Source organism: Diospyros lotus, chromosome 15 (genome assembly GCF_014633365.1).
Source record: "Diospyros lotus cultivar Yz01 chromosome 15, ASM1463336v1, whole genome shotgun sequence".
Lineage (NCBI taxonomy): Eukaryota > Viridiplantae > Streptophyta > Magnoliopsida > Ericales > Ebenaceae > Diospyros > Diospyros lotus.
The window spans coordinates 177,480-229,930 of NC_068352.1; the positions used below are offsets into that span (position 1 = coordinate 177,480).

The 52,451-nt window shown below is 36.1% G+C and overlaps 2 protein-coding genes across 3 annotated transcripts; both read left to right on the top strand.

Moving 5' to 3' along the window:
- Positions 1–9,040: 9,040 nt before the first annotated feature.
- On the top strand, positions 9,041–20,240 carry LOC127792488 (ubiquitin-NEDD8-like protein RUB2). The gene is made up of 3 exons (XM_052322988.1): positions 9,041–9,207; positions 12,684–12,943; positions 19,904–20,240. The coding sequence occupies exons 1-3, from the start codon at positions 9,115–9,117 to the stop codon at positions 20,016–20,018; spliced, it is 468 nt and encodes a 155-aa protein (XP_052178948.1). The 5' UTR covers positions 9,041–9,114; the 3' UTR covers positions 20,019–20,240.
- Positions 20,241–21,499: 1,259 nt separating this feature from the next.
- On the top strand, positions 21,500–51,862 carry LOC127791774 (uncharacterized). Of its 2 annotated transcripts, none has more exons than XM_052321807.1 (17): positions 21,500–21,809; positions 23,002–23,191; positions 24,715–25,023; positions 25,153–25,242; positions 25,557–26,024; positions 26,146–26,253; positions 29,478–29,608; positions 29,711–29,843; positions 33,963–34,326; positions 34,442–34,956; positions 35,435–35,617; positions 35,686–35,844; positions 36,165–36,239; positions 37,694–37,868; positions 42,093–42,286; positions 44,211–44,429; positions 51,067–51,862. In XM_052321807.1, the coding sequence occupies exons 1-17, from the start codon at positions 21,574–21,576 to the stop codon at positions 51,712–51,714; spliced, it is 4,197 nt and encodes a 1,398-aa protein (XP_052177767.1). In that variant the 5' UTR covers positions 21,500–21,573; the 3' UTR covers positions 51,715–51,862. The 2 variants fall into 2 exon arrangements, with proteins under 2 accessions (XP_052177767.1, XP_052177769.1); XM_052321809.1 differs by having other exon boundaries at positions 21,501–21,809; positions 42,096–42,286.
- The last annotated feature ends 589 nt before the right edge of the window (positions 51,863–52,451 follow it).

A 52,451-nucleotide genomic window follows, 5' to 3' on the forward strand; every position in this document is an offset into this window, starting at 1 on the left:
TCTTAATTATTAATTATTAATTATTATCCCCAAATTTACCATATTTTGTATTTGCAGTTAAGCAGCTCGTCAAAAATGGGATTGAGTGGAGGATCGGAACAAAGAAAGGATTTTCACAAATATTGACTTTCACCATTTCCCTTCTTTGATAATTGATGGTGCATAACAAATTATTATTATTATTATTATTATTATTATTATTATTATTATTATTATTATTATTATTATTATTATTAATCACTGCTTAAATGTATTTTATTTTAAAATAATATATATTTATTTTTTATATGAAGAATAATTTTTAAAAAATAGAGATTTTAAGATGAATTGGGAATTTTGGGAGCCTGCGGGCCCATCCTCCATGAATACAATTTTGGATTTTGTTATAAAAACAAATAAACATTTAATACTCTCTCATCACTCACCAAGACGTACCTCTGCATCATTTCTTACCACACTTTTTTCTTTTTCTGTTTTTTTCTTTTTTCATTAAAAACTATGATAAAAACATAAATACTATCAAGCCTAAAGGTATTTTTAAAGTCAAAGGCCAACATTACTAAGTCTAAAGGTAGTGGAGACAACCAAGATAAGGGGAAGGTTGAGGCATTCCAATAAAAAAATAGAGATATCAAATGCTTTAAATATTTGAGAAGATGGCACATAACTTCTCAATGTCCTAATAAGAGAACTACGATCCTAAGGGAAGATGGAAATATAAGGTTCGAAGAGAAAGTGATGAAGATGAAATGCTACCTTTGAAAGATGTTAGTGATGAAGAAAATATGTCGTACGCTACTAATGGCAAATTACTTGTGACATGACATGTTTTAAGTATACAAGTAAAGGAAGATGAAGAAGCGCAACATGACAACATCTTTCATACTAAATGTTAGATTAAAGATAAGGTTTGTTGTGTAATAATTGATAGGGGAAGCTGTACTAATGTGGCTAGTATCGACTTAGTGGAAAAACTAAGTTTACATATTACAAAATATCATAGGCTATACAAATTACAATGGCTGAATGATTATGGGAAAGTCAAGGTAACCAAACAAGTACTAGTATCATTCTCTATTGGGAGATACATGGATGAGGTCCTATATGATGTACCAATGCATGGCAGATCACTTATTACTAAGGAGGTTGTGGTAGTAGAATAGAAGAACTATGCATGATGGGTTCAAAAACAAATATTCATTTATTATGGAACGAAGGACATTCACTCTTGTACCATTAACACCAAGGTAGGTTTATGAGGATCAAGTGTGATTAAGAGACAATGAACAAAAAAAGAGATAAGATGTAAAGAATAGAAAAGAAAAAGAGAGTGAACAAAAGAAGAGAGGAAGAAACTGAGACTAGAAAAGAAAGAGAGTTTGAAAGTGTGCAAAAGACAGTGGGCTGGTTATGAAAAACAAAGACATTGAGAAGAAAAAAATGAATGTTTATGCAACAAAAAAAAAAAATGATGTGAGGGTTGCTTTTCTAACTAAGCAACGAATGTTTGTGTTATTTTATAAAGATATTTATCTTTCTACTAATGACCTTAATAATTTTGTCTAGTGTCATTACAACTCTTTTGCAGGACTTTAAAGATGTGTTCTCCAAAGAAATCCCTAATGGAATGCCACTAAAAAGGGGAATAGAGCGTCCAGTAGACCTCATACCCGATACTGCAATTCAAAGCAGACTAAGGAGCTTCAAAGGCAAGTTGAGAAGTTACTAAAAAAATGGTACATGAAGGAAAGTATAAGTCCATGTGTTGTTCTAGTACTACTTGTGCCTAGGAAGGGCGGAACTTCGCGAATGTGTGTAGACTATCACGTTGTCAATGGAATCACTATAAAGTTTTCAAATATGGTTCACTTTTTCCATGTCACAAGACTAATGATGCAACAAATATTGTTGATTTATTCTTTAGGGAGGTTGTGAGACTTCATGGAATGTTGAGAATAGTAGTTTCAAATCGAGATGTGAAGTTCCTAAGCTACTTTTGGAAAACTTTATAAGGAAAGTTGGGAACAAAGCTCTTATTTTTTATTACTTGCCACCCCCAAATTGATGAGCAAACAAAAGTAGTAAACAAAAATTTAACTACCTTGATGTGATCAATAATACAAAATAACTTGAAGAATTGGAAGAGTGTTCGTCACATGTGGAGTTTGCTTATAACTAGAGTGTGCATTCAATAACAAATTCCTCTCCATTTGAATCATATATGGGTTTAATCCATCAACTCTGTTGAATGGGAAGAAGAAGATTGAATTTGTCAGACAGTTACGTGAAAAGGTTAGGCAACACATCGAAAAGAGAACTAAGTAATATGCCACTCAAGTTAACAAAGGGCGTACAAAAAGTGATATTCACACCAGGTGATTGGGTTTGGGTGCATTTGAGCAAGGAAATACTTCTAATACAAAGGAAATCTAAGTTGCAACCACGGGGAAATAGTCCATTCCAAGTAATTGCACGAATCAGTGACATTGCCTTCAAGTTGGACCTGCTTGGTGAGTATAATGTTAGTGCTACATTTAATGTGTCTGATCTTTCTCATTTTGATGTCAGAGATAATTTGAGGACAAAACCTTTTGAGGAGAGAGGGAATACAGAGATTAAGGTAGCAATCATGTAGGACCACAAGACAACACTAATGGTCCATTGTACATCCACGATGGACCAATGACAAAGGGCATTTACTAAATGATGAAAGAAGCTTTAAATAAGCTAATCAAGGATTGGAGAGCTTATAGGAATCACAAGAGCAATTGAGCCAAAATATTAAAAACATTATTTAAATCCAAGGGTAGGAAGATTAAAGGCATTTGGGCCAAAACATAAGAAAGCCACAACAAATATTAAAAACATTATTCAAGTCCAAGTGTAGGAAGATTAAAGGCATTTGGGCCAAAACATAAGAAAGCCACAACATTGGCAAGTTTTGGGGGCCTAATATGCACTTATTTTATTTTCATATGGGCTACATGTTTTGGGCCCTAGGTTACTTTAGTTATTTTAGCTATGTCTAGTTTTATCATTTTAGCTTTATGTTTGGTTGGGCTAAAAAATTCTAGCTTAGGTGTCTTAGGCTTAAAACCTTGCTTTAACTTGAGCCCATCATTGTTTTAACTGAAGCTTGTTTGTTTGGCAATTAGGTAATTTGTTTTCCATTAGCTTTAGGATTAAGTTGCCTATAAAAGGCTACATACACATGTAAAGAAGTGGGTAAAAATTTTGAAGGCAAATTTGAGAGCTTTGCTCTTATTTTTTTTTGAAGAACTTTCTAATCTTATAATCTTATCAAGCTAATGCTTGTGATGATCAAATCCAACCTATCTCTCACTTTTTCATCTCGTTCTTGGAGTAGTGTTTATACCTTTAGTTCGTGATTCTTTAAAAATCATTGGATCAAGATTTTCTCCTTTTATAAATTTATTTTAATCTTTTTTGGGATTTTGTTGTCATTTTGATCTATAGGTGCCATATCAACATAGGGGGTTCGCATCATCTAATTTAATCTTAATATCAGATATAGAGCAACAAAATAATACGCAATAATGAAACACCTGCTTTCTAGAATTTGTGTCTTTATATAAACTTATTGTGAGATAAGAAAAAATTATGATCACACTACATGGATGATCAATCCTACCTCATAGGCTAGTTTAGACGAGTAGGGATCTAAGTCTAGATTGGGGCGAATTCAATTATTTGAATCGAGTCTTTTACTTGAATAGGACCAAATCCTAACCTTAATTTGATTACCTAAGACACATGTTGCCTCTAAAAAAAATTTCAAAAAACAAGTATTCTTATAATTTTCCCAAAGACAAAATACTCTCCATCCCTAATAAAAACCGATGTCATTTTTACCAATAAAATGAGTAACATGATAGGAATTTTCAATTTAAATCTCTAGTTTATGTTTTCTATCTTTTATTAAGGGATTGCATTTTCTTAGAGAATGGAGTGTAAGTGTTTTCAAACAAAGCAAAGGGTTGATTAATATGGTTTACAGTAAGCAAGTATTTTCAATTCTTATTTCAATTAAGATATGCTTAATGTGTCATAAGACATTAAGGAGGTTAGGTTGCAAGAAAATAGAAACTGAAATCAGATGTGATATTAAATAAAAATAGAAAAATGGTATTTTTAAGAAAAGTAAGAAATAAAAATACGAAAAAAATGCTTAAATAAAAAAACACAATATTTTTTAGAACCACCTTTTTTAATAGCATTTTCCTTCTTATAAGTGCTGAGATTCTTTATAAAACATTCTGAATTAGTTTGAAATTTCAATTCAAACACTGAAAAGGTTGTAGAACTACAGAAAATGCAAGAGAGGTATAGAGCAGCAGAATATGTCAGATCTAAACAAATATCTAAAGATTTATTTAGAGCAATGACTTATAATTAAAAAAAAAAAGTTGATAATAATTTTTATCTTTCTATAATTAATAATGGGCTAGATCTCAAGAACCCATCCAAAAATAACCATGGTAGTTGAGAGCTTCAGTTAACATGTTTTAGTTCAAGCAACACAAGCCAGACTATATTTCACACAAAAGTAGAACAACACAACGTTTACAAATAACCCTTAGAACCTTAAAATCCATTTTTCAGGGATCTTAAAGAGAGGCAGTTAATTAGTTCTATTGTCCAAATACTTTATATAGATAGTCAATACTTAGTAGATTAATCGAGCATTGAGCAACAAAGGATAATGGTGACAGAAGGAATAAAAGAGATAGAGGGATAAAGGTTTATGTTTTGTGGAAGCCCTCGATTGTGCGTGTGAAAGAAATTACTAGAAGCTAGGGTACTTAATCAATTTGGTCAAGTTTGGAGACAGAATTGAAGGAAAAGAAAAGCTGGGGTACTTTCGTCTCTAAGCCTCCAATAAGTGCAAAATCTAAACTCATTTTAATCACAATTTTACTAATTTAAATCCCAATTCCAATTTTGCATGTGATTTGAATCATTTGAGGGTCTCCAACACTTAAAATCATATGCGTTGAATCGAAATTTTAACAACAATGCTTGCAGCAATACATTCAAAATAAGGAAGTAAGATTAGGTAATTCGTACCATCATGTGGACAACAATGAAAGGTATTCAAGAATCGAGTTCTTCCCAATACTAATTTAAAAAAAAAAAAAATCTCCTAACTAGCCCTATGTGATCAAGATCAAGATTGCGATATCATGGTTGAGTAGCCCAAATAAAGGGCAAGAAAAGCCTAATTACGACATAGAGTGCATAGAAATGAAAACATGAAATGGATACAACATGAAATTGTAATTAGAAAACGACCTTTTTGAAAAAGTATGAAATGGAAATGCAAGAGAAATACAAAATAAAAAAATAATATAGAGAGTTAAATATAAACATAAACATAAAAAATAAAACAAACATATAAAATAAAAAACAAACAACAAAAAACATAAACATGAGTTATATTATCCATGAACCATGACTTACTAATTAAAAACAAACAACAAATTCAAAAAAAAAAAAGAAGAGAAAATAATCAAACATATACAATTTATAAAAGTTCTTCCACATTGACCGTGTAACAACTTGCTCTCCCAAGACGTGTCACTATTTCGGAGATTTTTTTTTTCAATAACTATCTCAAAACCCCTAACACACTGTATTTAAAATCCCCTAAAATATATATATTTAGCATTCCAAATGATAAATTAAGGAATGATAAATTAAATATTTGCGGAAGCAAAATCAAAATCTGATGGGATATCATAATTGTAAATGAATTCAAACCGTATAATATTGTTCTCAATAACCATAAAAATTACAATATCCGACAGACAAATCAACATATAATAACTATAACATATCACCTATTATTAAGATTTTCACAACTTGTCCTAGCATGGGTATAGACTATTATATGACTACCAATACAATCACATCTCAGCAATTTCCTTTCCTTTTCTTTCCCATTATTCGTTCTATTTGAAATGTTTGAATATTTTAAGGGCAAAGTCCAAATTAGAATATAAATATTCTAAGTGAGAGTTTTAAAATAATTTTCATCAATGTATAATACATTGACATGAATGAATCAACACCCTATAGCAACTTTCTTTAACATTGTAGCCTCGTCACGGAACTCTCGACAGTTACCCCGACAAACATACACAGCACAAGATATTTTTATGGTCATTCCAGTAAAACTAACTTAGGGAAATGCAAGTCACGATACTAGGGTAATATCTCATCCCATCATAGTCAACACAATTATTGATATGCCAATAATTTCATGTCCAATGCAATATCACAATTTTCAAGGCAACATAACATGCATATATATGACAATGTGCTCATAAATCACATATATTTTGGCAAACCCTTATGAAATTCACTCTTAATTTAGGCAAAACATATCACATATAATTTTTTAAAAAAAATTACTCATCTTGATTTAGCTGTTTAAGCTTTCTCAAAATTCGTGCCCTACCTTGAGACTCGTACCTCTGATATTTTTCTTGACCAAATTTTAAGAAAAATTAATAAAGTTAAATTTCCTAATTCTTCCTTAATTTTTCTCTATTTTTCACTTTTTCCCTTACCTCATGCTCCTTGCACGCGCCCGCACCCATGTGCCTTGTACGCGTTCCCACGAGCTCAAAAGTCGGTAGTCTTCTCCAGTGGTCATCTTGCCGCGGACTACTGATTTTTACTTCAAACATCTTATTTTCTTATTTTATTTTGCTTTATTATTCCTTCTGAACATAAAATAATCACTCATGGCTCGAAAAATCGACCAAAACATCCTCGATTTGGTCAATTAATCTTTGTCTTGGACGATACTCAATTTTTCAGTGAGCATTCGAAATACCTTCAAACCTACACCAAAATCTCTCAAATTTTCTAAAAGTTTTCTTATTCCATTGGAGATTAAAACCCCTTTATCATTATCCCTCAAATTCTCCCAAAATGCTCAAATTTTTCAACTAAAAATCAGTCAAAACTTTGGCCAAAAACTTGGCTATTTATAGGCATTTTCGGCATTTTTTGGCCAATTAGGTGGCTCTCTTACCTTGGACCTTCCCTTTTAGGCCATAATGGCCTTAACCAATCTCTCGGATGTCGATTTGATGTCCCTACCAGCAGCCACATTATGACTACCAATGACTTGCAAGTTTTACACCTACTTTATATTTTGGTCCCTATATTTCTTCCTTTTATCATTTTGACCCTTTGTCCATAGGTTCTTTAAGTTTTTAAAAATTATACTTTAGCCCCATAACTTTAAAAAATTACACTTTTGCCCCAATAATAATTACACTTGAGTATATCAATTTTGAGTATTACAGATTGTATAGTCTGGTACGAATTGGTACTAACCAAAGTTTAAAAATACTAAGATACCACCCAATACCACCCACAAAATAAAAAATATTCATTATAATTGAAACATAAAAAATATTCTTTTATATCTATATTCTTATATGTTCATGATTAACTTTATAAACTTTTCTATATATCATTGACAATATTTACATGAATATGGTAAGGATTCGTATTTATTTAATAAGATAAATTTGATGCCCATCTCATCGTAATTTAATATTCTTTTAATGATACCTGTTTTCTTTAAAATTGACTACAATGTAGGAGTTCTCGTGATTTTTTTTTTTTTTTTTGGCACACCTCTTCTATTATAACAATGTTACTCAAAATTTTAATTATATTAAATTAAGTTAGTTAAGGCTAATTAAGTTAAAATAAATGTAAATTTAATAAAAAAATTAAATATAAAAAAAAAATTTGGCTGTTGGTTGCGACCTCACTGGTGATTAACAAACCTATTGACCAAATAGTTATTGAAAAATAATTGATGATGCGATGGTCAATCACATTCTTTCGCCTCGAACTAGATACCTACAATGGAGTCAGGGGACTTGCTCTCCCTGGATGACTCCGACGTTCAAGTCAGATTATTGAAATATCGTCAATACAAAAAAAGTGCAATTTATAGTTTAGAGAGAGAGAAAGAGATCGATCCCTTACCTGTTGTTGGTTCTCTTCTTTTTATCCTCCTGTTAAGGTATGGATCATCTTTCAAGTTATCGGGATCCTTATCCCGTTCTTCGTGGAGCTATGATCTTACTAGTATAGATTCCATAATCACTTCTGAGGAGTTTGGGGTAGTTTCCATCTCTATGATCTTCAGTGAGATAGTTGATCCCGAGGAATTCGAAAAATCCTCGTCGAGTAATAGGCTAGCTGACATAGTGATATACATCTGTCACGTGTCTCCTCTAAACCCGAGTAAGATGACGTCATTAGAATATCTCATTAGTGGGCACGTGACACTGTTGCTAATGGCTATATTTTTGGAGTATTGGAGTAATTATGGATCCAAGAATACTTTTCCTTATCAATAACCAAGTAAAATAAAGAGGATTGAAGAAGAATGAGGAACTTATTCCAAATCAAGAAGAATTTTGATCAGAGAAGATTAAAGAATAACTCATTTGAATTTGAATGAGAGGGAAAAAGAACTATGAAGAATGAAGGAATAGGAAAAATGAAAATCAAGGAAAAAGAATGAACCCTGATGGATTTGATAAGAGGAACAATCAATGATGAGTTTTTCATCTCTCCACTCTCCCTCCATCATTTTCTTTGCAAGAAATTGATCAAATTTTGTTCAACTTAACTTACAAAAAAGAAAAAAAAAAAAATGATGGCATCCATCCATCCATCAAAAACAAATAAATTGGGAACAAAAGTGGGGCCCATGAAGTCACAGAATTTTCCAAATTCCACAGGACGAATATATTTATATATATATTCACAAATAATTCATTAGAAGAAATGCTATTTCTATCGCTCACTCTTAATATTTTTTATTTGGGTATCAATATATTATATTATATTAATTTGTAAATATTACAAAAAATATCTAAATAGTATTTTAGTAGAAAAATTCCATCAAGAAGATATTATTTATAATTTTCCATCTCCATTTTCATTTCCATTAGACTTTGCCATTCTATATATATATATATAGACAACACCCATATTCTCCCTCAAATCCCTCTCCTCCCCTCTCTCCCAGGGGCTCCTCTCTAATTCAACAACATGCAGGTCTTCGTCAAAACCCTAACTGGAAAGACCATCACTCTCGAAGTCGAGAGCAGCGACACCATCGACAATGTCAAGGCCAAGATTCAGGTCCTTTTCCTCTCCATTCTACATCCCTTTTTATATATTTGCACTCAACATGTATGAATTTCAAGCGCTTACGATTTCTTCATCTTTCTTTTTTTGGTTACAAATTCGAGCCTTTGCTTATTGCTTTAGTCCTTCTTCATCAATTTCTTTTCATTTTTCTCTTTAAAATCCAATTGCTTACTATTCTTCTAAGTTCTTACTGTGATTCGAATTTGGGGGCTCTGCTGAATCTCGTGTTCCTGATTTAGGTGTGGTCTTTTTTATGGATAGGGTTGTATGTGTTGGGTTTCTTGTTGCTTTTATTTCGCTTTTACACGTACAACCATATGGGGGCTGTTATCCCTTCCGTATGGGTTCTTATGCTTGATTGTGAACTAGGGGTTGGACCAAATCTTGATTCCCTTACGAATGGGTTCTTATTCTTCTAAGTTCTTGTGTTTATAGTTTGTTTTGATACCTGCTTAAACTTACTTACTACGCCTGGTTCTCCCCCAACCCAAAGAATAACTAAAATAAAATAAAATAAAGGCTAGTGATTAGCAAGTGAAGAAAGCGAAGAGTGGAGGAAGAGAGAAGCAACAGAGAGGAAGAAGAGAGGAATAAGAGAAAAGAAAGCGAAGAGAGGAAGAAGAGACAAGCAGCAGGGACAAGGATGGATGAAGAAGAAAGAAAGGAAGGGGTAGAGGGAGAGGGAGAGGGAGAGGGAGAGGGAGAGGGAGACTGCTGAAGTCTCTTCCAAACTACCTAACTTTTAGTTATATTCAAAATCTTAATCTTGGATTACATAAATAAGTTCTATTTATAGGCTTGACAAAATTGCTGAAACACGTACCGGTACTATTCTTTCTTAATATGGTAATTTAATACATCTTGAATTCTCATATAATTTATTATAGGGCATAATATAACCGACATACGTAACGGTAAAATTAAAAACTCCCAATCTTCCAGATTCCTAAATAAGTAAAGTCCTAACATTGTTAACATAATTATAATCTTGATTTCTATCTTCCTAGTTGAGTTTAACTCTTCTCTAGAGGGAGGAAACAACTCTATAACTTGACCTTTTTGTTACAGAAACAATTGATCTTCTCTTTAGAGTTAGCCATGGTTTTGATGTTCATAGTTGTTAAATCGAGATTCGAATTGATAATTGAAATTCTTATTTTATGAATCGTGAATTGAGAATTGAATCGAATCGAATTGTAAGATTCGATACACATTCTTAATTTCAACTATAAATAATGTGTCCACCAAGATCAATTCTTTTAAATATAAATAGATAAATAATACTTCTAAATATATTTGTGAAGTTTAAAATTATACTAAAAGGCAAAAGTATATTCTTGTTGCCTTTAAATTCAAATTGCACCAAACCAAACCACTTTCAAAATAACAAGTTAGGAAAAAAAAAAAAACTGGCTATTAATAAACTCCATTGTCCGTAATCTTCACTAGTTATCAATCATCTTCATCTTCAACTTCAAGAGCATCAACATCTTCATCATTTTCATCTTCTTTGTCTTCAATATTAGCCAAATCAGACGAATATTTCATTAAAGCGCACATGCAGATGAAGTCGCACGAATCGGATGAATCGTGTGATTCACGATCGATTATAAAGGGTTTTCGATTTACTCTATAGATTCGACTCGATTTCGATATGAATCGAGTCAAATCGTACAATTCGAATCATGAATCATTCGATTCTAACATCAGTCTTGACAATGTTAAGAGAATGGAGTTCCACCAAACCCTCTAGCAATAGCAACTTTTAGTGATGATTGTGAAAACAACTTTCTTGAAGATGTGGATTTTGGTTATGATCTAACAAAGCAGTGGTGGATGTTGGTGGATAATTTTTTTCTGCATTTAAACCTATTATTTTGTGGAAAAATTGCAGTGGTAAGTTGGTTTGAAGGATTTAGTTCTGTGATATCGTGGTCTTGTGATGACCAACATAGATCAAAGCTTATTCTGATTACAAATTTGATTCGGAAGATGTAGGAAATTGGACAAAATTTGAGGAGAAAGGGAAGAGAGGAAACAAAGGAGAAAGTGAAAAAAAAAAGCCTTAAGTCAATATTCAACATAAACCAATCCTAATTTCACAACATCCCAATAAGCCATGTTTATAGGTTTGCTGAAAAAATAAATTCTACCAGTAAATTCTATACCACTTAAAATCATATGATTTGTTAAAAGTCTTAATAGAAGTGAAATACATAAAGGCGAACCTAGTGCACAAGGCTCCTACATTGCGGGCTTTTGGGGAAGGTCATATGATTAGTTTTATGGAACCCTTACTTTGGCAAAAAGGCTGTTTTTGAATAAAAGTAAAATACATAAAGAAAAAAAAATTAAAAATTCTATTGCATAAAACTGATGATTTAATCATCTTGTGGGTTCCAATGTTTTAAGTGTATCAATCTCTCATTGCTGAAAAAACTTGATCTTGAGTTTTGCTAATTTTCAAGGCACAACTGCCCAATGATATTTATAAAGAAACAAAATTCCACCCAGTGATTAGGTGAGTGGTTAAATGCTCTCCTTCCATTGGTGACCGTATTCACATTTTAGTTGTGGCCTGAATTTGGTGCCTGCAGTAATATTCTTATCTCTAAACTCTGAAACAAGTAGCACACAATTATCAGATTTAAATGTTTAATTCCATCCAAATGTTAAAGACTGTCAAAGCTCAACCTATGAGAATGTCAAACACAACCATTGCTTTACTTGCTCAGATTATTATGTAACCTAAATACTATTTGCAATTGGCATATTGTTCTTGCAATCATAAAGCATTAGTCAAGAACTCAAGAGCTAATCCAAGCTCAAAGAATCAGTTTGTTCACCTATTGTGTGATACTTTTTGGGTTTCAAAAGATATCATTTCTTGGTTGGATATAGTGAATATCAATGATAATTTACATATAAGGAAATGGAAGGGAGAGCTACACAAATTGCAAGAAAAAAAAAAAAAGGTTTAAAGTACTCAAACTGAGAGTTAAAAATTGAACAGTTTGAATGCCTTGTGGATTGCCATTTGAATGCTAGCATCCAATTGCTCTATGATTTTTTTCAATTTGGTTGTTTGGACACACACTGTGTAAGTTTGAACACCCTGCTGCATCTTTGACCTGAAAGTTCCTTGTCTTCAATTCTTTCTACTAGGTATCACCATACTATATAACATGGCAATCTAACAGTTCTTATTCCTATAACTCAATTTATGTATTTAGCTTTTGGAATGAATTTTTCCAGTATCCATATTCTGAATGACATGAAGACGGCAAAATCTCTTTTTATAAGAGAGGGATACACACACACACACATCAGTGGCCAGCCATAAATTTCACCCTGTTGTTCACCTCTCCCCTTCTTTCCTTGCAGCTGGGTCTCTCTGGAAGGGGTCTGGGCATTTGTCTGGATTATTTTCATGTTTAGCTAGAGCCTAAAAGTACATGTTTTTTCAGGACAAGGAAGGTATCCCACCAGATCAGCAGAGATTGATTTTTGCTGGAAAACAGTTGGAAGATGGCCGTACTCTTGCAGATTACAACATTCAAAAGGAGTCAACACTTCATTTGGTACTGAGGCTTAGGGGAGGAACTATGATTAAGGTGAAGACTCTAACTGGAAAAGAAATAGAAATTGATATCGAACCAACTGATACCATTGATCGGATCAAGGAACGGGTTGAGGAGAAGGAAGGTATTCCTCCGGTGCAGCAGAGGTATGTCTTATCTCTGAGTTTTAGATGTCCAACCACCTCTACCCATGGGTTTTAAAAACATGGTAGGAAAAAAAGAAAAAGCTGACCTTAAAAAGCCAACTTTTTGTTTGTCAGTTTATAGCTATATGTTTTAAAAAGGGATTGCAATAATACCTAAACAAGAAGAATTTTATACCTTACAAAAAAGTTTCTTAAAAATGTGACATATTCTCTCTCTCTCTCTCTCTCTCACACACACACACACACACACACACACACACACACACACACGGGCGCGTGTGCACACACACAGACACATCACCCATGTTTGGAAAAAACATACAAAAGATCACTTTTTGCACTTTTAAGGATCATTTTATATCTAAAGCCAAGAATTTGGTCAGGAAGGGGCAAACAGTGTTTGAATACTTAAGCTATAAAATTAACAAAAAGTTACTACATGGGTATGAATTAGAATATCAGGTTTGGCACTCAAGGTAAGAAATTGGGCGATATTCTTAATCTTACATAAATTATTTTAGCATTTATCTCTTAATTCCTTAAAGAAAATCCCATTAGTTCATCATGTACATGCTCAGAAAATAACATTATTTAATACATCTACCATTAGAAAATCAACAATCATTTACATAATATCTAATAATTTATTTTGTATAAATCAAATCGAGTATGACTTACTATAAAGATGTTTTCTGTTATACATTTATAATCCACACAGGGATTGAGAGAAATAAAACTCTCTCCTTTTGACTTAATATGACATTTAAATTTAAATACACTGCTGACATGATTTTTGAATGATACAACAAAAACACACAAGTTGAACAGAAATCTGTTCAATCTCCTTCTCTAACATAAGTTATACATAAGAAAAACCCCTCTCTCTCTCTCTCTCACACACACGCACGCACGCACATGTCTAGAGCCTAAGGGCATAATTGTAATAACCTACAGTAACAGTAACTTGTGTACTTAGTGTTTACTGCTTATACCGATTGTACTTAGTCGGTTACGCTTAATAAGCCAGCAGTGATAGCCTATAAAAGGCATTGTAACAGAGGATGGGAACTATCAATGAAAGCATTCGGTTCTTTCCCTCTCAATATTCTTTTCCCTCTCTTTCCTTCTCTCTTTCAAATTCTCCCTGCAAATTCTCTATGATCTACGACCTTACCGGAATTGTCCAAGCCTCTAATTCGAGGCTTGACATTTTAGTATCAGAGTTATTGTTCCTCGACGGTGTTTCTATGATTGAAAGCAAGGTGAATTGTGAGTAGACAATGGTGGAAGGAACGAGACTCAAGCAATTGGAGTCTAGGATGGAGGCACTGGAATTTGGTATGACGCAGACACACAAAGTTATCACTCAGAGTAGGGAGGACGTAGCTGCAATCAGAGATGGAATGCGGGAGGAATTGGTGGCATCTCGAGAGGATTTGCAATGAGAATTGGAGAGACAAAGAGATGCAATGGATCAGTTTGGGCAAAGGATCATGTTTAACATGATGTCGTCCCTCCCACAATTCTGCCTACCTCCAGAATTCCCTCCTCGATCTAGGGCTAATCCGAATTCAGCTTTCGAGACCTTTAGGGGGAATTGAGTCGGAGGGAGTGCAAGGATTTGGACGGGACGTCCAGGTAAGGGATCTCAATCCTCAATCTAGTAACCATACACCAATGCCAAGGCTAGAGATACCGTTGTTTGATGGATCAAGGCCAAGGTGGTGGATCCGATGCTGTGAGGCATTTCTTTCAATACCATAACATGGCTGAGCCACAACAAGGCAACAACCTATCTCAATGATATGACTGATCCTTGGTTCCAAGGGTGGTCTACATCTAAAGGGATCAGGGTAAGCTGGATTGACTTTGCTGAACAGAGTACTTCATCTTCTTGGCTATACCCTCGTCGATGAAGCTATGAGTACTCTCGCTATCGATCAGCACCATTAGGGTCCCCTCTTGTGCTTGACCCTCTACTTTTATTATCTTGCTGCTAACTACTCCTTTGATGGCATGCAGTGAAATGACCCCGTTGTCCTCCTCCTATGCCTCAACCATTACTGCCATATCTTCCTCCTCTTCTCTCCCCCTTCCAACAACAACAACAACTGCTTCTTACATTATATTTGTCTCCACATTTGAAACACAACCCTGCCAATCTCCTTTGTTCCAACAATTTATCTCTATTTTGATAATTTTGAGAAACTGAAGGTAACGAGGGATACCTTACTCCTTGTCCAGTCCTCATGAATTCTTTTCTCGTAGGCCTTCCCCCATATGGCATTGCTTCAGATATAACTCCTCTACTTTGTCCTCTTTGCTTCTTAAGCAGCGCTTTAAATGACATCTCCTGTAGGAAGGCCCTTTCTGATGCCTCTTGCATTGTCCTTGGTCAAAGAGCTTGCACCGCTGTCCTCAATTCATTGTTTAGTCCCCCTATGAAGCTTGACACGAAATACTCCTCGGTCAAGAAGGGGTTCTTGTTCAGCATTAGGAATTTCAGCTCCTCAAACTTTGCCTGGTAGTCCAGCATCATTCCCTCCTGTCTCAGACGATTGAATTCTTGCACCACATCCCACCGACTCGTTTACCAAACCTTTCACACAGCCCTTGTACAAAATCCTCCCAATTATAAGTCTCCCTCACCCTGGACCACCCTTGAAACCATACATCCCTTGCATCATCAAGGTAGGCCGAGGCTAGTGACACCCTCTGCCTCTCGGCCACCTAATGAATTTCAAATAACTTCTTGCATCTCTGCACCCACCATCGAGGTTTGGTCCCCTCAAATGTTGGCAGTTCCAGCTTGGGTACTAGAAATCCCGACTACTGTGAGTGATTCGGTACCTTTCGTCTCCTCTTCGGTATGAAGTCTCCTTCGTGGCCGGATCTCCTTCCAATCCTGAGGACCTGGCACGATGGTCACTAACACCAATTCCGGGGAGAATTGGCTCCGATCTCTCTCTCTCCTCTCAGTGGAAAGTTAGGCGATATTCTCACCTAAGTTTGGCTCGAGAACATCAACATAAACTGTTGCAGCTGATCACACATCATGTTTCCTTGCTCCTTTACTTCCTGCATCTCCTCTCTGATCTGCAGGCGCATATCTCCCCTGAGCCGTTTTGCCAGCGCATCCAGCTTTCGATCTACCACCACCCCAACCTTCTCTTCTATCGTATCCACTTGACCTTGGACCTCCGCCATTGACGTGACTACTTGTTGCAATTGCATCTCCATTTGCCTCATCCTCATCCCATCCGCTATTGCTCTGTTTCGTTGGCTCGAGAATTGCTCTGATACCAAGATGTTAGATCCTAAATCTGACAGTGAGGAATTATCTCTGATGAAGAGAGAAACTCGCGGAACTAAGAGAAAGAGTGAGTTGAGAATTTGGGAGGGAAAATTAGAGAGAGAGAGAGAGGGAATGGAAGAGAATTGAGAGGGAAATAATACTGATTCAATTATCAAAGTAAGTACAATTGGGTGGAGGCAGGGTAGTTATACTGTCTAGCTGGGAATATGCGTCAAAACGGTTGCCTAAAATCCCTTCTAGAATTAGCAACTTGCCTTCCCACTTGTAGGCGTTAGTTAGCTTGCCGCACATGCTGCTAGCAAGCCAACTTTTCTTCTAATCAACGAAAAACGGAAAAGCTACTATTTATTACAATATTCTCATGTAGTGGCTAGGTACGTGACAGTTTCTGTAACATTCTTTTTTTGCCACACCCCCATCAAAGTTAAGTCCAAAGTATTTTGGGCCTTTCCCTATAACTAAACGGGTGGGCAAAGTGGCCTACAAACTAAAGTTGCTAGAGGGAGTGGAGAGCCACTCGGTATTCCGTGTATCTTTCCTAAAGAAGTATGTGGAACCTAGTGCTAGTATCAGCCTTGACTTACCGCAAGTGAATGAAGACATAGAAGTGGTAGTGGGGCCATGAGCTATCTTGGACAGAAGGGTAATTCATTAGGGGCCCTCACCTCTCATTCAAGTGTTGGTACAATGGTCTCATTTACACCCGGAGAATACCACATGGGAGTACTTTCCCCAGCTACTGAAACAGTTCCCATGAGCTGCTCAATTACTTACCTTCTTTGGGGACAAGGAAGATTTCAAGGGGAGGAGATTGTCACGAGCCCAAGGACATAATTGTAATAACCTATAGTAATAGTAGCTTGTGTACTTGGCAGTTACCACTTATACCTATTGTACTTAGTCGATTATGCTGAATAAGCCAGTGGTGACAACCTGTAAAAGGCATTGTAACAAAGGATGGGAACTATCAATGAAAGTATTCGGTTCTTTGCCTCTCAATATTCTTTTCCCTCTCTTTCCTTCTCTCTCTTTCAAATTCTCCCTCCATATTCTCTTTGATCTACGACCTTACCAGAATTGTCCAAGCTTCCTATTCGAGGCTTGACAACACACTCACGCACGCATGTTTCAATTTTCTAGATTGGAAATTAATTTTCTATACTTCTAATATTTGAACATGTCCAAATTATCTGTGAAAAATGAAAAATAAAGATTCTATAGAAAATTGAAAATAGAAAACTGGAAAACATTTTCCCCAACTAAAGAACTTATTTTTTCTCTCTTTAACCTTTGCTTGGTTACTCTCTCCCAAAGTTTCTTCGTATGGTTCTCATTAGCTTGATCACTCCATAATTTTCACAACTTTGAACATTTCATTTGTTCTTATAAATAAGCACTAAAGTGCTCTCCATTAGTTTGATATCCTTTTTGACTTAAGGATTAGCAAATAATTTGATTAGCCAAAAAATGCCCCCTTTCTCCTATGCATTTCTGTGTTTCTATCAAGATATAATTCTGTTCAACTACTTTATTATTCTTTATCTTTTTCAGTGCTTACTTTATTTTGTTCAGACAAATACATTTATTGAACATGTCATTCCAACATGCCACCCATTTCTTCTCTTTCGTTGAATAGTTTCAAGAGATATTCCTTCCATCTCTCCTTGATTACCCCATTATTTACGAGTACCTTTTGATTTTTGTCTTTTATGTCATTCCTATCTTATATATTTCTTTCCCCCTCTTTTGTGTCAAGTTCTTGGTATAAAGTTTCAAGTTCCCTGTCTTCTTTTGGGTCCCTTTTTGCCAAAATATACCTCTTCAAGTTTTCTTCATTATGACATGGATGTAAAGCCTTGTAGCAAGCTCTCTTGGTTTTGATTTTTTCTTGCACCTCTTCATTCTACCATCAAGGCTCTTCTTTATTTGGAGCTTTCCATTTGACTTCCTAGTATTGTCTTTGTCTTTGTCGTATTTCAAATAGTAATAGCCATCTCAATCCACATTTGGTTTGCTTCTCCTTCTACGGTCCCATCTATTTGACCACATACTTTTTCCTTGAAAATAGCTTCTTGTTACATTTTAATCCCACCATTGGATTATTGGGCTTCGTTTTATATCATCTGCCTTTTATATTTGATATGGAATCAAGGACTAGAAACCAATGTTGAGTGGGGTAGGCATTCTCCTGATATAACTTAACAATTTTTATGACATAAACGGGCCTCTTGTCTCATAAGAAAGTAGTCCTTATGAGTAGTTGATAAGCTGTTTTTATATTTGACAAAGTGTTCGTCTCATTTCTTAAACCTAATATTAGCTCTAGAGCTCATATGCTGTAGCATAATTTAAAATAGTTTTGTGCTCATTATTACTTTCCCCAAATCTATAACCTCTATGTACCTCCCTATACCCAATCCCTTCTCTACCCACTTGACCACTTAATCACCTCCTATAATGATCTTCTCTCCTTTAGGCATTCATTACATCAACACTTGTGAATCTTCCCAACATTTTGTCTTGATCTCTTCTCCTAATCCAACTTGCCGTGCATTTGTGCTAATCATATCCATGGTCTCTTCTTGTAGATTGACTTTTGCTTCAATAATTCTGTCTCCTATCCTCTTTACATCCACTACCCTATGCTCTAAATTTTTGTCCTTGATAATCCCCAATTTGTTCCTTACACAATGTTTCCCTGAGTGCCAAAGTTTATGTCTAGACTATGACAACATTTTAGCCTTTTGCCTAACACATGTTGTCCCTTGGAGGCACATACATTATTTTTTATCTTAATCATCAGGTCCCAATATTCCATTATCCAATTCTTAGTCTATGATCTTGGGCTAACTTCTTTTCTCGCATCCATCCTGAAATTGAGTAACTCTTGCAGATTTGACAAAACATCTAGGCATCGATGCAACAACCTCTGCTCATTTTTTATGCACTCAAGCAATGCAGTGTGTCACTAAGAGGTTTATGCCATAGCAGTTTTCTCATTTGTCTAGAATTCATGATATTTTGATCTAATGAGTTTTAAGGTAGCTGTTGACTATTTAACACAACCCTCGTGTATTTGGGTTTGGGATTGATCATAAGAAAGAGGAACACCTTCAACACTAAAAGTGTTGAGGAAATTGCTCAATTCACAGGGAATGACTTTTAAATGATATTTTGTGTAAATAATATCTAGAAGGGTTTTTGTTTTTCAAACTTAAATTCTCCAAAATTGATGTAAATATTAAATTTTACACTTACACCGTTATACAATTAATAATTGAATTAGTGTACTAGGCAGTGTAAAAGTGCTGGTTATTTCCAACATGGGTTCTAGGCAAACCTGTCTAATGGGATCAAGGTTTGTGTTGATGATCATGATAATAATTGATCGTAATGGATGTGATGGTAATTGAGGAGGGGATTTAGGTTTTTGTTCTTTGGGGGTGCTGGGGAAGGTTCCTCTAGCTCCTGGCTATTGGCTCTGTCCATTTCTGCATTTATTACTCAACTGCTTGTTTGCTCTGTGCTTGAAAATTTAACACACAGGACGCAATCTTCAATTTCTTTGACTTAACAAAAATTTTGCGTGGTTATTTGCCAAAAATGTAGAGTGCTTCAACATTCTTAATGTGTACCATCTGCAGGCTTATTTATGCTGGAAAGCAGCTTGCGGATGACAAAACAGCTAAAGATTATAATATCGAGGGTGGCTCTGTACTTCATCTTGTGCTTGCACTAAGGGGTGGTACCTCTCAATAATGCTTCTGGTGGATGGACGAAGAAAGTTGTTTGGTTTCTGTTTCATATTGGTGATGATAGAAATGCTGAATTGCATGTACTGAGTTGGAAACCATAAAAGTTGTGGCAAAACATATTCTAGTCAGCTGCCCTCATTTGCTGCGTTGTATATCTCTGTTGTGCACCAGTGTGGATGATATATTATGCTGCAGGTTTGAATTTATTTACCGTTACTTGGTTGAACTGTTTTCTTCTTGATGGTTCTGGCAAGAAATTTTGAGTTGTGATTATCGTGAGCTTTGCATAAAGAGCGTCAGAGCTCACCTCACCTGTAAGATATTGTTCTTTGATTTGATCTTGTCCTCATAAAGTTTGGCTGCTGCTGTTCAACTTCGATTGTTATATGTAAACGCGCGTTTATGTTCCCATTTCCCATTTATATGCATATATTGTATGATATGAACAACGACAACTAGGCAGGCTTACTCTAGGATGGCTACTGAAGTGAAGGAGGATTTTCTTTGGTTTAATGCTGGGAGATGGCGGGTGAGTTGGTTGATTGTAGATTTTGATTGATGTCTTGGTTCTGTTTGAGATGCTGGATTTGTGCTCGAAGCCATTAGCCATTGCCCATTGGCATTGGCATGGCTGCTTGGTAGCCCATTCTTCCCAGTTGGAAGATCTCAATGGGAAGATCAAATCCAAAGGTATGATGAGATGAACTAGGCTGCTTAAGCCTAGTTATGTATCAAAATTTAAGTTTTAACACACACTACTCATAACCTCAATTCACTTATAATTTGTAAGTTCCATTCTCAAAATAAATCAGTGTAAAGAGAAAATTTTATGACAAATGTCCCTTTTGACACAATTTTTATTGCAAAAATTATGAGTTAAAAAGATTTCATGACAATAAATAAAGATAATAAATAACTAAATTTAACTCCCTAAAAATTATAAAAAAAAATTAACCTTAGTGTAACATGCATAACCCCGTTATAAAGAAGAATTTAACTCATTTTTTATATTATAAAATTTTGTCAATAAAATATATTTTTAAAATACCCTTATATATTGATTCAAAATAAAAATTAACTATATTACCAAAATTTAAACTCATGCCCCCTAAATAATTATTAATTTTTAAAATAATTTTGTCATTATTATTTTGCTTAATATTTTATTTAAAAAAAAATAAACTCTAGCGTCAAACATCACTTAATAAATTTTTATTTAAATTCTTTTTACACACACATAATATAAACCACCTCCCTAATTACTTTATATTAAAATAATAAATCAAACAAAGAGTTTCAAGAATATTGGTTTTCCTCTTTTACTTTTAGGGAATAATTTTAATTTTATTTCTGTTTTTCACAATAAATAAAATCTTTAAATATTGATCAAATATGATCTAAAATAAAAAAATTTCAAAAACCTTTTCTGCCAAACCATTGGGCGGCGGCCAAACAGAGCGCAAGTAAGTGGGCCCAAGCTTCCAGTTCCAGAGGAGAGACTTGGCGTTGGCGGTTCACCGCTTGAACGCCTCTCTCTCTCTCTCTCTCTCTCTGCTGCGATGGATCTCTATCCACAAATGGAAGAAGAAATTGGGGAAGAAAGGGGTGGCTTCAAGCCGACGAACTCTGATGAAGACGAAGATGAAGCTCGAATGAAGACATTCTCCGAGCTGAAAACCTACTGTTTGGACCTACTCGAACTTGCACAAAACCCTAAGAAAAATGCTTCCTCTCTCTCTCCACTCTGTCACTTCCTCTCCCGATCTCCGCCCCATACTCTCCAGCCTTTCTTCGAGTACGTCCTTCTCCTTTCATTTGATTCTATTTTCTTAATTCTGTGCTTTCCTTTCTTCCAGTGTTGGAAAGTTAATTGTTTTTGTTGGTTTTCGTTGGGACTTTTGTTATCCTATTTTTGGTTGCGAAGAACACCGAGGATATCAAAGACGGACGGTATTGGACAGTGTAGGCTTTGCTTTGCAACCGAATGATGTGAAATGAAAACTTACGACATTTTAGCCACCACATATAAAAGTGAGCACCGAGAATGAAATTTCGTCTACTTTTGTGGATATGATTTTGGCAAGAGCGTCAAACAGGGGGCTAACTTGAAAAACACAACTTTTTTGACCAGAAAGAACATTTATGGTCGACAGCAAATTTACTAGACTTATATCATCTAAGTGATATAGTAGCATTAAAGCAACTCGTGGTGGTCGTTCTTGGATAATATGGTTCTACGGAGTATCAAGCCGTTCCATTTGCTGTTGCTGCTGCGAAGTGAGAAGAATTTTAACCGGAATAATAGCTTTAGTACACTGCTTTATGAAATAATGGTTTCCTGACAAGAATCCTAACGACCTGGTGTTGCCTCTAAGGGATGGTGATGGAGTGCTCCAGCTGTCTTTTTTGGTGACGTAAGAAGCTATGCTTGATGTCCAGAACCCTAGATGGTTGCTTCAAAACACTTTCATGTTTGCTTTTGCGGCAACTATACATTATTCAGACCCATATATTAAAATAGTAACAGTTTATATTGATCAGCCAAGGAATAAAGAATGACTTATCGATAGAATAAATTCAACTGATGCAGTTTTTTAGGCCCAAAATATAAAAAAAAAGAAGCTGATAGAAATAAGCATATCATAAAAGCATTATGATTCAAGCCCATTTGATGTAAATATGGCGTTGGCAAAGTAAAGCAGAGCTTATCATATGGGAGGCAGAGAACAGATTACACAATGAACACATTACTCATCATAATCCATTAAACCATTTAAGGCAGCAACTAATGGTACTAAAATAAATGTTACAACCCTCCTTATTAAGGCTGTTTTTCTCTGCTTGGTGTGGTGGTAGAATTCTTATGTGTTCCAATAGTGGGAACTTAAGCCAGTAGAAGTAGAAAGCTTTTGATTTAATTTCCAACTCTTCTCTTGGTTTTTTCTATTTTTGGTTTGACATTTGGGTTTGTTAATCTATTCTTTCAGCTATACTTTGTTTCCACTGTTGCTTCTGTTGGATGCTGCAGTCAGTTGCAGATCTTCAGCAAAGGTTGCGGAATCTGTTGCGGTTGATTTCCCAAAGTTGTCACATTATGTCAGTGATACTGTAGCTGAAGGTGTGCTTCAGTGTTTGGAGGAGCTTCTAAAGAAGTGCCACTTAGGATCTATTGATCAGGTATGATCAACCCAATTCTACTCACTATGCTTTATTTGTGAGTATCTGTGGATCAGATATCATGATCTAAATGCGGTTTGAGTTGGAAATGTGCCATTCATGTGCCTGTGTACTCTGTAATTAGTATAGAGCTCCTGGTCCAAGGAAAAATGCTTAACTAACATTATTGCCAGGCAGTTTAGTCATTAGCTTCTTTATGTATGCTTAACTGTTTTCATGTCAATTAAAGAAGAAAAAAAAAAGGAACAAAAAGTATAAAATAGAAGAATGTTGATGGAGATATCTGTGAAGAATTTGAGAGAGGTTTCTTTTTAAAGTTTGCCCTACTATTGGTTTTCTGTTACACCCCCCCCCCCTTTTCTCTTCTTGGTCATCATCATCACCATCAACTACAACTTATTCTTCTTAGCCAAAAAAAAGAAAAAGAAAAAACTTCAACCTATTCTAACCAAGTTAGGGTTGGTGGCATGGCATTCATAACTTCAGTTGACTTCTAAAAGTCACATTGATAATTCAAATCCATGCAAAAGAACAATGTGACAAAATTTTACCCTAGATACCCTTCTTGATGCAATGCAACCCTCCAGTGAGGGAATGATGAGATAAAGTTCTAGCACCATCCTCATATGTAAAAGTTACATGATATGGTGGTGCATGAAGACAATTAATATGGTTGTGTTCCATCACATAGTTGATATTATGAACCCAACTTGTGCAATATGGAAATACAACTAATACCACCTTTCTTGGCGTTCTTTCTAAATTCTTGATCATGAGTGTTTACAGCTTGATATTGTTGCTTACTCAATTCCTTGACTCTATATCATGATAGGAGCTAGTGGCTGTGGGTACTTCATTTTTTCTTTTCCGTAATGGTTTTTCTTGCTTTGTTTTAAGTTTCTCTTACTGTGATGTTGGTGTTTGATTGCTCAGCGCTAAGAGATATCTTACTAGAAGCTTGATGTTCATGCCCTTTCCATTTTGGAAATTCTATATGACTTGAATTTCTTCTTGTTCTATTAAATTATAGTTATAGAATGTTGGTCTCACCCCAAGTGTAATTTGTATATCTGTAACTTTAATGGGTGCTAGTGTTTTTCTTCTCTCTCTCTCTGTGGGGCAGGGAGTGAGGGTTGTTTCACATTTGACGGTGTCACAATTGTTATGTTTGTGTGCTTGGCTGAGGTATGGACATTGTTTCATAACTTTGGCTGTCTCTTTGTATCCGTGTGTTTCAGATCTGTTGTTAATGCACATAAGTGATTACTAAGTATAAGGTGAAGAAAGGATCACATGGAAACTGATAATTCATGGTTTTGCAACAAGTGGTGCTACAACACCCATAGCAAAAAATCACTGTTCTCTTCTTGTTTTATTAGATAATGTTGCCCCATAAAGGTGAAAATTTTCTTTCTTTTTTTATTGTTTTGCATGTTGGCATGTGAACCGTCAATGTAGGAGATCTTACTTGATGACATATTGAAGAATTTTTCCAATCTCAAGGATGGTTTATGGCTTTGTAGATGGTCGTAGTGTTGAAGAAATTGACTTATGGGGCTATGCTTTCTCCATCTGAGGCTTCAGAAGAATTCCGTGAGGGAATAATAAGATGTTTCAAGGCACTGCTCCTTAGTTTGCATTCATGCTCCAACAGGTCTTGTTCATGCAAAGAAATTAACGGCTTGCCTTCTCTGTTAGCAAGGAGAGATTTGCAATCACCAAATAGAATACCTGCAAAGTATGACTCAGAGATAGAAGAGTGCTTGCTTGCATTTCTCCAATCTCAATCTGCTTCTGCTGCCATTGGGCACTGGCTGTCACTTCTCCTGAAAGTAATTTTACTTTATCTGTTGGGAGTATTGTGGAGCCGTAGTTAAGTTTTTGATAATGTTTATTTACTGTTCCTTTGTTTTTGTGCATGCAATATTTTTTCTGGCTTGATCTCTGGGTTTTATAACAAGGCTGCAGACACTGAGGCCGCACGAGGGCATCGAGGAAGTGCAAAGCTCCGTGTGGAAGCCTTTTTGACACTTCGTGTACTTGTTGCTAAGGTAATTCTTTGACATTTGGTCAGTCTTAATGCTGCAAAGTTGAGATTTAGGTGAGCTTGTGCTTTTGGACTCATTGTCTTGGTGTTAAGCTGGGTCCTCTTTTCCAAATGGATGAGAGTTCCATTATGAAAGACCTTATTTAAATTGTAATAGTTAACCTAAATGTTTTTCTGGAGTTCAAGTTCACAGAGCCTCGAGTGATTTTATAAATTTTTAATTGTAACAGTGGACTTGGTGGTTTTGTGAGATGGAAGTGTTTCTTGATAGAAGAAGCCAAAGTAATATTCAATATGTTGTTGTGGTTGCTCTTGCAGGTTGGTACTGCAGATGCACTAGCATTCTTTTTACCAGGTGTTGTTAGTCAATTTGCCAAGGTGTTGCATGCCTCAAGAACAATGATTAGTGGGGCTGCTGGAAGCCTGGAAGCAATTGACCAAGCAATTAGAGGTTTGGCTGAGTTCCTTATGATAGTTCTTGATGATAATGCTAATTTATCTGGTCTTAATATATCCATGAGTGAAAGACCTGGCTTTCATTCAAACAAGAGTGAATCTGCACAATCCGTTCTGGAGGAACTCCGTCACTTGCCTGTTAAATCTCAAGGTCAGGGTGAAGTGGTAGTAGACAATTCAATGGAAGCTGTACATGCAGATGCTTCCAAAGGAAAGGGGAGTGTCAATGTGGGCAACAAGATAGGATCTTTACATGTGAGCCGTACAAAAGATTGGATGATTAGAACTTCAGCACATGTGAATAAACTACTGTCTGCAACATTTCCACATGTGGGTTCTTAGAACTGAATTTGTAACAGTTGTTTTCTGTAATTATTTTATATTCAACTTTGTTTTCCCATTATGGCAAATAATTTGTCCTTAATTTGCTAATTTTCCACATGGTTGTTAGCTTTGCATTCATCCCACAGAAAAATTGAGACGAGGACTTTTGGCTGCTATTCAAGGATTGTATTCAAAATGTAGTTATACACTGAAAGATAGCAGACTGATGCAATTGGTAAGCTGGGAACCAGATTCATATGATAAGAAATTGTTATTGCCAGTATTGCCTTGGTGTGCTTGAAGTAAAACAATTGATACCAGCAATTTTAAGCATTTGATGTGTTACAGATTCACTCTTTCTCTTTGTTTTTATAGAGTTAAACATGAAATTTCTGATGCTTTGGCCACAAGTGCAAAATAGATTGGAAATTTATTATCCTTGTAAAAGCTATGAAATGTCACAAAAGTTCATGACTTCAAATTTATTTATCAGTTTTGCAGATAATTTCCTTCTTGTGATGATTGATGTTCTAATTCGACCTTGTTGATTTGATGGAACACAATAATAAACCATTTATGATATTTTCTACTTTTTTGAATATTTTGGTCAAATTGACTGAATTTTTGAATTTTGGTTTGAATTTTGAGAACTTAATAGGTGATTATGGTTAGGATGACTAGTGAGGCCTCTAAATGATTTTGAGTTGGATGATTAGTAAGGGATCTATCTGTTACAGACTGAGCTCATGCTATTTGGAAAGCAAATCAGCTAACTGCTGGTGGTGGGATTGATAGACTGAATACATGTCTAATGCTTGTTAGACAAGTTGTGTGGTTGTTAGCTGAAGTTTTAGCCATTGCAATAAGCAATGGTCCCCCTGAAATTATTCTTATGGAACATTGTTGACTGTTACCTCTTTGGTGAATATTTTACGTGTTCATTCTTATTTTCTTTTTATAGTTAATTCTCAAGTATACATCTCCATAATATTAAGCTGTTATTCTTTTCCTATATTTCCAGATAACAAGTTTTTCTAGTAATAACAAGCTATCTCGTTCTTATGGTGAATTTAGTGCATAATTAGGATCTTGCAATTGGCTCAGCTCAAAAAAAAAAAAAAAAAGAGCAAAATAGGTTTTTTGTTTTTCTTTCAAAACCATCTCCATCATTTTCCCAACTCAAAGACCAGGTCTTATGGTCAACAATTCTATGGCTAAACAAATTTTGTTTTCAAATAACCTAAATTTATGTTTTAATCCTTGCTTAAGTGTCTCCTCGTCCATCATAACATGGCCTGTAAGGTTGAAACCATAATAGGTCTTGCAGCTTACTTATCATTTATGTCACTAAATGCATACATCCACCAGAGTGCTTTCCTTCATTTATTTAGCATTTTCATACTCTTACAAGGATACTCCATAAGTTTCAAATAATCAATGGTGTTAGGCACCCTAAAAATGTTCCTTCTTTTGTCAATTTTTTTTTTTTTTTTACAAAAAAGAATAGTTGCATGTAATGTGAGTATTTAACTTCTATTTCAGAAGAAGTTATAGATATATTAGTTAAGCTCAAGTTTTTCTGGGAAAAAAATATCTTGTTTCTTTCATGTTGAAATGTTCAAAATTTTACTGTTTCCTAGAAGAGAACATGAAAAAAAAATGGAACAATGGAACAATGGATTTTCAACATTTTAGGACAAATAACAATATTTACAGAAGCTCACTGAAATTCTACCAAACATTTTTTAAATGAATTGAGTTTTTTCAACACTTGCTATGAATATATAGCATAATAAATTTCTATTTAATAATATTTATCTTTATTTACCCTTTTTATAAATCAAAATGTCAGACAACAAATAAAATCTAAGATTAGAGTTTATTTCAATTGACTGAAAGGGAGCTGATGAGTACAGACATGATTAAGGACAATTAACCTCTTACTTTGGCACCATGTATGGCATACTTTCAGAAATATATGGCCAGTATGATCTTTTTCTCAGTGCTCAGACCTTTTTTTCTCTTGAGTATCTAATGTTTTATTGACTTTCTTGAACCTCCTTGTTGTTCTTGTTATATGAATAAAAAACAAAAAGAAAAATGAAGGTTTAACAATTTGTAGGAAGGATCCCCTAAACTTGAGAAATAACTTAAATTTTTGTTTACTATTATTGTAGTTATTCCTGTTCATGGAAAATTGAAAATCTTTTTAATTGGAACCCGTACATTTTTCCTTGATAAGATTGCATTGTATGATACCAGTTTCTATTCGCTGAGAATTCATATTAGTTGGATTGTATTAGGTGTTGTATGGGGTAAATTACATTACTAATCCCCGAACAAATTCTGTTAATGAAACTGATGTGATGCATATTAATATAATCTCCAAAATCACTTGATTGTGGGATTTAGGTTAAGTGGTTTTAGGGTTTATATTAATATTTGCCACGTTAGTTTTTGCTAACAGAATTTGACCCAAAAAAAAAACCAAAGAGACTAAATTTTAACAAAAATCAAAGTCCATTGGTTATGCTGACAAAAATTAAAGTACAATGATTAGTTTGTTATATAATGCAAAATTTAGGGACCAACAGTGTAATTTACCTGTGCTGTATATATTAGTTGCACCTTGTACCTAGCTTCGATAACTTGTACATAGCAGTTACAGTAGTTTAGTATAAATACTTGTAACCCTAGCTCAGTATAATTCAATCAGTTTTTCCCTCCAATCTCTCTTTTTCCCTCTCTTCTTTTCTCTCAGTTCTGCATATCATTTCATGAACAAAGTAAGGTCTCTTAGGCAGAGAACCCAAGATCTAGAAGCTTAGTTTGAGAGAAATCGAACTCTTACTTTGATTAATCAAGGGAACTGACTTTATACATAATTCTATGTTATCTAATCCTAATACTTAGGAGATAATATACAACAGAAATTTAAGATACACAAGATAAGATAACTACCACATCCTACTCCTATTAATTCTCCTGATTTTTAGGAACTTATCTAGATTATCTCTTGTGGGTCTTCAATTACTTATCAACTCATGATCAGGACTCCTTCCTTGGGTAGACGCCTTAGCATTTACTCCTTTTCTTTTCGGTGAGACTCCTTAGTAGACTAGGACTCTCCAACATTTCACACTATTTTATATTGTTCTATTCTTTTCAAATTGGCTAGTTGTGCCCTTATGTAACAGTCTGTGTAGACTTCAAAACATATTTTAACTACTGAGTTTGCATGAACATTTGTACTTCTTTTAGTTTTGTTTCCAAGTGTTTTTTATGCATCCTATTTTTTGTAGTGTTTTTTATATGTTTCCTTATTTTTTTAGTTATAGCCCATAAAATTGATGTTTTGATCCTTGATTATTGCATTGTTGACATGGTACACATGAACAGCCTAATAGATTATTTTATTTGTACATTTACTTGTCATGTTTTCCCCTTGTCCCCGTGCAGGAGTGCTTATGTGTATTAGCTTGTGATGAATCAGAAGAGGTATCTGCAGCTGCACAGGCTTTCCTTTCGTATCTATTCTCATCAAGCAGGAAACAAGATGTACAGTATGACTTTGCTGAGATATTCAGCAGGTTTATGTTTTTGTTCATATATGATAAAAGCTTGAAGTGAGATAGGGGTACTTTATCTAGAAGAACATGAGCTTACCACATGTAAAATTTTCTTTCTAGCAGGCTAATTGAAAAGCTCCCAAAGGTGTTGCTGAGAAGAGAAGAGTCACTTGCACTGTCAGAGGTTCAGAAATTACTAGTAGTCATTTATGTCTCTGGTCCTCAACTTGTGGCAGATCACCTTCTACAGTCTCCTGTATGTGTTATCCTCCCCAATCCTCGGGTTCTTCTTGGGGATAATTATTTCAAGTTATTTCTTCATTTGTTTCCTATTCATAGTACCAGTAGAATTCTTCCATTACAATTTCCCAATTTCTGGTTCAACCTATAGCTTTTTGAAGAAGCTAGCAGTTTCTCCAATAGTGGATATGTAACTGTCATACTGTGCACTATCCAGTTCCTTCTACAGTCTGATTCAGTATGCTAGATGGATGTAATAGACAGAAATACAGAGTAAGGTGTGCATGAAGCGTGCAACAGCTTTTAGTAGAATTTCACACCTAAAAAAAACAAACAATTATAACAAGGTGCAATCTCCCTCTAGGATGCGTGTCAGACACTGACACTCATATGTCACTCAGGCAAATGTGTCCTAACATTTTATTAACTTCTCGATAATTGAATATGCCGATGGGATCACATATATTTTTGTTAGATAGTATTGACAGTAAAAATAATAATATAAAAAGATATAAGTTAACCCTCTATCTACCAAGTTAAGCTTTTAAATTAAATGGTAGTTAACAATTTAACATGGTATCAGAGTAGGCGAAGGTCTTGACTTCAAATCTCACTACTAACCCAATATTTCATTTGTTGCATATGTTTGGACTAGGTATGAAGTGAAGCCTAACTACACTTGAGGAGGCATGTTGAGAGTACAAAAATAATATAAAAGATATGTTAACCTTCTATCTACTTGCTTAAACTTTTAGATCAGGTAGTAGTTAACAATTTAACACACAACATTATATATAATGCAACCCTAAGAACATATTGGGATGGAGGGTGAGGCGAGTCCATATGACGACCCCACCCTTGGAGACCTCGGCCAAGGGAACCAAGGGAGAGGTGTCAAAAAGAAAGGGTACATGCTGGAGTCATGAAGGAAAACACCACACCACAATCATCTCATAACCGATATCAAGGTTATATATACAAAACTAAACATCAAGTATTGACATATATAACGGGATCACCCATAACATCTCAAACGAAAATAACACATGGCCCTTAAAAGAACAAAACATCTATAGACAAGCACCACGCCAAAATCCCCCATGGACCTTCTAGCTGGAACTACTCTGTACACGTCTAGACATTGGACCCCACATTGTTAGGCTCCCTTTCTTCTGTAGACTTGCCTCTACTTGGAATGATGTAAGTGCAAGTGAGCCACAAGACCCAGCAAACATAATAAAATAAAAGGTAATAAGAGTACCAAGGACTGAATCATAGATAATAACGAGTATCTCCGCTCATGCACTTACGGAAGAGAGTAACTAAGTCATATGCACCATGATCATGTAATAACATGCACCCATGATATACTAGAGTTAAGCCACAAATGAACATGTATAAAGAATAAAGTGCATGTTCCCACAAACTCTGATATAACCATAACTATATCAAGGGATCGAAGTCCCACACGAGTCCGGATTTATAGTCCACTCGAGTTTCCGGCTTAATGCCGTAAAGGATATATTCCAGCGGATCTCGTCCGCAGCGCGCATCAAGTATCACATGTTCTCCCAAAACCATGCCATGTATAAGCATAAACATCATGTCCCACAAAACCCATGCATAGGACCACTTATAAACCACATGCACAATGCCAAGAATAATCTTATAACCATATTTAAAATGCATAGGACACACTCAAGGATAGAGAAACATGACTTAAGAGGAAGAAAAGAGGCATTTAAGTTTATAGGAGCTATTTGGGCTGAAAATTGCAGCATTCGGTCGATAGATTGCCCTTTGGAAGTCAAACTGTTGACAAATTGCCCCCAATCTGTCGACAGTCAGATCCACAATGCCCCCAAAACCCCTGCTTCTCACACCTGAAACCATGGCAAAATGGATCAAAACCTTGCCAAATCTTCATTCTAGCCAAAGAGGCATCCTTCCCAAGAAAAGTAGGGAGAAAAAGCCCTATCGGAATCATTTACAAGGAGGATAACCAAGTGGAAGGAAATAAATTACAATCATGTAGCTACTGTGCAACTCAAAACAGAGGGTTTCCATAAAATCGTTTCAAAAACTGAAATTCAAGTCTTCCAAACCAGTAAAAGGAAGAGAGCTTGCCTTAGCTTCCTTCTTGATCAAGTCCTAGCCCTTCTTTACCTTCAACCCAGCTTAATATTTTGCTTTAATTTAATCCCCCATTTCCAGCCCACTTTGGCATATTAATTACCTTCATTTAGCACTTAATTTCTATAAATTTGAAGGCCATTTACCTTGCATTTTAGCAACTTCTTCACAGCCCCTCCAATTTTGACTTGTTGCCTTCTTCTTCTTTGACTTTTGACTATTCCACCCCTTTGCTTGCTCTTTTGACTTGTCTACCAATTTCCTTCTTCAATCCCTTTGTGCTTCACCCAGTATATGCCAAGTAATTCCTCAAGTTATTTTTTCCACATGTAGAGTAATTCACATGATAATACTACCTAAGTGGCTGTAACCCACTATCGGGGAGTTATAGTCCAATTTGGGTTGAGATTGCTACTGCTATTTGAAACACAACAAAATCTGTTCTAGGAAAATCAAAGAGAAAAGCCCAAAATAGAAAGAGTCACAATGGTGGAGTGAAGAGGTACAATAAAAAAAAAAAAATCAAAATCTAGAGAGCTTGCTATAATATGCTATACATGTCATAATGAGAAAACCTCGAGCAAAAAAGAAGGCGGTCAGTGAAGCAATGCCAAAAGTGTATGAAAATTTGTACCACTTAAAACCAAACATGGGAATATATGTACATATATATATATATAATTGGCTAAAGGCAAAGAAAGAAAAACAAGCAATTTGAGCTAAGTAAAGTGCATAAAAATTGAAAATCAATAAGTGCTAGTAAATTGAGGGGTTGTTAAGAAGAGATGGAAGGAGTATTTTTCAAAGTTATTTAATGAATGTGGATAAACAAATACTGCATTTAGACATCTTTGTAATGTTGAAAAAGATAGAAATGCATATTCTATAGATGTATTTGTTTGAATAAAGTGAATCAAGCTATGAAAAAGATGCAGAATAGTAAAATTGTTAGATTGGATAACATCCCAATAGAAGCAGGGAATATATAGGAAAAGAAGGCATTTTATGGAATACGCATTACATGTCATCCGAGTAACTGCACTCTAGGCTTTGTTTACGAGAATAAAGGAGAAGTTAAAAGTTGTAGAAATTATAGGGGGATCCAGGAAATGAGTTATACTGTGAAACTTTGGGAGAGGGTGATTAAGCAATGTTAAGAAGAGAAACTATAAAAACGACGCTCCTAATACACAAGGCTCCCTACTTTTTGAAGGTCATGAGAGGGTGTTTTTGTACAGTCTGTCTTGGCTTTGCAAAGAGATTGCTTCCACAACTTAAACCTGTGTCATGGACATGCAATTGTAATAAATTGGGATTAGTTGATTGTATTGGGATTTAGTTGATGTTAGCCAGGAAGAGCAATTTGGCAATTAGGCTAAACTTTTAAGTTCAAATTACCCCATGTAATGGTTGAGCAAGTGGGCCTTGGCGTCACTCTTGAGAGCTGGATCAGCATATATACATGTTGATTCTGCGCCCCACATTATCGAAGATCAATAAACAATTCATCTCTCCCGCCTCTCCCTCTCGTTCTCTCTCGTCTATTCCCTCTCAATTCTCTATGTTCTTCCCTCTTAATTTTTCTAATTCTCCCCAATCTGAGGAGAATTTCCCTTGTCAAAGTTCGACTTTGACATTCTGGTATCAGAATAAGTTCTTGGGTGGCGATCGCACCAGAATTCACCATGGCTGACGGTACACATATGAAACAAATGGAAGCACAGCTACAACAAGTCACCGTGGCAGTGTCCGATATGCAGATTCGGATGGGAAGCATGGAGTCATCCATGGAGGCAGTGGTGGAAAGGAGGATCGAAGGGGCCATGGATCGATGGCGGGAGGAGAACCAGGAGAAACACAATCAACTGAAGGAGCAGATGCAGATGTTCCCACTCTGATATTCCTTATGTTGTATTTGTTCTCTTTAACCATATCAGCTTAGTTAGAATTACTTCTTGGCCTTAATGATCATGTTTGCTGATATTGTATGTGGATTGTGTAGGTGACAACTGCTAGATTCTTGGATGTTTTTGCCCTCTGCTTGAGTCAGAATTCAGTTTTTGCTGGTTCTCTTGACAGACTTATTTCAGGAAGGCCGTCCTCAGCTGGATACCTGCAGTCGTTAACTGAGATGAGAGCTAGCATTTGCTATACCAAAGATGATGAGGCAATCACAGATGCTACTCCATATGACAACTCAAGTTTTCCTAATATTCAGAAAAAGAAGTTACCTCATCCACCAGTAAATCTGCAAAAGGAATATGAGCTTCCTCGCATGCCACCTTGGTTTGTTCATGTTGGCAGTCAGAAGCTATACCAAGCTCTTGCTGGAATTCTTAGACTCATTGGTTTATCCTTAGTGACAGGTTGGCTGGATTTTACAACTCAATTGGTATTTTTTTTTTAAGGTCTTTATTCTCTGCTCCAATCTTAACCTTAGTTTTTTCTTTTTTCTTTTTATTCTTTCTTCCTTATTGCTAGATTCTAGTGGTGAAGGGTCCCTGTCAATTGTCATTGATGTTCCACTTGGCTTCTTGAGGAAATTGGTTGCTGAAGTCAGGGTGAAAGACGAAGAAAGCTGGCAAACTTGGTACAATAGGACTGGATCAGGACTGTTGGTGCGGCAGGCTAGCACTGCTGTATGTATATTGAATGAGATAATTTTTGGTGCCTCGGATAAAGCGGTTGATGCTTTTGCGAGGATGTTTCAAGGGTGTAGGTTAAGATTGGAGAAGATGGAAGGATGTCATGCACTGTTGGATGATATTCAAGCTGGCAAGTTTGAACAACCTATGCCTTCTGCATCCTTTTGGAAGTTTTCTCAGGAGAAGGGTGGAAGAAATCATCTGATAGCTTCCATTGGGAGCATTTTACATGAATACCTATCTTCTGAAGTTTGGAGTCTTCCCTTAGAGCATAAATCCTCCCTTCAGCAGCCTGACGGTGAAGTTGAAGATATTAATTTGCACTTCTTCCACGATGTTGCCCTTCTGCACCAGGAAATAACATTTTCTTCACTATAGATGTGCATAAATATTTAATAGTTTCTACCAGTTTGTCGAATGTTGAATTACATACCAATCAAATCTTTAGTATATGAACTCAGTATGAAATCTGGTGAGGGTGTGTCGAGTGTAAGATCTCCTTGGACCCTAAATTTTAGGGTGCATGATATGCGTGAAAAGTTGATTACAGGTATTTAGATAAGTCATGAGCCTTTAAGTTGGCAGTATTTCTATAATATAAGATGCTTCCATTACTCAGGAATCTACTTGATACCACATATGACTTGGGGGGAGGAAAAGGAGATTTGCATCTATATCTATTGGTTTTGTAGTGGGAATAGGAATCTTGAGTAACACTGTTGTTCATATTGATGGATAGTCATTTATGTTGAATAGAATTTTATAATTTATACAGTTGAATTGAAGACGTTTGAAGTGCATGGAATTGATACTAGTGTTATTATATCAACAGGTTATTATTGATGGGATAGGCATCTTCAGTCTGTGCCTTGGGAAACTTTTTTCTTCTTCTGGACTTCTTCATTTATCTCTTTATGTGTTGCTTGAGAATCTTATCTGCCCTAACTCCCAAATAAGAAGTGCATGTGATACTACCTTACATGTTATTTCTTGTGCGTCTGGTTACCAAACGGTGAGTGTACATGGTAATTATATTTCAAGATCTTTTGATTTCCGTTGTTAATGAACTTAATTTTGCAGGTGGGGCACCTAGTTTTGGCAAACTCAGACTATATAGTTGATTCCATATGTCGACAGTTACGCCATTTGGATCTTAATCCTCATGCACCTAATGTGCTTGCTGCCATGCTTTCTTATATTGGGGTGGCACATAAAATATTGCCATTGTTGGAAGAACCGGTATGGTTGTTGGACTGTGCCTCTTAAGTATTTCTTTGGAAATTCTGAAGTTTCTAGAACATTTATTCTTTATAGTATCCTGTTCTGATTCCCTCCTGGATTTGTTTTTCTAAATGTCATTGACAGATGTTATCCTCCCAAGTTTTTTGAACCTGCGGAAACTATAATATGTTGTGCTTTTATTTAAGAACTCAGATTCACCCATACTTATTTTTATTTTGCTTTCCTTTTATTTAATTAATTGCGATTCTTGTTGCCCCATAATTTTTCATTTTGGTTAGTGGGAAATTGTGATTTTGTGGCTCAATGAAATTGTACAGATGCGCTCTGTTTCTTTGGAACTTGAGATTCTTGGCCGCCACCAGCACCCTGATTTAACTATTCCTTTTCTGAAGGTAATATTTTGTTTTACTGTTGTCTTTTTCTTTACCCTATTGCAGTAGGATAGAGGTTTGATATGTTGTTTTCTTCTTATTCCTTACTATTTTGGTTTGGCATATATTTGATGAGGTTGGGGTGACAAAATAACTTTAAGCAATGAGGGATAAATAACAGTTAAATATTGCCTTAAGGGGTATATTATAAAGGATACCATGTAAATTATGCATACTTATCGTTGAAAATAAATTGAGGCACATGTATCAGTTGCCACACCTTGCATAAGACATTGGTGAAGAACTCAATATTGATATATGTGTCAGCTGATTGCTAGCCTTCACAAACCAAGATCTGACCAACTGTAATCTGTCTATAGCAATGTTTCATGACAACTTAGTTCTATGATAGGAGACAATTTTGACCATGTGAGCTACTATCCTGGCAATTTTCACGAGGACGACACTGATTATGTAATCTCCTTTGTTCCCAAGTTTCTGTTGTGTTTTTGGCTGTTATAACTTTAAGTCAGTTTGGATAACCTGTTTGTAGTTAAATCTGGATTCTGGGCATTATGCCCTCATTTTTACTGCGATCATTGTGTTCTCATAAATGAAACTCAGTTTGAATCCCTTGTTTGTAGTTAAATCTGGGCAATATACACCTGTGAAAACCTCCCCTTTTTGTGACATTACTGTACAGATACAAATTTTTTTTCAGAGTAATGGGAGTCAGTAGCAGAAGCTCATTGTCCTTACTTATTGGATTATTATCCAGTACCATGATCATTTAATCATGCTTGCCACATGAGGTTCATTAGGGTACCTATATGAACTTGGAAGTCACTTCTAATATGTAATCTGTTCATAGGTGTTTTATCACCATCATCATTACCATTATTATCACACTTGGATTGCATGCCTTGGAGACATGTCCCAGATCCTGGTCTTAGTGAGAGGAATTCATTATTAAACTGATGCTCGGAGGTTATGAAGTTTTTTGACACTCAAAATCATCGTACTAATGATTAGCTATGTCATGATCATTCAATAGTAGTCAATCATGCTTCCACATGAGGTTCATTAGGACTTGTAGGTGAACTTGGCAGTCACTTCTAATTTTGTATTTTATTGAATATTGATGGATTTTTGTCAATATCATTATGATTAACACTTTTATTACAGTGTGTCGGGACATATTTACTGATCTTGTCCTTAGTGAGGATAATTTCAGTATTAAACTGATTCTTGGAGGTTATGGAGTTCTTTGATTACTCTAAATCATCTTATGTTTTGAGAACCCAAAAAGTAAAGGTTACTAGATAGATAATACCTTGCACTCCATTGTACATCTACTCTTGGGCTATATTCTGATAGGGTGTTGTTGTTGATGGTTTGATGTATATTTTGTATTGAATTAATTAGTTTTATTTTCATATAAAAGATACCTCTTGTAAATTGGTTGTTTTCATTAGGCTGTTGCAGAAATTACAAAGGCTTCAAAGCGTGAAGCATGTTCTCTTCCCTCTCAAGCAACATCATTTTTAGGACAAGTGAAATCAGAAATCTCTGACATGAAAAAGAAGAAAATGAAAGAATGCTCTGAATCATCCTGTGGCAGAAGCATTGATACGTCTCAAATTGAATCAGGTCAGTATTTAAGGAATTTGATGGTTTAATTGAATATCTGTGACCTCTTTAGGTTGAAGTAAAGATGGGTTCTCTAAATTAATATTTGCTAAAGCTAGTGCGGATCAAATTCAAGTAGTCAACAATAAAATTCATTACCCTTCTTGGATTCCTTCCCAATTTTCTCATCCAAATCATTCATTATCATTAACTGCACCTTATCCTAAGTAAGTTAGGGTTGTTGGCATGGTGTTCATAATTTCAATTGACTTCTAAAAGTCACATTGATAATACAAGTCTATGCAAAAAAGAACAATGTGGCAAAATTTTACGTTATATGCCCTTCTTGATGTGACCCTTAAGTGAGAGAATGATAAGATAAAGTTCCAACACAATCTTCATATGCAAAAGTTTCATGAAATGGGGTAATGAATGAAGATAATTGATATGGTTTTATCCATCACATAGTTGATATTGTGAAGTCAACCCATACAACATGGAAACATGATCCTTTCCCATCCATATATGAATGGATATTGCGATTTTTGGATGATGAAAAAGCAAACTACGTGTACTATTTGTAGAAGACAATGAAAGCTGTTAATCTATTGGAAATAGGTAGGGGTTGGATTTACTGCAAGGTGGCAGTTAGATGGTCTCCAAGAATTGCTGAAGCATGGTAATAGGTGTCACACAAATAAGTTGCCATTGCAAGCCTGACTAGTGGCCACTAGATGGTGGCAACAGCATGGCAAGTGGCACCAAGATGCCTTGTTCCGGTTGACTGAAATCAACTCCTGGTCAACTGAATCAATCAGAACTACAATAATAGGTTATGTCCAAATCCAAAAGAGCATAAACCCATCCAACCAACTAGATCACTTGTAACACATTATCCCTTAGCCTTGAAAAGGGTGTTACAATTTTCACTCACAAAATGTCACTCGAGTGTGAATATGTATTGTGCAATCACCCTTTTCCTTGTTATTGAGAAAATGGTGTAATATGGAAAGGCTTCCAAACTTTTCTGTATAGTCTGACCCTTTGTCAGGTATGAGTCGGGGGCATATCTGCTCTGGTACCACTCTTGGCGTTGTCTCTATCATGAGGTACACCTATTTTATTAACTTATTTTAGTATGTATTAGCATGGTTGTGAGCTACCTCATTGATGCAGGAGCACGTTTTGTAGTTATTAATGTTTTTATTTGTTTAGTTATGGTTAGTATTTAAGTTATTACTTATTAGGTTTTAATACTTTTTTATTTATTAGTTTTAATAAGTAGTCATGTGACTAGCATTTGACTATTAAAAAACAGATAGATTCCTTATATTAGATGGATTCCTTGTGATCAAGGATTAGTAACCTAGTATGTGTAGTCTTTAAGAGACTTTGTAGGCAGCTGTTTCATTCTATTTCAACTTTGAGGATTTCTTAAACCCAAATTTTAAGATCTCAGTTCCATAATTGATCTTACACTGTTTTCGTGCAATTTTTGCACTTGTTTTGTTGATCCTTCTACCCATACTGCATTGCACATCCCATAGATTGACCTGATTTACAAGGCTCAAGGTGCATTCTCGGCTTGTGATGGTATGAAAAGTATTTACTTTGTTGAGTAAGGCCTACCCTTTTACATGTTTGAATGTGACCTTCTCCTCATAAGTGTTTCTTTTCAGTTTTGGTCCTTTAGGGTTAAATGTCAATGAAAACATTTAACTTGCGGACCGTTGGCTATCCTAGCCACCAGCCAATCATTCTTGGCCTCTGTTTTTCATAGTTGACCTACCAGTCAACTATCGGTCAACTGTCACGCCTACAGCCGATTGGGTTCCTCCCTCCTTTCTTTGCATTCACTTGGTTTTAGTTTTATTTGAGCTTATTCATAGGATCTAAGGTAAAGCAAACCCTCTGCATGTTTAAAACCCCACTCTTATTTATCCTCTTAAGTCTTAACATATAATTAACGTGATACATCAACATGTAAGTTTCTACATTAAGTTGCTTCAAAGTACATGTATTTTATTGTGCATATCTTCTTTCCTTGTCTACCCCTAGGTTGTGTCATGACCCCAATGATAGTTTAGTAAATATAATAGTAGGAGTCGGCTGCACAATAATTGTAATTTTTTTTCCTTTTTTCTGTTATAAGGCTTTGTCCTATTCTATAGGCAGCTAGGCTAGTTGTTATATTGCACATGAGAGCATGTGGAAGGCTGTTAGGCTATATATAAGCCACAACTGAGGTTGGAAGGATTATGTTTGAATTAATTGAATGAATATTCATTTCTCTCTCTACAATTCTCGCCCAATCTCCCTCTCATTTGTTCTACACACTCCCTCACTTCTCTCTATATTTTCCCCCCCATTTCTGTCCATTTTTCCTCTCCAATGTTATGTTCTTAATTCTATTCCATCAGATCCTTCTGATTGTCAATCCACTCCTAGGCTAAACCCTAGGTACATGACAGGTTGGTCTTCCCCCTTATCCCTGCATGGTTTGAAATGATAAGAATGTCATGCATGAGAACAGAATCCCAGTTAGGCATGTCATGGCAATGCATTCACACATCATGCTTGTCTATCACACATTTCATTATGGAGGCAGCTCCTAATCTTGACATTCTCTCATTCACCCCCCCCCCCCCCCCAACCCAAACACACACACACTCTGCACCCCCTCCTAGGTTCAAGCTCCCTTTACCCTTTTGGTATCATTTACATGGCTGAAGGGTCCAAATAGGCCCCACCCTTGGTGGAATATTCTCTACCATTGCACTAGGGGTATCACAATACATTCATGGCATTGGGGCTTCATTACTGGCACATGCCAAACGCCATGCAAGATGCCTACATTATCCACACATATCATGCACACAGCATATCATATTGCACATTAGGCTTCCATAAAGCATTTCATGCATTATGCCAACATAAGTGAACCATAACCATGCACTTATCTCACTGGGAATTTCAGCTCCTCAATTTTCTAGCAGAATTTCCTCTTTATTTCTTCACTTTCCAGCACTTTCTCACTCATACCTCACTTCTCTTTGAGAGCCTCTTACTCTAAGATGATTTGTGTTAGAAATGAGAGTAAAACAGCCGATTTATAGGCCAGGAGAAGAGCTGAACAGATTGCTTTTCAGCCACCTTAACTCCTGCTTCAACTGAAGCTGCTGGCACCATCTTTTCCTTCTAGATTGCCACTTGTCATGCTTGTGGTGGAAACTTGTGTGTGACAACTATTATCGCACTTCAGCAAATTTCTGGAGATCATCTGGCTGCCATTTGCAGCTTTCTGCTTCAGAAAATTTAGGAGACAATTTAGCTGCCATCTTGCATTAAATCCATGCACCTGCTTTCCAACATCTTACCAGCTTGCTTCAACACAAGGGGATGAGTCACACCTCATTGTAGAAGCTTCTACAAATTTCTTCAAGCCACTACAGATTTCTCATAGTTGGAGCTTCTATAATCTTTTCTTATTTAGTCCTAATTATCCTTCATTGAGCCCTTAATACAAATCTCAACCAAGATTAATAGTTTTTATGCCATTAGAATCCTCTTTTATCCCTAAAAATATATTCAGACTGCAACTAATGATTGCTTTCTATGATACTCAAATAAAGCATGGGATATTACATCTTTGAGCAAAAGTGTCATCAAAATGTTTTATGAGCATGGCTTTGTTGGGGAAGTTGCTTTACAATGTCTATGAATCCCATGTATAGAGTTGGGTTATGGACAGGTATTATGTGAAATTGGGGTGGTTTCTTTAGTTCATCTTTTTCCAAGTGGGCAACAGGAAGGGGGTTGATTGTTTTTTGGAGTGATGGTGTAGTCTTACTTTGAAAGTTTTCTGATGCATTAGTTGGATTTATTTCATTGAACAATATTTCTTTTGATGTTTTCTTAGCATTTTTCATTTTGGAGTGAAATTGGGGATTTTTTTAAAAGGTTCGTCAGGAATTGCTTAGCTGCTGAATGTATTCTACTTGTTGGTGTTTTTACCTGATCTATGCAATCTTAATGATCATACTTTTCATTTCATTTTATGCTTTCTTGTTACTTTTGTGTGCTGGTCAGACACGCAAACTAACTTAAAGGCATGTGCATGCTTACTGTAAATATACTTTTAACAGTTCTATCAACCGGACATGGTAATTCTAGAATTGTTCCTGATTTATTTCCTCATTCAAAGTAACTGGGTTCTGAGATTTATCTTGATATTATGCTGAGGAGAAGAGGTGGGTGCATGCTTTGATGGTGATGATATATCTATAGAGGAATGGGAGAGTGTTTTGTTTAAATTGGCTGATTCCAGAAGATATAGAAGAACTGTTGGATCTATTGCTGGTTCATGTTTAACAGCTGCTACCCCACTACTCGCTTCACTGAAACAAGAAGCATGCTTGGTGGCCCTGGAAGTAATTGAGGTATATTTCTAATTGGTCTGTAGATATACCCATTCCTGCATGGTGTGCTTCGGAATGTTCTTTTAGTATCTAATTCTTATTTCTTGTTAGGAAGGTATATTTCTTCAGATTAAATTGCTTATGATGTTTATTATTGCACATTAATTTCTGCAACTAATATCTTCTGTGATAGTATCCATTCAGTTCTCAGAATAGTACTTGGTGGGGAACATGGAAACTTGTGAATAGGAAGTTGCTCCTAGTTTATAGTTCTGGGTATTTTTATGGAGAATTTGGCAACTAGAAGCATTCTGGTGATGTCAATCACATCTCTATATTTGTATGGATATTTTATATAATTTAATTAAAGATATTAATAGCAAAACTACACTGTTTTGAATTAAAATTGATGGTGTTAATTGCAAAAATTGACCCCCATGGGGGGGGGGGGGGGGGTTTGCAGAGAATTGAAACCACAGGGGCTTCTGAAGCCAATTTTAAAGTATAAGGGGTGTCATTGAAAGTGCGTCAAACCACTTGGGGTGTGCATGCAACGCTATTTATGATATAGGATTTAGGTTTTATAAAGTTTGGAATTTAGATAATAGGAGTAGATGGAATGGAACATGTTTTTGGTAAAAGTGGCAAAAAAAGAACAAGAAAAACTTGGTGGACTCTTATGTATGATATAAGAGCCTTGAAGAAGGTAAGGCCATAGAAATGCTTGGCAGGCTAGTATTCATTAGTCAACCCCACATAGTGGGATTAAGGTTTTGTAATTGTTGTAGATTTTAAATTTTATTGTCAATTATCTTTATTCACCACCATCTCATGACACTTTTCCATATAAAGATAGTGTTGGAACTTTATCTCGTCATCCCATTGCTCGAGGGATTGTGTCAAGAAGGGAATCTGGCGTAGAATTTTTCCATATTGTTCTTTTACATAGATTTGTATTATCAATGTGACTTTTAGAAATTAATTGACATCATGAATGTTATCCCACCAATCCTAACTTGGTTAGGATGGGGTGCAGTTGATAATTCATAAGATTAATTTAGATTTTTTCTTTTATTTTAGTAAGATTTGGTTGGAGGTTTGAATTATCATATAGTTCCACCTGATAAATAGGCTTTAGGATATAGTAGGGGATTATTGATTTGGAATACAATTGATGCATTCCTCCCTCTGCTAAAATCTCTGTCTCTCTCTCTGGTCTCCCTCTCCTTCTCTAGCTCTTTACTCTCTTTCCCCTTCCTAGATTTCTTGTTCTCATTTTGTATTCAATTTTCTTCTCCTCGTCTTGAATCTTTTGCAAATTTATTTGTTGTCTTGAATCAGAAATCCTAAACCCATGCACAATCTATTAGCATCCTAGGTCTAGATAATATTTACTTCTTAGTAGCCAACTAACGATGACAATCTTCTCTGTCATTCAGTCATAATTTTTGCAAATCACTGATGTTACCTTCAAATCGTACTCTATTGAAAATGAGAAAGCCATGAACTTGAAGTGGTAACTGAATGTACTCCATGGTTGATTTTATGCTATTTACCTAGTTATTTTTGGGTATTTAAGTTGACAAAATGTTGATCTTTTTACTTACTTTCAAGGGTAAATGATAAACACTTTCTTCTGGGAGAGTAAATTGGAAGTATCCCATGTCTGTTAACTGGATTTCTGCCATATTTAAGGCTGTTAAATAATGCAATTTTACAGTATATTTTGAAGGACATGGGTTATGTTCTAATATATGGTTTTATGATGTAAGATGGTTCAGTATGCACATATAACCCAATTTGTCCTATTGAATTTTTACCGTGAAGTTTGTGGCAAAAAGGAACAAGAATTATATCTTGTGCAAGTAATGCTCATACATTAATGGTATTTGATGGCACTTATTCTTTTCCTTTTTCCATATTAATGGCGGTTCCTGTTTTTTAGGATGGCATTTTGGCACTTGCAAAAGTGGAAGAAGCCTACAAGCATGAGAAGGAGACTAAAGAGGCAGTTGAGCAAGTGCTCAAATATTGTCAATTTTACAACCTGAAAGATTCCCTGGACGCAGAGGCAGAGAATGAAACTGATGAAAATAGGTTGCTTCCAGCAATGAATAAAATATGGCCTTTCTTGATTGCTTGCGTGCAAAATAAGAACCCACTGGTAGGTGATTTTTCACTTTGTTCCTTTACATGGTTCTTTAAATTAGCTTTGGTCAATGTTAGTCTCACAAAATTTTCTTTTGAATCCTGTATTTATAATCTCCCTTGTAGTTGGTCTTGCTATTATAAGAATGGACAAATGATGCGGTGAAACAAATAGAAAAAAACTGGTTTAGAGTTGAAACAATTCAAACCAACTAGGAAAACAAACTAGAGTTGAAGTTGATACAATCTCTAACTCTTTAGAAAATACTGGATTTTAATAACACACAAGTAGTAATCTTGATTGATGAAAAAGTAGTTGAAATTACAACAATAAAGCCTTACATAGGCTGCTGGAGATGGGAAAAATACAGTCTGTCATAGGGCTGTAACACAAGAAAATAAAGCTGTTACAGCTGGCAGCCATTTTTGACAAAAGGGTAGGCAGCTATAAATTGATACAGCTGGGCAGCCTTTTTAGAAAAATGTTTAGGCAGCTGTAAATGTAAAATAATTCTACAAAACACACCTAGAAACACAACTGAAATACAACTGGTTATATAGTTGTAGTAGCAACTTGTGGAAAAGTTGGAAAGGTGACTAAGAGGGATGAAAATGTGAGTTGGATTACTGTTGTCCTACATCAGTCCCCTCCACTTGGAAAGAACTCGTCCTTGAGTTAAATTGTTCCTTTGACTCTTCCAGGTAGAAAGTGTAGATGTCAGCCACATTAAAAGTCTTTGATATGCTCATAGATTTGGGGATGTCAATTACATAAGCATTATCGTTGATCTTCTGAAGAACTTTGTATGGGCCGATTTTCTTTGGTGTTAACTTGCCATGACTTCCAATCGGTAATCATCCCTTGCGCAAATAGACCATCACATCATCACCTACTTTAAAAATCTTCTCCCGTCGATGAGCATCAACATGTTCCTTATACTTAGCATTAGAAATCTCAATTTGCTCATATACTCTCTTTTGCATTGTATGAATGTGATCTACTAAGTGTTCAACTACAATTGAGTATCTTGAAATTTTAGGCGGGGGAACTAGGTCTAAGGTATGGCATGGAGCCCGACCATAAATGACCTCGAATGGGGATTTACCTGTAGTACGATTCTGCATGTTGTTGTATGCAAACTCTGCTTGTGATAAGAAGAAATCTCATTGTTTGGGACGATCACTGCAAAGGCATCTGATTATATTGCTCAAGGATTGATTCACCACTTCAATTTGTCCATCAGTCTGTGGGTGACAGGTAGTGCTGTATTGCAGATCAGTATCGAATCGATGCCATAAAGTTTTCCAAAAGTGATTGAGAAACTTCGTGTCTTGATATGAGGTAATGGATTTTGGTACTCCGTGCAAATGAACAACTTCTCTAAAGAAGAGGTTGGCTACATTGGTGGCATCAGCAGTCTTGCGGCATGGAATGAAATGAACCATTTTGCTTAATCGATCAACTACTACAAATACCAAATCTAGTTTGTTATAATTGGGAGCATTAACAACCTTTGTTCCTCTCAAGAAACCAATCAAACTCCTCCCAATCACACTCTCAATCACTCTCAACACACTGGCCAATAAACCATAGAGCAAACAGATAATGAAGAACATAAATTAATCAAAGAACGTAACAGGAAATGAAACACGCAAACCACGTAAGAAAACAAAATTTTATCATGGTTCATGCCAATTGAATTGGCACTACGTCCAGCCTTGAAACCACCACTGAGCAGCCTTCTTTATTAATGAAAACAGTACAAGACTTCCCTCTTCACTCTCTCACGATACAAGCCTTCCCAAAAGTGTACAAGACTACAACTTTCTCACTCTCTAGGCTCTCGCGAAATCAAAAGAGAACATGCGGTATTAGTCCCTCAGCCCCCCTCGCCCTATTTATAGAAAATAATGTGATATTTCCTAGGGTCGATTATGATATTTCTGCTTTTGCCCTCCCTAATAACTAATATTACAAGAGAGCCACCCACCTATCAGCTAATCCCATAATTGCATACAAATTTGTATATTAACCTATCACTAACTCTGAACAATCTTTAACATAGTTGTCTTTGCGTACAGGGTAACCCCAACATAAAATCTATAGATATGTCTTCCCATGGGTCGTCTGGTACTGGTAAAGGTGTATACAACCCAGTGTTTTGTTGTTGTCCCTTCGATACCTGACAAACATGGCATCATTGTACAATTCTCCCGACATCTTTTTTTAGTTATGGCCAATAATAACGAGCTTCGACCAGAGCAATGGTCTTATCTTGTCCAAAGTGTCCAACTAGTCCACCACTATGCAATTCTTTGATTATCTTTTCCCTCAAGGAACAACACGGTATGCAAAGGTGTACCCTAAGGAATAGATATCCATCATGCATAAAATTCACTAGGTTGGCCATTTTTGCATTGATTCCACTGTTCTCCAAAATTAGGATCATTGGCATACAGATCTTTGAAAGTATCAAATCCTACGACTTCTGTATGCAAGGTATGAACAAGAGCAACTCGTCAGGTGAGTGCATCTGCTACTTTATTCTGCTCCCCAGACTTGTGCTTCAAGGTGAATGTAAACTATTGAAGAAAAGTAACCCACTTTGAATGCATCCGATTATGGATTTGTGGGTTGTTGACGAACTTAAGAGCTTGATGATCAGAATACAGTACAAACTCTCGTTGTACCAAATGATGCTTCCAGTAGTTGAGTGCTTGCACAATAGCATAGAATGAAGCTCATAGGTAGACCAGTTTCTCCTAGCTTCACTTAGTTTCTCACTATAGAATGCTATTGGACAACCTTCATGTGAAAGAACAACACCTATGCCCACAATAGAAGCGTTTGTGTGTACTTCAAAAAGTTTTTCAAAACTTGGTAAGGTTAAGACTAGAGCATAGGTCAGCTTCTCTTTAATCAATTGAAAGCTCTTTTCTGCTATTTCAGTCCACACAAATGGCCCTTTCTTTAAGCAATTGGTCATGGGACTTGCTATACTACTGAAGTTACATATGAAACGTCTGTAGAATGTGGCTAAACCATGGAAAGATCGTACCTCAAAAATGGTTTTTGGTGATGGCCATTCTCGAATAGCCTTAACCTTCTCATCATCCACCATAATTCTAATGTCACTCACCACATACCCAAGAAAGATCAACTTGTTGGTCATGAAACTGCACTTCTTGAGATTGGCATTCAACTTATTCTCTTTTAAATCAGCAAGAACTTGTTGCAAATGCCCATAATGGAGTTCTGGTGTCTAGCTATAAATAAGGATATCGTTAAAGTAAACGACGACAAACACACCCATAAATGGCTTAAGAACTTGGTGCGTAAGCCTCATGAAAGTGTTGGGTGCATTTGAAAGCCCAAAAGGCATGACTTTCCACTCATACAATCCTTCCTTTGTTTTGAAGGTTGTCTTCCACTCATCTCCTGGGCGAATGGGTATTTGGTGGTAGCCACTTTTTAAGTTTATCTTGGTGAAAACTGTCTCCTTCTAGCATGTCAAGCATATCAACTAACTGAGAGATGGGAAATCTGTATTTCATTACGATTTTGTTGATAGCTCGACTGTCAACACACATACGCCAACTACAGTCCTTCTTTGGCGTGAGCAAGGCTAGTACCACACAAGGACTCATGCTCGCTTGCACTACTCCTTTTCTAATAAGTTCATCCACTTGGCCTTGTAGGATTGAATGTTCCTGAGGACTCATCCGATAGTGTGGTAGATTTGGCAAGCTTGCTCCCGGGGCATGCTGAGCATCTCGCATGGGTGGTAGTCCATCTGGTAGTTCTTCTGGAAAAAGTTTAGCATACTCCTCCACTAGAGGTTGCAATGTTCTTGTTACCTTAGTAGGTGGAGGACTTTCTCCTTTAACAACTAAAGCAATCAACTCTTGATCTGGTTCAACTTCCTCAAGTATCTTTTTTGTGACTAGAAGATATCGCCCCTCCACTTTAGAAGTTTTAGGATGCTCTTTCACAGTTAATGGAACAAGAACAATTTTCTTCCCATCTTTGTGAAAGGTGTAAAAATTGTCTTTTCCTTTATGCAGTACTTGGTAATCGTATTCCCAAGGCCTTCCTAGAATGACATGGCTTACATCCATATCGATGATGTCAAAGACAGACTCGTCAAAATAAACACCACCAATAGAGAATGGAATTCGACACTACCTTTTTCACCTCTTGTTGATGATCGTTTGAAATCCAACTAGCTAGGTAAGGCTTTGGATGGATTGTTGTTTGAAGCTTCATTTGGTCCACCATGACCTTGGCCACAACATTCTCTTCACACCCACTGTCGATGACTAGATCACACACATATTTGCCTACTTTACAAGTGGTTTTGAACATCTTGTTACATTGTGACTCCTGGAGTGGTTGTTTAGCGGTTTGCAACATATGTCAAATCACGTTGAACTACCTTCCTTCCTCTGCATATGCATACTTAGCTTCATCGTCAGTATGGCATTCTTAGGTTTCCTCATTGTAGGCACCATTGTCATATGGTGATTCTTCCATCATTGCTTCTTGGTTGACTAGATTAACTCTAGTCCTTGGTTGAGGACAAGTGTTGGATCTATGCCCGGTTGTGCCACATCGATAACACTTATCTTGAGTTGGATAAGTGTAAGGATCAGAAGGTTGGTTCTTCCTTTTAGTCTATTAACCGAATGGCTTTTGTTGTTGAGTGGGTCCTCTGTCAATTTGTTGTCCAAATGGACTTTGTTGCTACCCATTTGTACGCTAGAAAGGAAGTTGTGTCTGTGACCCTTCGGTCAACACTTCTTTTCTTTTATTTTGAGCAAGGTTTTCGTGTGAAGACTCCCCCATGTATGGCTTATAAGGCTGTTTTCTACGACTAGAAATTCTATGACTCTGGGCCTCCACCTTAATTGCAAGTCAAATGGCCTCACTAAGGTTCCACGCATCTTGAATACCCATTCTATCCTGGATATTCAGTCTCAATCCTCCAATAAACCTTGCTGCTTGTTGTGATTCAGTTTCAGACAGACCATTTCGGGTGGACAAACGAAAGAATTCAGTTGAATAATCACATACCGAGCAATCTCCTTTCCAGAAATTTTGATATTGCAGAAATAGAATTTGATCATAGCACGTGGTAGAAAATTACCCTTCAGTAGTTATTTCATCCGCCGCTAGGATCTGATCTGTGTTTTCCCCATACGAATTCATGATATTTGCTCGTGCTTCCACCAAGCTGAAGCACCTCCCAGCTGAAGCACCTCCCTTTAGCTTGTAGGCCACCAACTTGAGTTTTTTGTCTTCGGGGATCTCCATGTAGTCAAAGAACCTTTCTACTTCATTAAGCCAATCTATAAATTCTTCAATGTGTAGTTGACTACTTGAAATTACCTCCAGCACAACCTAAATCAGGTCTGCCATAATAGTTTCTCCTTTGGTTAAGCCTCATGTTTGTTGGGGCCTCGATCTCCTCATCACTACTATCATCAAGTTCTCCTTTAACATGCCTATGAAATGGCATTTCTAAATTCAGCGGCGGTTGATTTAAATAATTTGTTGATGGTTGTGGTAGTGGCTCTACCCGATCACGAGGACCATCGTTGATAGGTGTAGCTGCCTGTAGCTCGACTTGCAATCCAAGAACCTGTAGAGTCTCCCTCTACAAGTTGATCATGGTTTTCATGTCATTGGAGGTTGAATCTTTAAGGTTAGCCATCTCCTTGTTGCACAAAGTGATTCTCATAAGGGAAATCCCTAGCTCTGATACCACTTGATGCAATGAAGCAAATAGAAAAAAACTGATTTAGAGTTGAAACAATTCAAACCAACTAGAAAAACAAACCAGAGTTGAAGTTGATACAATCTCTAACTCTTTAGAAAATACTGAATTTTAATAACGTACAAGTAGTAATCTTGGGATTACTGCCCTTGCGCGGTCTCCCGCCCCCCGTGCCCTCGATTTCAGCAAAGGAGATAAATCACAAGTGAAAACTTTGCCTTATTGGACAAGAAATCGAACCCACGACATACTGGTGCAAATCGCAATTTATCATGGCTTAACCACTTGACATGTGCTTTGGGGCCACACAAGTAGTAATTTTGATTGATGAAAAAGTAGTTGAAACTACAACAATACAGCCTTATATAGGCTGCTGGAGATGGAAAAAATACAGTCTGTCATAGGGCTGTAACACAAGAAAATAAAGTTGTTACAGTTGGATAGCCTTTTTAGACATGTTTAGGCAGCTGTAAATGTAAGAAAATTCTACAAAACACACTTAGAAACACAACTGAAATACAACTAGTTATATAACTGTAGTAGCAACTTGTAGGAAAGCTGGAAATGTGACTAAGAGGGATTAAAATGTGAGCTGGATTACTGCTGTCCTACATCAACAAACAAACTTTTGATGGACCTGATAAGGGGTTCCGTGTAAATGACCTAAACCACGGGTTTGAGATTTAATTTACCCTATTGTTTTATGTGTGAACCTCTTTTTTTATTTTTTTCGACATAGTGGAATTATCGTTCAAAATTTGAGTTGAACATGCAGAGTTGTTTGTCTTCAGCCTTCTCTTGGCATAACACCCCCCTATAGCCACTAGGTAAACATGTTAGATAATCTTGTATGTTTTAACCATGTTAATTCCACAGGCTGTCAGAAGATGCGCAGGGGTGATCAGCAATGTAGTGCAAATCTGTGGTGGAGATTTCTTTTCTCGTCGCTTTTATACTGATGGCCCCCACTTTTGGAAGCTTCTAAGCACATCTCCTTTCCAGACGAAACCTATCTCAAAAGAAGAAAGAACCATTTTGCAACTTCCTTACAGAAGCACATCAGTCTCCTCAGAGTTTGCATTTGCCGAGATTTCCAACCTGAAAGTTGAGGCAGCAGTGCTCAACATGATTGCTGATTTGTCACGAGACAAGAGGAGTTGTTCGGCGCTGGAAGCAGTACTCAAAAAGGTGAGTGGTCTTGTTGTGGGGATAGCTTGCAGCGGCGTTGTTGGGCTTCGGGAGGCATCCGTGAATGCCTTGGTGGGACTGGCATCCATTGATCCTGATCTTATTTGGCTTCTCTTAGCTGACGTTTACTACTCAAAGAAGAAAGAGTTGCCCTCGCCGCCTGCATCGGATTTACCACAACTAGTCCAAATTTTGCCCCCTCCCTTATCTCCAAAGGACTATCTTTACGTGCAGTATGGGGGGCAGAGCTATGGGTTCGACCTTGATTTTTCTTCTGTAGAGACAGTTTTCAAGGAATTGCAGTCTCAAGTTTTCACCTCACAGCTGTACAGTTAAGAGATATATGATAAGTCCGTGTTGTGTTGTGTTTGGTTTGGTGCATATTATCTATTTAAGGGAAAGATAAAAATGTACAGATTATTAGATTACAGTAAGAGTTACTTTATTTGCAGATTAATGACTCCTTCACTGTCTCCACTCTCCATCACCATATTTCGTGTGTATGCTTTACAGGAGGAAGCAACTTTGGGAAGCTTTTCAGTAATGGAATAAAATTCAGGTAAACTAATATGGAATAAAATTCAGGTCCATTTTTTATTTTGATATAATTTTTAAAATTTTTGAACAGTAGTAAGGAGGATGTTTAAAATTTTCATATTATTTTGACATGGTTTTTGCACAAGGCCGTATAATGATAATAACATAAAAAAAGGACAAAATCGATAAATTTTTAGGACAAAATAAAAAAAAAAATTGGAGCTGTAATCGGGTTTTTAAAAAAAACTACATATTATATTTATATGATTTTTTTGTACAAAAGTCATTAGAATTAAAATATATTTTTTCAAAATTCTAAACTATTTTTTAAGAGGACGATGGGATTGTTAAAAAACTTTTTGACTCAAATGTCACATAATAGTACAAGAAATATTAAGAGAATCTGAAAAAAAATTGAAGTCATTTTAAGGTTTTTTTTAAAAAAATAACATGTGGAATAAATGATCATTTCTAAATGCAAACTAAGCAAGTTTTGAGCCAATATGTGAAAATAACGTGCTCAGAAGGAAATGCCT

Excerpts from the sequence above, each read along its gene's own strand:
- LOC127792488 (XM_052322988.1), top strand. The coding sequence starts at position 9,115 with ATGCAGGTCTTCGTCAAAACCCTAACTGGAAAGACCATCACTCTCGAA. Across the intron at positions 9,208-12,683 it reads ATGTCAAGGCCAAGATTCAG|GACAAGGAAGGTATCCCACC; the intron begins GTCCTTTTCCTC and ends ATGTTTTTTCAG. Across the intron at positions 12,944-19,903 it reads ATTCCTCCGGTGCAGCAGAG|GCTTATTTATGCTGGAAAGC; the intron begins GTATGTCTTATC and ends TACCATCTGCAG.
- LOC127791774 (XM_052321807.1), top strand. The coding sequence starts at position 21,574 with ATGGATCTCTATCCACAAATGGAAGAAGAAATTGGGGAAGAAAGGGGT. Across the intron at positions 25,024-25,152 it reads GGCTGTCACTTCTCCTGAAA|GCTGCAGACACTGAGGCCGC; the intron begins GTAATTTTACTT and ends TTTTATAACAAG. Across the intron at positions 25,243-25,556 it reads TTCGTGTACTTGTTGCTAAG|GTTGGTACTGCAGATGCACT; the intron begins GTAATTCTTTGA and ends TTGCTCTTGCAG.